General features: G+C 32.6%; 1 protein-coding gene and 2 long non-coding RNA genes across 3 annotated transcripts; 2 read left to right on the top strand and 1 right to left on the bottom strand.

Moving 5' to 3' along the window:
- Positions 1–9,220: 9,220 nt before the first annotated feature.
- LOC127700769 (uncharacterized) lies at positions 9,221–12,427 on the top strand. Its single transcript, XR_007981710.1, has 3 exons — positions 9,221–9,383; positions 9,508–9,595; positions 9,658–12,427. It is a non-coding gene; the product is annotated as an uncharacterized LOC127700769 (long non-coding RNA).
- A 1,760-nt stretch (positions 12,428–14,187) lies between these two features.
- LOC127700768 (uncharacterized) lies at positions 14,188–16,167 on the top strand. The gene is made up of 2 exons (XR_007981709.1): positions 14,188–14,315; positions 15,948–16,167. It is a non-coding gene; the product is annotated as an uncharacterized LOC127700768 (long non-coding RNA).
- Positions 16,168–22,409: 6,242 nt separating this feature from the next.
- LOC127700736 (uncharacterized) lies at positions 22,410–47,108 on the bottom strand. Its single transcript, XM_052204381.1, has 5 exons — positions 47,041–47,108; positions 46,413–46,592; positions 45,194–45,703; positions 27,456–27,524; positions 22,410–26,000 (listed from the first exon to the last, which is right to left on the bottom strand). Exons 1-5 carry the CDS (start codon positions 47,096–47,098, stop codon positions 23,923–23,925), a joined length of 2,895 nt encoding a protein of 964 aa, XP_052060341.1. The 5' UTR covers positions 47,099–47,108; the 3' UTR covers positions 22,410–23,922.
- Between the last annotated feature and the right edge of the window lie 24,981 nt (positions 47,109–72,089).

The following is a 72,089-nucleotide window of genomic DNA, read 5'->3' as shown; positions in this document are numbered from 1 at the left end:
ACTTAATAGCAATCTGTACGAATATTATAGACATATACCCTGCAGCCAATAAATGACCATGTCTACTGTGAAATAACATGTATCCGTCAGGGGTTAATTGCATAGTTTGACAATTAACCACAGACTAGTATTACTCCACAACCAGACTACTACGTAACCGGCCTACAGCTATGGACCGTTTGTATGGACCACTAGACTATATAAGATCTCTCAATGGACTTCAAGACAGAATTCGATTACACCAGATTCGTACAGATAGATTTGAACAGCAGATTCCGATAGGAGATCCGCCAAGGTCTCCCCCTTGTGGGTAGGCTGGAATTAATTCACTAACCATCCAAATTACTCAGTCAGCACCGAACAGTTATACCACTATACTATACGATCACGTGTTCATGTGACGATATGAACATTCGAACAATTCCACTTTAAAGACAGTTTGTGAACAATCGAACATTTGATCTTTAGAAACAGTCTTAACTTTGTAATTACATAATAAAAATTATTTATCCACTTACTGACTTCGTTACAAGTCGTAAATTTGGTGCCGAGACAGCAGGATCGACTTGGAATCACGCTTAAACAATGCAAAGGAATATAAAACGTAAGAACTAAGTTACTTTCATTTTTTCTTTATTGACAATCAAGATATTTCTATGTCAGCGCAAAAAGTAGAAATGGCTTTTCAAGGGATGGCACACATGTTAAGTACAGTTTTTAATTTTAAAGGGAGTGAGGCAGTATATTTAAAAGGCTTAAAATCAGAAGTTTGTTCACGAGCTGTGGTTCGCACGAAATTTTTTATTAGTATTTTTAGATATTGTACGTCAATTTAAGAATTATGAATACACATATTCTTAAAACAATTGAAGATATTTTTTTAGTTATTTTTATATGCAGTTATTTAATAGATAGGATACGTCATATATATTTAGTATGATTCTTGAAAATAAAACTTTTTTTTTTAATTTGAAGAAGCTAGTTTTTCGTTTACAGTAAATATGTAATAAAAAAAAGTAAAATGTCTGATACTATAGCATTTTTTCGTATTTATGGTTTTTGATCATATTATGGTTGTTTTCTTGAAGATACATTAGATTATTCTAGAAAATATATATCTTACGTAAAATTAGTAGAGCACCGGTGTAAATTAAGGTTGAATTAGAACCTTTGGTAGATGAAGTTAAGGGTACATTGAGGATACATTGTTTGCGTGTTATTGCCATTGATGATTATGGGTTTACGCAGTTGGGTAGTGTTTACGCACATTTGTTTAGAGAAAACAAATAGTCTATAATTTTAGATTCCAACCCCTTCTTCGGATGATTAACATAAGTGATGTTAAGTAATTAAATGGTGCAAGTTGTTTTATGGTGTTAGATTACACCTTATTTACATAAAATAAATGTTAATAGATAAAGAGAAGTATCTTCAGAAAATAGCACATTAAAGATAAATGTTGATATGTTTTGCCCTAAGGGATTTACAGTATTTTTGTGGTAGATTGATGTTTGTAAAAAATGAGAGACATATGAACTTCATGACTAATGGCAAAATTTAAGTGAAATAGATAATTGATATTAAAGGAAAACTAGCATTAAAATAAAATAGATTTTTTTTAAAAACAATTATGAGGATAATTATCAGAAATTAAAATAAGAATAAGAAAATAATTAATTTAGTAGTAAAACAAAAAATGAGTCTAAACAATGGGTTTTGTTCATAAATAAGCATAAAAAAAACTTTAAATTGTTTTGGTTTTTAAGAAATAAGTCAAGTTTAAAAAAAAAAAAAAGAATGAATAAAATCTCAACATATATACATTCAGTCATAATGAAATGTATAAAAGGATAGGCAGTAGGTTGCTGATGTTTTAAAGCAAATTAAAATGATATATATAAAAAAAGAAAGGAAAGATTATGATGAGGAAACTATAAACCTGTTTGGGGAAAAATGTAATAGATTGAGGAGAAAGGCATTTTTTTTTTCGCAACAAGGTGTTGTTGTCAAATAGGAAATATAGAGTCAGTAACAAATTGCGCAAGACGTAGTTAAATTTTATCAATGTAATCTTAAATATTTTTAAGAGTGATGAGAATAAACCTGTGGTGTATTTTTAGCGTTAAGATTGAATAATGAGACACTTAGGTTAAAGAAGTAAAAGTATTACAATTGGTAACAAAGTAACACATACAAATTTTAGTATTTATTTGTATAGGTATCATGTAGGTGTAGGGTTATATAAAATGATCGAATTGAACTCATTTGATTGAAAATTTGTAAATATGTTTCTTATGTCTTGTGTAAATAAACGTATCTTTGTTTTTATCATGTAAGATTCTCAAAATTGTTGAAGTTGTATACGACAGTTTTTTTTTTCCCTCTTTTGTTTTTTGTTTTAACCAGATATTTAAGAGAACGTATTGATTTTACCTAGAAATTATTTTATTAAAATTTGCTAGGCTTGAATAACCCAGTGAACTAAAGGCGATTGAACAAACGATTGATAAATAAAAAAGTAGTAAACAATATTTAGTTTTTTCCGAATTGGGATAAGTTTATCAGTGGGTTTGGTGCGATCTTCATTTGAATAGCCATATTTTGTACTGTTAAATTATTAAGAATATATCTTGGTTAGCCAAAAAGAAAGGTGTGAATTCTGGTTCTAATGCCCGAACAACGGGTACAAAATGGTGTCAACGCAATTGGTTGGAACAGATGTTACTGCTTCCAGAGAGATGTCTTCCTCTGCGCCATTGATCAGGGACGAAACGTAACCGGAGACCGATGTTAATAGTCTCTTGAGAAAGATTTACCTAGAGATAGATACGTCAACAACTTAGTAATGGGACTAGATGGTAAACCTTACAACGTCAATGGCCGGATCCATTAGCAGATGATGACCGACACTTGTACGAAGAATTGCGCACTTTCCAGTAGTAGAGGAACAATATGCTATGATCATGACGGGAAAAAGTATGCACAATATATACCCAAATATTGAACTTTATGAACCATATGAACTCTATGTATTATCCAGATGTTGGATTTGCCGAATTTTATGAACTATATATGTAGTGATGATTACAGAAGACTTAACAAAAAACTACAGAATTTATAATAACCTACAGGAAGAAAAACTATCGTATTTTACCGAACTTTCGTTCTATTTTGGATGGAAGGCATTATGTAACACAATTGTGTTCCATACGTTAATCATCAGGAAGTATCTAAATACAGCAAATCCGAAACGATTACATGTAACCTTTAGACACTTAATAACAATCTGTACGAATATTATAGACATATACCCTGCAGCCAATAAATGACCATGTCTACTGTGAAATAACATGTATCCGTCAGGGGTTAATTGCATAGTTTGACAATTAACCACAGACTAGTATTACTCCACAACCAGACTACTACGTAACCGGCCTACAGCTATAGAACGTTTGTATGGACCACTAGACTATATAAGATCTCTCAATGGACTTCAAGACAGAATTCGATTACACCAGATTCGTACAGATAGATTCGAACAGCAGATTCCGACAGGAGATCCGCCAAGGTCTCCCCCTTGTGGGTAGGCTGGAATTAATTCACTAACCATCCAAATTACTCAGTCAGCACCGAACAGTTATACCATTATACTATACGATCACGTGTCCATGTGACGATATGAACATTCGAACAATTCAACTTTAAAGACAGTTTGTGAACAATCGAACATTTGATCTTTAGAAACAGTCTTAACTTTGTAATTACATAATAAAAATTATTTATCCACTTACTGACTTCGTTACAACTTCTATAGCTATAGTAAACATGTGCCTTTCTGATTTCTATAGCTAAAGTAAACATGTGCCTTTCTAACTTCTATAGCTAAAGTAAACATGTGCCTTTCTAACTTCTATAGCTATAGTAAACATGTGCCTTTCTAACTTCTACAGCTAAAGTAAACATGTGCCTTTCTAACTTCTATAGCTAAAGTAAACATGTGCCTTTCTAACTTCTACAGCTATAGTAAACATGTGCCTTTCTAACTTCTACAGCTAAAGTAAACATGTGCCTTTCTAACTTCTATAGCTATAGTAAACATGTGCCTTTCTAACTTCTACAGCTATAGTAAACATGTGCCTTTCTAACTTCTAAAGCTATAGTAAACATGTGCCTTTCTAACTTCTACAGCTATAGTAAACATGTGCCTTCTAACTTCTACAGCTATAGTAAACATGTGCCTTTCTAACTTCTAAAGCTATAGTAAACATGTGCATTTCTAACTTCTAAAGCTATAGTAAACATGTGCCTTTCTAACTTCTACAGCTATAGTAAACATGTGCCTTTCTAACATCTATAGCTATAGTAAACATGTGCCTTTCTAACTTCTAAAGATATAGTAAACATGTGTCTTTCTAACTTCTATAGCTATAGTAAACATGTGCCTTTCTAACTTCTACAGCTATAGTAAACATGTGCCTTTCTAACATCTATAGCTATAGTAAACATGTGCCTTTCTAACTTCTAAAGCTATAGTAAACATGTGCCTTTCTAACTTCTAAAGCTATAGTAAACATGTGCCTTTCTAACTTCTACAGCTATAGTAAACATGTGCCTTTCTAACATCTATAGCTATAGTAAACATGTGCCTTTCTAACTTCTAAAGATATAGTAAACATGTGTCTTTCTAACTTCTATAGCTATAGTAAACATGTGCCTTTCTAACTTCTACAGCTATAGTAAACATGTGCCTTTCTAACATCTATAGCTATAGTAAACATGTGCCTTTCTAACTTCTATAGCTATAGTAAACATGTGCCTTTCTAACTTCTAAAGCTATAGTAAACATGTGCCTTTCTAACTTCTATAGCTATAGTAAACATGTGCCTTTCTAACTTCTACAGCTATAGTAAACATGGACCTTTCTAACATCTATAGCTATAGTAAACATGTGCCTTTCTAACTTCTACAGCTATAGTAAACATGTGCCTTTCTAACATCTATAGCTATAGTAAACATGTGCCTTTCTAACTTCTACAGCTATAGTAAACATGTGCCTTTCTAACATCTATAGCTATAGTAAACATGTGCCTTTCTAACTTCTATAGCTATAGTAAACATGTGCCTTTCTAACTTCTAAAGCTATAGTAAACATGTGCCTTTCAAACTTCTATAGCTATAATAAACATGTGCCGTTCTAACTTCTATAGCTATAGTAAACATGTGCCTTTCTAACATCTATAGCTATAGTAAACATGTGCCTTTCTAACTTCTACAGCTATAGTAAACATGTGCCTTTCTAACTTCTACAGCTATAGTAAACATGTGCCTTTCTAACATCTATAGCTATAGTAAACATGTGCCTTTCTAACTTCTACAGCTATAGTAAACATGTGCCTTTCTAACTTCTAAAGATATAGTAAACATGTGTCTTTCTAACTTCTATAGCTATAGTAAAAATGTGTCTTTCTAACTTCTATAGCTATAGTAAACATGCGTCTTTCTAACTTCTATAGCTATAGTAAACATGTGCCTTTCTAACTTCTAAAGATATAGTAAACAAGATTTAAAGAATACAATTAGTATACACTTTAACCGGTTACACTTTAGATAAATGAACTATATTGCCTAAAAGTTCATTAATTGTTATCTTAAATATACAACTGACGTAAACTGGTATCAAAAATTTACTTTAAAAATTTAAGTTGAATTGTTTTTTTTTTTTTTTTTTTTTTTTAATATTTAGTTCATTCGTGTATAAAGGACTAATAATCATCGAAAAGGCGAAAATAATCGTAAAATCATATCAAATACACTTCTGATGAAATTATTTAACATTCTTGTTATTTCTATATATATCATGCAGCTTATTATTCATTTCGTCCCATATTCCTCAAAAAGAAAATCCAGAGTAAATTTTTTAGGCCAAAAGTTTAATTATGTCTCGAAACATGCACACGAAACCTGTCTCTGGTTTTTTCCCCAATAATTTTGATATGTTATTATCTACTGAAAAAAGGCGTTGTAAATTATTCTTGTCTTTCGTTTTTGCTAGTGTGCTTTGTCAATATGCTTTTTTGTTTTTCTTTGCTGACAAATTTGTTTGTTTTTATAATGATAAGATTATAAGACAATGTTGACTGCTGTACCCCTTTTTTAAAATTTTTACCTATTATGTTCGGTATTTTTGTTATTTTACTTTTTTAAATATTATTATTTTAAGGATGCATTCTTCTGACTTTCAGTCTCGTTGAAATCTCGTTCTGGAATTATTTCCAAAACACGTGATACAAGTGAAAAATATCAATGAATTTAAGAAATGTTATAATCAAACTTAACTCTGTTAAAAAATTGTGTATTTACAATAAGTGGTTTTTGAGTTATAAATTTTTCAAATTTTATTACCAATCAAGTCAGTCTTTTTAGCCAAAATTTTGAGAAAATGGGTAACGGGTACAAGAAATGATTTTACATGTACATCCCATATCACTTTTTTCTTTTCAAATTTCTTAGATATGTATTTTTTCAATCATTTATAACAAAGGAGTTGAAATAATATGCATTTTGATCTTAAAACAGAGAAAAATGACAAATTTACAAAATTGACAGTATGGTAAATTTGACACAAAAAAGCATCAAAATATGATAAAACTTTCTCATATTAACACCTACCTATAGTTGTTTTTAAGTTAAATTTATTCAGATTGGTCCATTTCATCTTTATTGAAAGTATGAAAAAAAATTTAATTGTGGAACTGTGATTTTTTTCACGATAATAGCCCATGAATGGTAAAAATGAATGAAAAATGGGAAAATCATCATAATTGGGTACTTTCAAAGGGCCGTAGCAAAAAAAAAGAAGCACACCACCATATGATTTTTTCTTCACCAATTGTTTTTTTACAGTCATATAAACCCAAAAATCAGGTTAAGAAAAAAGTTTAATTCTAGAAATAGAACCATGTTAATGATTGTTTTAATCTTAGATAACCGTTAAAGAGACTTCTTCATGATAATTTGATTATCGAAAAATTCCAAAACAAGACATAATCGATTCTTACCTGAAACTGAAATGCAAAACCTTGCGATGAAAAGGAGACAAATAGCCTGCATCCTTAGGGTTTCATGAGGTTTCATTGTGTAGTCTATTTCTTATTGTATTTAATATCACAAGTCCGAATCAAATCATGCTTGCGTTGTCTATATTTATATTTAATGTATAAAAGATGACAACTATGTTGTATCTTGACAGCAAATGGTCAGGCTGACAACCTCTTGATCGCCTGACCTTACCCATAATAAAAATCATCATTTGTAACAAAAGTCGGATTATTTTTGATTTACAGCGACAATCATCTGAATATACAGACCATGCACATCATTCTCAGCTTGTATTTTATTGAAATGAATTGATTTAGAATGCAATTTGATTGTTGACGTGTTTTTTTTCTCACAATATTTGATTCGTTCGTGTATAAAGGTATAACAATCATCGAAAAGGCGAAAACGATCGTAACATCATCCAAAATACACTTTTGAACCATGCCGACCATGTTTATCATTCTAAAGTTGTATTTTATTCAAGTGAACTCATTTAGAATACAGTTTTATTGCATTAAAAAATAAGATCAAGTAGCAAGTATATCTTTGATGGCACAATGAAAATAAAGGAATATTTTTTTGTAAAATTGGTGTTTATCTAAATCCGGTAACTTTTGACACTCACTCAAGAACAAATTAACCTCTTGATTTCATTTGATTTATCTGTGTCCCTGTCTTACCTTCTGATTTACGTCTACCCCAAAATCCCCTTTCAACCATAACATAGACTTCATATGTTTTAACCTATTGCTGTTTATAATATTTAATATTTTATTACAGTATAAAGGCCAGTATCGTGATATTATCCGTTGTCATAATTGCTTATTTAGTTTAAAAATATGAAAAATAAATGAGGAAATATGGTTAAACCGCGACTTTCACGAAATAAAACTAAACCGTAAGCGTATTAATCAAAATGATAGGTAAATCTTCCACAATAACTGAACGTGCATTGAAAAAAAAACTCACAACACACAGAAAATGTTGAAAAAACTCGCATCACAGGAAATGTGCAGCACGATTCTTTGATTACAAACCAATAAGCATCAATAATCAATCGTTCAACTTAGAATTGGTATGGTTAGGGAAGTTAACCAATTAGAATTGTATGTCGTTCTAGAATATATATTACACATGATAAAAGTTAATGTGTCATTTGTTGTGTTGTTCCATCACTTAGAGGTGTTTAGCAAGCACAGACATGTTTAACCCCGATACATTCTGTATGTTGCTATCGATTATAACAGTCAGGAACCTATAATTAAGTGGTCGCTGATTCCTGTCTGCAAAAGTTGTTAGCCATTTATTACAGTTTAAGCACCAATCTTGGTTTGTACTCTTTTGAGTTTTTTCCAATTTTGTTATACCGGGGAATTTTATATTTACTAGTATAACATACCTCGTTATTTTAGTAGTATAGATACGCTATTGGTTTTGCCCATTGTTGAAGGCCATACGGTGACCTATAGCTGTTTACATAATCGTCCAATAGTCTCTGGTGGAGCGTCTCAATGACAGTTATGTATGTTCAGTCTCCTTATTTCTATATCATACGTCAAAGATTCCTCAACTTAATCAGTAAGATCCTATCATTCAATAACCCTTGGTTTATGAATAAGCCTTTTAATTTTCGAAATATATTTATATATTTGAGACAAAGATAGTGTCCCATAATGTAATATACCGTTATTGTTTACAATCAATAAATATTATAAAGAACAACAAAAAAAATACTGAGGAGGAAAAAGAAACGTGTAGATAACAACGTGGGCAAAAAGAAAAATGACAAACAAGTGCACAAACACTACAAAGAAAACGAAAGATCCAGATACATTTTTTAACATGTACCCCAACGAAAATTGAGGGTGAGCTCAGGTGCTCCGGATGGGTAGGCGGCTCCTTCTCTTCTATGAGTATTACAATAAAATACCATATCTTATATCTGAAAAATATATATATCTTCAAAACTCAATGGTGTACACAAAAAGATGATTCAACGGAAAGGACGATGACAGATTAGAATTTTGTACATTTATGAAAAATACATAAATTGTTGTGTCATTTCTAAAAATAAAAAAAGGATTGGGAAGATATATTTTAATTTATTTATAGAATTCGTACATCAAGTTTTCCTGTCTAAATACTTGTTTTTATGAAAGAGGTAAGTTGAATGCACACAGACGAAAGGTTTGACGGCCATCTCTCTCACCAATCATAAAACAGGTAAGTTGAATGCACACAGACGAAAGGTTTGACGGACATCTCTCTCACCAATCATGAAACAGGTAATTTGAAAGCACACAGACGAAAGGTTTAACGGCCATCTCTCTCACCAATCATGAAACAGGTAAGTTGAATACACACAGACGAAATGTTTGACGGCCATCTCTCTCACCAATCATGAAACAGGTAAGTTGAATGCACACAGACGAAAGGTTTGACGGACATCTCTCTCACCAATCATGAAACAGGTAAGTTGAATGCACACAGACGAAAGGTTTGACGGACATCTCTCTCACAAATCATGAAACAGGTAAGTTGAATGCACACAGACGAAAGGTTTGACGGACATCTCTCTTGTAATGAAGTTGATTAAATAATTTTATTATGTAATTACAAAGTCAAGAAAGATTCTAAAGTTCAAATGTTCGAATGTTCATAAAGTGTCTCTAAAGTTCAATTGTTTGAAAGTTCAGTAAATCGTCACACGGACACGTGATCGTATAGTGGTATAACTGTTCGGTCCTGACTGAGTAATTCGGATGGTTAGTGAATTAATTCCAGCCTACCCACAAGGGGGAGACCTTGGCGGAATCTCCTGTCGGAATCCATCTGTACGAATCTATCCCCGTTCGAGTCCAAAGCTGGATCTTATATAGTTCAGTGGGCCATTAATCATCTTTAAACTATGGCCCATAGCTGTTGGCAGGTTGCGTAGTAGTCTGGATGTTGAATTATACTAGTCTGAGGTTAATTGTCAAACAATGCAATTAACCTCTGCATTATACATGTTATTTAACAGTGGACATTGTCATTTACTGGCTGCAGGGTATATGTCTATAATATTCGTACACATTGTTATTAAGTGTCTAAAGGGTAAATGTATTTGTTTCAGTTATGCTATATTTGATTACACCTTGATAATTATTGTTATAAAACACATTGTGTTACAAATGCCTTTCATCCAAATAGAACGAAAGTTCGGTAAAATACGATAGTTTTTCTTCCTGTAGGTTATTATAAATTCTGTAGTTCCTTGTTAAGTCTTCTGTAACCATCACCACATATATAGTTCATAAAATTCGGCAAATCCAACATCTGGATACATAGAGTTCACATGATTCATAAAGTTCAAGATTTGGGTATATATTGTGCATACTTTTCCCCGTCACCATTATAGCATATTGTTCATCAACTGCTGGAAAGGGCACACATCTTTGTACACGTGTCAGTCATCATCATTTCCATTACGAAGTAGTTGACGCATCTAGCTGGTTGGTTCATCCTTCTTAAGAGGCTGTTAACATCGGCCTTCGGTTAAGTTTTGTCCTTGATCAATGGCGCAGAGGAAGACATCTCTCTGGAATCAGTAACATCTGTCCCAACCAATCACGTAGACACCATTTTGTACCCATTGTTCGTGGCATTAGAACCAAAACTCACACCTTCTTTTTGGCCAACCAAGATATATTCTGAACAAATTAACAGTACAAAAATATGGCTATTCCAATGAAGATCGCACCTAAACCCCACTGATAAACTTATCTCAATTTGGAAAAACTTAAACTTGTTAACTTCTTTTTTATTTATCAATCGTTTGTTCAATCGCCTTTAGTTCACTGGGTTATTCAAGCCTAGCAAAATTTAATAAAACAATTTCTCGGTAAAATCAATACGTTCTTTTAAATATCGAATTATCTGATTAAAAAAAAAACAAAAGAGGGGAAAAAAAAACTGTCGTATACAACTTCTACAATTTTGAGAATCCTACATGATAAAAACAAAGATACGTTTATTTACATAAGACATGAGAAACATATTTACAAATCTACAATCAAATAAGTTTAATTCGATCATTCTATATAACCCCTACACCTACATGATACCTATAAAAAAAATTTACTAAAAATTATATGTGTTACTTTGTAACCAATTGTAATACTTTTACGTCTTTAACTTTAGTTTCTCATTAATTAATCTTAATGCTAAATGTAGTCCACAAATTTATTCAGGCTCATCACTCTTAAAAATATTTAAGATTACATTGATAAAATTTTAACTACGCCTTGTGCAATTTGTTACTGACTCTATATTTCCTATTTGACAACAACACCTTGTTGCGAAAAAAAATGTCTTTCTCCGTAATCGTTTACATTTCCAAAAAATGTATATAGTTTCCTCATCATAGTCTTTCCTTTCTTTTTTTTATATATATATTTTTAATTTGCTTTAAAACATCAGCAACCTACTGCCTATCCTTTTTATACATTTCATTATGATTGAATGTTTTTATTCATTCTATTTTTTTTTTAAACTTGACTTACTTCTTAAAAACCAAAACAATTTAAAGTTTGTTCTATGCTTATTTATGAACAAAGCCCATTGTTTAGACTCATTTTTTGTTTTACTACTAAATTAATTATTTTCTTATTCTTATTTTAATTTCTGATAATTATCCTCATAATTGTAAAAAGAAATCAATTTTATTTTAATGCTAGTTTTCCTTTAATATCAATTATCTATTTCACTTAGATTTTGTCATTAGTCATGAAGTTCATATGTCTCTCATTTTTTTACAAATATCGATCTACCACAAAAATATTGTAAATCCCTTAGGGCAAAACATATCAACATTTATCTTTAATGTGCTATTTTCTGAAGATACTTCTCTTTATCTATTAACATTTATGTTATGTAAATAAGGCGTAATCTAACACCATAAAACAACTTGCACCATTTAATTACTTAACATCACTTATTTTAATCTTCCGAAGAAGGGGTTGGAATCTAAAATTATAGACTATTTGTTTTCTCTAAACAAATGTGCGTAAACACTACCCAACTGCGTAAACCATAATCGTCAATGGCTATAACATCGCAAACATATGAACCACAATGTACCCTTAACTTCAATTACCAAAGGTTCTAATTCAACCTTCATATATACCGGTGCTCTACTAATTTTACGTAAAACATATGTTTTCTAGAATAATTGAGTGTATCTTCCAAAAAAAAAAAAAAAAAACCCATAATATGACCAAAAACCACCATTGAATACGGGGGAAAATGCTTTAGTATCAGACATTTTATATTTTTTTTTTCCATACATATTTACTTTAAACGAAAAACTAGCTTCAAACTTTAAAAAAAAAAGTTTTACTTTTTTAAGAATCATATATTTGATTTATCCTATCTATTGAATAACAGCAAATAAAAAATTACACCAAAAATAACCTTTAATTCTGATAAAAAAAAAGTGTATTCTTAATTTTTAAATTGACCTATAATACCGTAAAATACCTAATAAAAAGTTTCATGTGAACCACTTCTCGTGAACAAACGGCTGATTTTAAGCCTTTTAAATATACGGCCTTACTCCCTTTAAAATTAAAAATTGTACTTAACATGTGTGCCATCCCTTGAAAAGCCATTTCTAATTTTTGTACTGACATAGAAATATCTTGATTGTCCATAAAGAAAAAATGAAAGTAACTTAGGTCTTACGTTTTATATTCCTTTGCGTTGTTTTAGCCAACCCAAGTCGATCCTGGTCACACGGCATCAACTTGACTTATGTAATGAAGTCAGTGGTTGATTAAATAATTGTATTATGTAATTACAAAGTCAAGAAAGATTCTAAAGTTCAAATGTTCGAATGTTCATAAAGTGTCTCTAAAGTTCAATTGTTTGAAAGTTCAGTAAATCGTCACACGGACACGTGATCGTATAGTGGTATAACTGTTCGGTCCTGACTGAGTAATTCGGATGGTTAGTGAATTAATTCCAGCCTACCCACAAGGGGGAGACCTTGGCGGAATCTCCTGTCGGAATCCATCTGTACGAATCTATCCCCGTTCGAGTCCAAAGCTGGATCTTATATAGTTCAGTGGGCCATTAATCATCTTTAAACTATGGCCCATAGCTGTTGGCAGGTTGCGTAGTAGTCTGAATGTTGAATAATACTAGTCTGAGGTTAATTGTCAAACAATGCAATTAACCTCTGCAGGATACATGTTATTTAACAGTGGACATTGTCATTTACTGGCTGCAGGGTATATGTCTATAATATTCGTACACATTGTTATTAAGTGTCTAAAGGGTAAATGTATTTGTTTCAGTTATGCTATATTTGATTACACCTTGATAATTATTGTTATGAAACACATTGTGTTACACTCTCACCAATCATGAAACAGGTAAGTTGAATGCACACAGACGAAAGGTTTGACGGCCATCTCTCTCACCACTGATGAAATTAATAGGGCATATAAGCCGATGGATGTTGGTTTTTTTTCTCTTGTAACTAAGTTAAATAAAAATGCCAACGGGAATATAAAATCGGAAAATTAGATGGTAATTTTCCGTTTGCCGAAAAGATAAATATGATACTTCTAAAGAAACTAAGGTTTCAATTCATTTAAGCAAAGATGACCTTAGAAGGATTTGGTTATTTTATAAGTTCTTTCTGGTCATATAGCTCTTCAACTGTTTCGGTTCTTGTTATACATCCTTGGCTTTCAAATATTCGGCTTTGAGCGTTCTTGATGATGGTTTATCCAGAAAAGCGCTTCTGACGCATGCAATTTATAAAGTGTTGTTTTCCATTTCTAAACTGTCCTCTTTGAAACAAGGTCGTAGCACCAATATTGATAGATGTATCATGATCGTGCCCATGAACACTTTAAATGTCAAACACCATTCACTGTAATCAAACGTATTTAACTTGAGAGATACTATTAAGTGATTGTAAATGACCTTCCCCTAATTGTCATCATGTTGAATATTTTCACCTCCAACAAGAGATCAGAGCTTTTATAATAGTTTTAGCTACATACTATGACCTTTCCCTAATTGTCATCAACTTGAATATTTTATTACGAACAAAAGATCAGTGCCAACTAAGGTATCAAGCAGACTAACAATGGTATCGAAACTTTGTGTTGCATTTTACGTTATTTTGATATTGGCAGCATTTGTGCAGTCATTACCAATGACAGGTTAGTTATTGACTTATAAGACAAATATTCGTATTGATTTAATGAAAAACGTCTGTTTTACGATTTTGTTTTTTTAAATTGTCTGTGTTACTATTAATATTTTGAAAATCCCCATCTGATAAAACATTTATTTGTTACATTAATTATTAATATATTTAGCCTTTTTAGAATTTCACATGTGCATTAACAAGTTCTAAATCGTGCTGAATCGACAATAGCAATGCGATTTATTTTTTATATTGTAGTAAATTATTCATGGTAGATTTGAAGGTTTACTACTTATTTTGGGCACTTTTTTTCTTTCCTGATAATCATAAGCCATAAAGTCTTTAAGCTACGAACGTACTGGATGAGATATGATAATGACAATTGTTTTATACTTAATATTATACATGGGTACTTTCTAATACATCTTTCCCATATCTTTACATTTCTTTATAACAAGATATAACTCATGAAAAGTCTTCCTTTTAAATCAACGAGATCCCCTTTTTTGATATATCAATTGTTGATTTCAAGATGAACTTGTTTTGTGCTGGAGTCAATATTCCATGTTGACAAAAAAAATGTCAAATTTGAACTGAGAAATGTCAATTTTGAACTGACAAATATCAACTTGGAACTAAGAAATGTCAACTCAGAACTGAAAATTTTCAACTTGGACATGAAATGTCAACTTGGAAAATTAATAATGTCAAAATGAAAATGAGAAATGTTCAAAACAGAATGTCGCTACCGGTCTTTTGTAAATGCCAGTTTCATTTTGTGTCTCTCTTTTTACACATCACTTCTGTGTTGACAGGAATTATAAATGATAAGGTCATAATTATAAATTAAAAGAGGGACGAAAGATACCAGAGGGGCAGTCAAACTCATAGATCGAAAACAAACTGACAACGCCATGGCCAAAAATAAAAAGACAAACAGACAAATAATAGTACAGATTAACTGTTTACACAACTTTGAATTTTTCGAAATACCCGAGGATTTTCTACCCCATGAATAGATTATCTTATCTGTATTTGGCAAAACCTTTCAGACTTTTGGGTCCTCAATACTCTTCAACTTCGTACTTTATTTGGCCTTTTTAACATTTTTTATTCGAGCGTCACTAATGAGTCTTTTGTTAACGAAAGAAAATGTTAATCCTAATATCTGTGATGAGTTTACACAGGCAAATTTCACTCAAGTGAATTTAAGTTCATGCGAATCTTATGTGAAAATCATATGGATTTCACCACAAACGAGCTTATACGTGAAACTCACGTGAACTGATTTCACATGAGTTTTATGTGAATCTAACATGAAACTCACTTGAAAATCGCATGCATTTTTTTCATTTGAAATTCACGTGAATTTTCAAAATAAAGTTATTCAAATAACATCTAAATTTTCAAATTTAATTAAAAACATGAAAAATACCGAAAATGTATTTGTAAAGTTCATATGAAATTCACCTGAAAAATTTCACATTAGATTCATGTGAATCCCAATTCACGTGAAATTCATTTGAAAATTTTCATTTGAGTTTCACGTACTAGCTCGTTTGAGGTGAATTTCACTTGAGCAAAATTCGTGTGAATTAACATGTTCGTGTTTGGGGACTATTGAAATATTATACTGTAATTGCAGGTAAGACCAAACGAGGAGGTTTATCGACGGTTGAACTCAATAAAAAGAGAGCAACAAACTTTTTGCATAGAGAACGCAGAGAATCCTGGAGAGGATGGTTTTCAAATGAATTTGATGAACAAGAGGAGAATGATGATCTTGAAGAATGGAATCCATTTGAATTTAAGAAGAGAACACTATAAAGAAATATGAAATTTGATTAAATATTCCTAAAATATTATTATATGCATTCATTATTTGCCTTTACTTGTGTAAAAGTAAAAGAATAGAAAAAAAAATAATTAGATATTTAAACACAAGCAATCTTCGAATACAAAGTTTGCATTTTTCCCACGGTTGTCACTTAATCCTTATAAAATTATTTAACTGTTATTGAAGTAAATTCAATATTAATGTAAAATAGAAAGACATGTAGATCAGTTTAATGTAAAAATAAGGAGATATGGTATGATTGTAATGAGACAACTATACACCAAAGTTCAAATGAAGTGGATGTAAGCAATTATAGGCAACCGTACGGCCTTCAACAATGAGAAAAACCAATACCGTATAGTCGGCTATAAAAGGCCCCTAAATAAGAAAAAATATGAAACAATTCAATTGAGAAAACTAACGGCCTAATTCATAACAAAACAATTTACGAAAAACAAATATGACCGACATGAACCAATGAACTGGATTACAGGCCCCTGACTAAAGACAGACACATATAGAATGTGGCAGGGTTAAACATGTTTAAAGGCGCCAATCCTTCCCTTAACATTGGACTTTATTTTTCGGAATTTTCCATCAAACATGAATGTATTCAACTATCGTAGTGGTTGATTGCAGTAGAACACATATTGTGACAACAAATCTTGATGTAAAGTTTAACCAATGTCGATGAAGTATGAAATTAAAAGCATAGCGACCTACTTTTGATGGGATCATAGTAGACAACAAAAAATACAGCCCGATATAGATCCATCATATTGTTGTTTAGTCCTTAGTTTTCTGTGTGGTGTTTTGTAGACATTTGTTTGTTTTTTCGCCATTTTTCTCTTTGGCCATGGTATCGTGTGATCTTCTTCGATTAACAATGTAGGGATTTTTATTGCCCCTTTCGTATCATCTGCCTTTTTTATTACAAATTATATTTTTACATCTCACACATCTTCTATGAGCACTACTCTAAAATTAAACTTAAAAGTAAGTTACGTAGGGCGAGGTGTACACAAAAATTTTGACGAAAGGTTGTTATAATCACCTGAATTCATTCATACCTAATAGTATATGTATGTCACTTAATTGGTACCCGAGACTTTAGGGCTAGTCACAGAATCGTGAAATTTATGTCAAAGTGAATTGATTTTAGATTTTGTTTGTAATCACATTTGACTATAGTTAAGTCCGTTCTTGTTTTAATTAGTTTGCGTCAAATCAAATTTAAAAGAACCTACCAACCAGCAAGGAATAAAAACATACACCAAAAACTTACATAATTAACATCACCAGTTTGATGCTTATTATTTACCTTAACATTATCACGAAAAGGAGGAGGTATGATAAGAACCATTATTTGACACTTGTAGTTGAAAAATTAGAAAAAAAATGTTTCAAATATTTAAAAAAATTGTTACTTGTTTTGTAGATAAATGAACAGGCGGATTTAATCCCATAATCACATAAAGGTCACTTGTGGTGTCGCTAAGATTCATCTTGTAGCAAAAAGTCTCTTTGGGAAATCCCTGGCTCATATCTGAATGTTTATTATAAGATTTCAATGACAACTTTTTTGGCAGTTTTTAAAGTTTTGCATACAACGCAAGAAGTTCGAAGCCCTGGTGTAATTATGTAAGACAATATTAGAAAATAGAAAATACTGACGGTTGACATTATAATGTCTTATGAACATCTGAAGTATGTCATTTATCTAATTTATACAATTTATTTACAGAAAAAAATCACCAGTTTAAAATTGCTTGATGCAATTAAGTCGTGTTTAATTTGGCCCTTAATATATTTGATTTTAGCGCCACTGATGAGTCTTATGTAGACGTAACTCGCGTCTGACATAATAAATTATAAGCCTAACTTCCAAATCAAATATGTGTATCTTTGAAGGAATCGAGGTAGCGTGATCGCTTTGTGTGCTGGAGGTCATGTGTTCGATCCCCGGTTGGGTAAACGAAAGACCTGAAAATTGGTATTTGCTGCTTCTCCGCTAATCAGCATTTAGGAATAATAGCAAAGACTGGTCGGTTCGTAGTCAGAATAACATGTCGTCATCATCATCATCATCATCATCATCATCATCATCATCATCATCATCATCATCATCATCATCATCATCATCATCATCATCATCATCATCATCGATTAACAGTAGGCATCGACATATTCATATGCGGGTTCTTGTGTATTAGCTGTTAACTGGGCATTGCAATCATGACTGATGGTGACCTCTAGACTTCCTCTCAGGTTTGGCATTACATGTACCAGGTACTGTAACATGAACGGAGCATATGATAATCAGTTTAATCAACTCGAAACAGAGACAAGACTGTAGTCCCAAGATAGGGGTCCCTTGATATCAACGACATACACTTCTACAACTTGTGAAATTCGACAAACTTTACAAGACAAACGACAGACACCAAGTGAGCACCATAAACCACCATTGGAAGCTGTCAGTTAACGCTTTGGAATTTGTAAAATGCCAAGGATGTCCGATTTGTCATACATTTTTTTCAGTTAAATTATTGGTGTGTGAAGCAATATCAAGTTTGAACTCAGCTGGGACAAACTGTGGACCTACATGTATTTTAGCAAACGTCTGATCATTTTGACTTTGGTAAAATGATTCCATATTATGGGGTAACATATGTTTAAATTGTTCTTTTGATTATTCAAAACTCTAACTAATCTGAATTGCTTTTTCTAGAGTAAATTTTTCACCTTCATTAATGAGTCTCTCTCTTTCAACTTGGACGAAGATGTACCAAAAACAATGTGATCCCTAGCCATCCCGTTGGGGTCTTTGTAATAGCAGTTTGTTTACTAGATTCAAATTCGTACTTTATTTTGCCTTTTAATTTTTTTTATTCGAGCGTCACTAATGAGTTTATTGCACACGAAATGCGCGTTTGTATACAAAATAATAATCCTGGTATCTTTGATGAGTTTGTACATGAAGTTTTAGACGAGTCACACATTGTTCAGTATAATCATTGTTCTAGATACTGTTATTGCATTTGAGTCATGTAAAAATAGGGTTTAGTCTTGGCTGCACGTACTCTTTAAATTTATTGTAATAAGTGTCCAACTTTTTTGCATTTTCATCGGAAGTATCGGCCATTTATTATAAAAGTCCCTTCCTGTATCTCCGTCACAAAGAAGGATTTACTTGCATTTTATATTTTCCTCCTTGCCCGCTAATGGTCCATTGAAAATCAGTTCAAGTGTTGACGAAATTGATTTCCATGCGTCGGAAAGGTTTGAACTATCCCAGTCCATTTACGGAGGTGAAATGCCTGCCAAATCCATTTTGTTGACAGAATTCACTCATTTGCTTTTATATCTGACACCATGTAACGTTTTGTGCATGGTAGGCAGTTGGCTGCATGAACTAGAAGTAAGCATGTGTGCTAACGTGTATTCATTTAAAAAGTTTAGGTCAACAAGAGGACCGGTAAACTAACAATTTTAAGGGAGACAATACAATATTCAATATTACATTTTGAAACTGCATTTCAATCCTTAACTTAAAAAAAGATTTTAAAAAAATGCAACCATTACCTCGACCCATATGTATGATTATAGGGTACATGTTTTGTTCATTGTTGAAGATCTAACAGTTACCTGTATTTTATCATAGGGGAGGATTTTGTTCACTGTTGAAGATCGAACAGTTACTTGTAGTTTATTATAGGTACAGGTTGCGTTCATTGTTGAAGGTCAAACGGTTACCTGTACATGTTTATCATAGGGGATGTTTTTGTTTATTGTTGAAGGTAAAACAAATACCTGTAGTTGCATATAATATGATATGGATTATATTCATTGTTAAAGGTCGAACGGTTATATGTAGTTGTTTATATGTTTGTCACGGGTTCAATTGTTGCTTAAGGTTTCTTTGTTGCATTTCTGTCAGGTAAGCGATTCAGGTTCTCCAGAGCCTCTATTTTGATGAACTTATAACTTTCTATATTTAAATTTGATCCTTTAAATTATCATGTTTTGTGTTCTTATTGTTCAATTTATAGTTTCTTGAAGTTTTAATGCTCTTAAAAGGGAAATATTTCACTTTGCATTCGTATTTCGTATGTGCCAGGGACTGTTGTATGAAATTGGCGTATCAGTTTTAATAACTCTAAACTGAGACTCTCGTCCTAAGATAGGGGATCTCATAGTATAAACAACATAAAATTCTACATCCTTTGCATTCTAGCGTAACTGAATTTTTTTTTCTAGTAACACATGTTGTGCAAATCGTCATCATGCCTCTGCTATTGGTTGATCGCCATCATGCCTCTGCTATTGTTGATCGTCATCATGCCTCTGCTATTGGTTGATCGCCATCATGCCTCTGCTATTGGTTGATCGTCATCATGCCTCTGCTATTGGTTGATCGTCATCATGCCTCTGCTATTGGTTGATCGTCATCATGCCTCTGCTATTGGTTGATCACGCATCACAAAAAAAAAGAGACAGAAGATACCAGAGGGACAATCTAAATACAAATTCGAAGATAAACCAACAAAACTATAAGATCGGCAAGAGGAAGACAGACACACATTCGACCGAAAAGTTTTGAAATCGCCTAAGGTAAAAAACCTAAACAGTTAGAATAAGGGTAGTAATGTAACCTGCTATGGGAGCATCACCAAGCTGTGATTCATAAGACATATCAAGTAGAAAATGTCATAGCTATGGACAAATATAGCGATAACATCAAGAATAATTTCAATGCAGAATCTGCGAAGGATTAAATATGAACATTGATAGTTGAAGCAGTCTACAATGTGCGGGTCGATAAAGCGAAGTAGAAGAAGCTGGACCAGTTGTTAAGCAGTCTAATTCAAAAATTCCACAGCGTTTTAAAAAGCCAATGCTGAAGTAAAAAGTAAAATACCGAACTTCAAGGAAAATTCAAATCGGAAAGTCCCTTATCAAATGGCAAAATCAAAAGCTCAAACACATCAAACGAATGGAAAACAACTGTTATATTCCTGACTTGGTACAGGCATTTCCTCATGTAGAAAATGGTGGATTAAACCTGGTTTTATAGCTAGCTAAACCTCTCACTTGTATAACAGTCGCATAAAATTCCATTATATTGACAACAATGTGTGAACAAAACATACAGACATAATTGGTAAAAATGTCAAAAATAGGGGTACAGCTCGAATCAAAACAGTTGATAAGCCACATTAAAAGCAAAGTTGGAGAGCATTAATAACCGAAAATTCAGAAAAGCAGTAGATATTGTTAGATGAAAGATAAAAAGTATTAACAGTCTTTTAAGTAATTTATTGAACAACATAACTATCTGCATCAATCCTATGAAGTTTACAGAAATTTTGACGTCAAGTTACAAAAAAACAAAAAAAAAAAACAAGACGGACATATAATCTGAAAATGACATAAAATGAAAAACAAACATTAAACCAAAGTAATGTATAATTAAAACTCCAATGGTAAATCAAAAATGATATAAAATTCCTCACACAAGGCTACATTTCCGGCTTCGTATTTGAGTGATATTTAGTTTGGTTCTAATTAGGCAAGATATTTTATGTTTAAGGTTTCAATTTAGCAAACACGATGAACCAATTCAAGATATGTTATCCAGAAACGCAAATCAGATGTAAGCACATGCAATTCGTATATTGACCTCCAGATGTTTTAGGATTTTTTGGCGTATGATCTTTTCAATATCTGCAAATTTACTGTTTAGAAAATGTTGCTCAGGTTTTTCTATCCAACGTATAGATTGCTTTATCCGTATTTTGCAAAAGTTTCCTAAAGTTTTTGTTTAATGATCTTCCATTTTGTTTTTGAGTTGGCCTTACAACCGTTTTGATTTGAGCGCCATTTATATTTCTTATGTAGACGCTAGTCTGACGTACCAAGCTTTGTATCTTCGAAGAGTTGTTAGCTGCTGTCCTTTTTTTAATTACTTTTGACCCTCAATGCAAAAATCCTTTTATTCATATCCAACTTAGATCACTTCCAATGTGTTAATATTATTATATTATTTACATGTAGCATCGCTTTTATATTAATGGCGTAATCTCATTCCTAACTAATTTGTTTCGTCGTACATATATCTGGATATGAATCAGGAATACCAAATATAAAAACGACACGTCGAAACAAAACAAAAGGAAAAAAATCAATAGAGCCAATTAGCAATCATAAGAGGAAGAAGTATAAGTGAAATGAAATGGGTAATAGTATATTCGAAGAAAAAAAAACCTGTTTTGACACTAAATGGTTTATTCTACTTCAGTAAAATGATGTAACGTAACATGATCAAGCAAAATTAAATATGTATTGTTACTTTTAGCTTCTATATTACTAGCATTGCATTTCATACAGGCATTCTATCCTGGAATACCTTATAAGTAAATACCAGTGTGTATGAAATAACATCAAGTACGTCATACAAAGAACAATTTACCTATAAAAATGTCTCTTAATGGTTATTTGTGACTTTGTTTGATGCTTATATAAAACTTCATAAATATACAAAAGATTGTAAGTTCCATTTCATGGAATATTTCTTCGAATTGTATAAACTATGTTTCCAATCATTGTTCTTACAGATTTAATATTGGTATAATTTATTAATGTCAATCCTTTTGAAAATTGTAACCATGTAATTTGTCTGCATATTATCTAAAACTACTTGTAATATTTATATTCCGGAGTCATCATTGTAATGTTTTATATTTTGGAGTCATCATTGTAATATTTTATATTTCGGAGTCATCATTGTAATGTGTTATAGTTTGGAGTCAACATTGAAGTGTTTTATATTTCTGAGTCATCATTGTAATGTTTTATATTTCGGAGTCATCATTGTAATGTTTTATATTTCAGAGTCATCATTGTAATGTTTTATATTTCGGAATGATCATTGTAATGTGTTATAGTTTGGAGTCAACATTGTAGTGTTTTATATTTCGGAGTCATCATTGTAATGTTTTATATTTCGGAGTCATCATTGTAATGTTTTATATTTCAGAGTCATCATTGTAATGTTTTATATTTCGGAGTCATCATTGTAATGTTTAATATTTCGGAGTCATCATTGTAATGTGTTATAGTTTGGAGTCAACATTGTAGTGTTTTATATTTCGGAGTCATCATTGTAATGTTTTATATTTCGGAGTCATCATTGTAATGTTTTATATTTCGGAGTCATCATTGTAATGTTTTATATTTCGGAGTCATCATTGTAATGTTTTTATATATAAAATTTGTAACTAACATTAAATAATATGCAAAATGATCCAAACAAGAGTACAACAATCTTTTCATTTTGTTGTGTCTAGGAGAAATGTCATTGTAATGTGTTATAGTTTGGAGTCAACATTGTAGTGTTTTATATTTCGGAGTCATCATTGTAATGTTTTATATTTCGGAGTCATCATTGTAATGTTTTTATATATAAAATTTGTAACTAACATTAAATAATATGCAAAATGATCCAAACAAGAGTAAAACAATTTTTTCATTTTGTTGTGTCTAGGAGAAATGTCATTGTAATGTGTTATAGTTTGGAGTCAACATTGTAGTGTTTTATATTTCGGAGTCATCATTGTAATGTTTTATATTTCGGAGTCATCGTTGTAATGTTTTATATTTCGGAGTCATCATTGTAATGTTTTATATTTCGGAGTCATCATTGTAATGTTTTTATATATAAAATTTGTAACTAACATTAAATAATATGCAAAATGATCCAAACAAGAGTAAAACAATCTTTTCATTTTGTTGTGTCTAGGAGAAACAATTCTTTCCTACCAGATTTTTTTCGATTTTTTTTCAGAGGTCTAACATATTCTGATTCGTCATCGCTGGTTTCATAATCGTTAAACATATATTTTGTTTTCTTATGTGGTCTATTGAGAAGTACACGACCTGACAATTTAAAATGAAGTCTTCTTTTGCTATCTGAACGATTTGGTTCATTAAGAATCCGATTACCCCTTCTCGTTGTTTTTAGTCTAAGTCTCATATTGCCGTTGTCGTCATTGTCTGAGTTATCATCATATTGTTTGGCAAACGAATGCCTTCTCCGAATCTCATTTCTGGCAACAGCTGCACCAGTGCCTATTGGTGTCAGCTGTGTTTTGGCTTTACTTTCATACTCATCTGAATCATCATAGTATTCCCAACCATCGCTTTCCCAGGAAGAATCACTCTCCCAGCTATAATCGTTACCACGTCTTAACCTATAAGATTTAGAATCTTTTCTTTCGTGATCGGTTTTAACAGTAGGCGAAGATTTATCTGTTAATCTCGGTTTGACAACCCTGACATTCTTTGATGTACGACGAGGTTCACTGCTATCTTCCCAGCTGTCGCTATACCAACTATCATCATCGTCAGGCCTACGATGATATATTAGATTAGATTTAAGTTTTGATTTAACGCTCGTCGGTTTGCTTAATCTTTTCCGATCATATTCTGAATCTTCCCAGTATCCGCTATCGGAGTCGTCCCAGCTGTCACTACTGTCATATGTTACTGCCCAATCATGAAATTTAGATAGACTTTTCTTATCATCATCTTTATAATTATCAACCCCATCTGAATAATCGTACTCTGTACTATCGCTGCTAGAATATTCCGTTCTGCTCCTTCTAACGTGTTTTCTTAAAACAGTGGGTTGTTCAACTTTAGTTTGTTTTTCGTCTGTCAATTTGGTTTTAACTGGTTTAAACAGATTATCTGTGTTACCACTGTCACTGTCCTCAAAAGAATCCCAAAACGAATCATCGCTACTTGATTCATAATTTACCCTCTTTTTAATCCTATTTTTTCTTTTGTCCCCTTCTTCGTTCAAAACCTGTTCTTTGCGTGTGTCATGTTTATCGGCACTTGTATCTTCATTTGTGTATAATTCACTATCCCAATCGCTGCTATCACTTTCAAATTTGTCTGCTTTCTTTAGAATATGATACGGTCTGACGGGTATAATTGATACATCTCCTGCTTTCACTTTCCTTTGCCTATCTTCTGACAGAAAATTTCTTTCCAACGAATCACTATCCCAGCTGTTGAACTCCCAGCTGTCGCTTTCCCACCAGTCTTCATCTTCATCCCTTGCAGATTTTCTTCTATGGTCTTGGCGTTTTTCAAAACCTTCTTTTGATTCCCTAGGTTCAACTTCTTCTCGTTCTCTCCCTTCTTGTTGCCTTGGTTTCCTAGTTTTACCGACTTCTGTTTCGTCTCGAGGTGTGGTTGTTACGTCCAGTTCATCAACTGGAGTAATCCGTGTTTCCTCTTGTTCCTGTTCATTTGTAACAGGACTAAATGTAGTTTCCACATCTGTTGGGATTGCTGGGGTAGTTGGAGGTGTTGTTGGTATTGTTTCTTCATCATTTCCAGTAGAGAAAGTATCAGGTTGCGTACTGGTTTCGTCAGTACCTTGTTGCTGGCCAGTTTGATCATCAAAATTCGTCTGTGGACTGGTTTGAAACGCTTCAGTGCTTGTAGTGGTTTGATCAATACCAATTTGTGATCCAGTTTGTTCATTTCCAACCGGGAAACTGCTTTGATCAGTATCGAATTGTGCCTCGTTTTGCCCAGTTCCACTGTTAACATTGTCAGATTGCATACCATTTTGAACTTGATTTTGGGGAGGCGGTGTTACAGTCATTTGGCCATTTTCAACATCATTTATATTTTGTCCTTGGTTCTGTGCATTTAGACCGATTAAAACAACTCTTCCATCACTTCCTCCTACAGTTTGTTCCATTTGTTGATCTTCAAGGACATCTGTATTACCTATGTTTTCATTTGCTTGACCATTTCCGCTGGAGAATTGTGGACCGTTGTCTGAAATAATAATGATGATAATTAAACTATTTGTAATCTTTGTTTGTTTGCTGTATTGTCCGTTTTATTTCTGTATCTTATCGATTGATTAAAAAAAAATAAGAAAATAAGGTTCCAGCTTCCACAGGCAACGTTTGCCTTATAATCATTTTGCTCACTCCTAAATTTTTGTTTGTTCAAAGAGCTTCTAACTAATCGTAGCTATCAAATATTTGAGTTTGAGCTTTCCTAAGAAGGCAATTAGAGAAAAGTGCTTTGGACGCACTATATTTATAAAGTGATTTTTTCATTCACTACAAATCATATTAATCTTTGAAAATAACTATTAAAAATCAAGTTGACTAAGTAAGTTGTTTATTTTACAGTGTATCGTTTTCTTTGTATTATACGATCTCTGACAATAAATTTTTCTGAATTCTTGCATAAATAAATAAAAAGTTGTCCATCATTGAAAATTTTTATCGGATTTATAACAAACTTTTCTAAAATTGTCCGTTTATAAATTTTGAAATTATAAAGAAACTAAGGTTTCAACTCCCTCAGGCAAAGTTGACCTTAGATGAATTTGGCTATTTGTTTTAGGTATTTTTGTCATATAGCTCTTCAATTGTTTCGGTACTTATACATCCCTCGGATTTCAAATGTATGGCATTGAGCGTTCCTGATGAAGGTAAATCCAGAAAAGCGCTTCGGACGCATGAAATTATTAAACGTGTTGTTTTCAATTTTTTTATCCAAACGTATATAAACAAATAATAATGGAGATAATGAATTCATCCTGACATCATCTGGTGAGGAGTTTTAATCACAACTCAAATTACCTTATATTATATAAAAGGTCCTCATTGTCAAGCGTCTGTCATTTGTATTACAGTGCCTTTAACTGTTAATGGCATTTGAATGAATGATGTGATTATACAGTGTACCTCCCTCTGTTTGTTTTGGTTGTTGAAATAAACATTTACTCAGGATGTCTAGTGAGCAACTTCCTGAAAATTCTTTCAAAAATTCGTATCACAATACGAAAATGATAGGATACAAATTCAACAACCACAAATCAAAACATTGATTTGTCTCTTCTAATTCTACGAAATTTGAACATCGGTATACTAATGTCGTTTTTGTTTATCCTAAGTTTTACAGGTATATATAGATAATTTAGCTAATCTGCAATCAATTCCATTTCATAACTAATATATCATGTACTGTGTTACAACTCTAGATTCTACTGACGAGGACAGGTAACACTAGGCCACCGAAAGCTGAATTTTTAGTTCAGTTTAGATAGCCTAGTGGTCTAGAGCGCTGGACACAGTGCAGGCGGTGTTGTCTCGATATCCCAATAGCAGGAGTTCGAATCCCGGCGAGGGAAGAACTAAAATTTGCTTCCGCAAATTTGCAGATTTAACATTGCTGTGCTGATATTTAGAGTAATTATGAATATATGCATATTACCTTTCCTACTGATAAGGACATCCCCTTGTTCTACCCTGGACTTAAGTTTGCCGTGAGTCATATCAATAACTGAAAAAAAGGCATTGGATTTATTCATATGTGGTATGATATGAAGAAACTTTAACTTCAAGCATTGATAATAGGGAAACACTACATATGCATATAGTTGATAATCTCTTTATGCATTGATAACTATATATTTTATTCAACAGTGTAATGGTGTATAGTGTATGGTACAATAATGTATGGTGCATGGTGAAATTGTGTATTGTATAAGTGGGAAGACCGTATATCAACTATGACTATTTCATTGAACAAAACCTAACTTGTAGTATCGTGGCCACTATTAGCAAATAGATATAAGAAGATGTGGTATGAGTGCCAATGAGACAACTGTCCATCCAAGTCAAAATTTATAAAAGCAAACCATTATAGGTCAAAGTACGGTCTTCAACACGGAGCCTTGGCTCACACCGAACAGCAAGCTATAAAGGGCCCCACAAATTACTAGTGTAAAACCATTAAAACGGGAAAACCAACGGTCTAATCTATATAAAAAACGAGAAAGTACTTTAATGTTGAGAGAAACACACATATATATAGACGATGACATTTTTCGAAAGCGGTTTAACTGTATATATTCTTTGATGGTTCTTGAAAATATGTAAGAAAATAATGCATTGGACACCTTTCTTTTTATAAATTCTGACAGAACAACTATCTTCACCACAACATACACACATGCACCACAATGTACTGTATATAAAGTCCAAACATACAGACCACAAGGTAATGTAAGTAGAATCACCACATTCATTCAAATGTACACCAATTTGCTTGCTGTAAACTTCCACCATACACGAAACAAAACAAAATTAAGTTACTTTATCATGCATGTTTATGTAGAATTCAAACATTCACATGATAAGTTAATGTTAGAAAAACACACACGCCATATACATCCACATAGCTCTGTAGATAAACTCTACAATGTAACAAATGCATCTCAAGTTTTGCAGGTAAAAGTACGACAAGTGTTATACAAATAACTGAATATTGTACAAAGCAAATATCTATGTTGGAGCAAATCATCCAGGCAATCTCATAAAAATTAAGGGAACCAGTCAAGACGAAAAAAAAAATATTCATTAGTGAATCATAAAAATAGTAGGGCATTACATGTTTGTCCATGGTTTATAAATTGGAAGAATACACTTTCAACAGTGATAGAAACATATCAAACCGATGGCTTTTAAAGGGGCATTAGCTACGAGATATGAATTTGTTCAATCATTACCGAAAGTGAAATAGTGAAATAATGATTCGCTTTTAGCAACCAATTTGGTTCAATTTTGTCAAAACAAGCTAAGAAATATCGTTGATGAAGTTTTCACTTGTAAAAAATTGAAAACAACACGTTTAATAATTTCATGCGTCCGAAGCGCTTTTCTGGATTTACCTTCATCAGGAACGCTCAAAGCCAAACATTTGAAATCCGAGGGATGTATAAGTACCGAAACAATTGAAGAGCTATATGACAAAAATACCTAAAACAAATAGCCAAATTCATCTAAGGTCAACTTTGCCTGAGGGAGTTGAAACCTTAGTTTCTTTATAATTTCAAAATTTAACAACGGACAATTTTAGAAAGGTTTGTTATAAATCATGTCAGTACCGAAGTACTGACTACTGGGTGATGATGTGTATAATTCGACCTCATTGAATCCGTATTCATGTGACCTTTGATTTAACCTCTTAGCTGGACATGAGTTACGCATGCATAGAGCTATTAAAAAGAAAAGAATGTCAACATTGAAAGTGAAACAAGGATTAACCATTTGGTTGACTGATTTGATCCACAAAAAAATCATTTTCGTACAGGTAACAACGATGATAAGCATTCTTTTTAACCTATAATATGAAATCAAACAGACTAAGAAAAATCCAATTGCACGTGGTCACAATCTGTTTAAAATTATATTTATGTTTATATCGAGTTATATGACCGTCGGCAGTCTTCGGAGGTCATCTCGATGGTTAATTAGATGATGTCTAGACAAAAATACACACGAAATGTTGATACATATTATCAAGTCTATATATTGTTAGTTGTTTATTTTAGCCATTTTGTAATTTGGATATACGTTTTAGTATGTTATAAATCAAATATGAGAATTTGAGTCAAATCGGTGAACATGAATTTGACAGCTAATGCCCCTTTAAACTCAAATAGTTTGTCCACACAAATTAAAATTGGAAAATCAGAATTATTCTCGTGATCACGATAATTGAATGAGATAAAAGTTCACTTGTATCAAAATATCGTAGGTACAAATATTGTGTTAAATGACAAGTATGATAAATTCGGAAAATGTAATATTTTGAGTGATCTATTGCTGTATTTAAATTACAATGTTTTCATTATAACTAACAAGTAGAATATGTTTCTTTAAAATATAAATATGGTATGCATAAAACACATCCTTGGTATGATAAAAAATACATATCTGATTACGTAAAGCCTTTCGTGTTAACATAAATGATGATCTTTTAGTTTTTTCTGTTAAATAATTGTTTGTTGTGTAACCATAAGTTGTCTTTTGAAGACTGTGTAATAGAATTCACATTTAAATGAATCTACACGCCATCAAATATATGAACTTTGTTACCTAAATAGTACGAGGAATACCTTCGCTTCAATAAAAAAAGATTATATGGTACATAACTAACGACAAAATCGGTGGAGATTTTTTAATTTTCATTGGAGTAAATTTTTGTAAAACAAGGGTTTGATTTCATTCTTCAAATACTAAATCTCCACGAGTGTAGAAGTTTATTTGATAAATTTATCAGACTAACTGAGATCTGCAATCAACACCAATTTTATTAAATGACAATTAGAAAAACAATAAGGTTTCTGGCTTTCGGAATACACATTAACTTCCATTGCTTTCTTATTGAACCCCATACCTCCCTTTTAAGGATAAATTCAACAGAAGAGATCGTTCTATGACATTTTGACACATTGTCTTTTGTGATACGTTTCTCAAATTGTGGTAAGAATAATATATATTCTGGAATTGTTTTTTGAAATATTTGGATTTTGATATGTTTTAGGAAATATCTCAAAATAAAATAATCCAATACCTTCCAATAAACAACCAAACATTTAAACGGAAAGACATGCTAACAATCTCAAACTTTGTTCCATGCTGTGAAGTTATGCAGTTATGGAATTTGATAAGACTGTCGTACAAGTGAGAGGTTTAGCGCTATAAAACCAGGTTCAATCCACCATTTTCTACATTTGAAAATGCCTGTACCAAGTCAGGAATATGACAGTTGTTGTCCATTCGTTTGATGTGTTTTGTCATTTGATTTTGCCATGTGATTAGGGACTTTCCGATTGAATTTTCTTCGGAGTTCAGTATTTTTGTGATTTTACTTTTTATTTGTGATAAACAGTCGTAAACAATCAGCCCCTTATATTGATCAGTTGATCCGAAAAACAAAAGGCACATATAAAGGCTAAAGTAAAATATTGTTCAGAAAGGTCTTAGATAGTAGCAAACGACTATATCACTTATCTAAAACAATTATATATGATGGACAAATACCAAGGTTTCCACATAAAAACGAAGTAAAAATTAAAACGTGTACATCATTTCCTAATTTCTATTGTGTACCAAGATCGAATTTAAATTTTAGACATATTTGATTTATTTGGATATGAATTTTACACACATATTGGATTTCCGAATAAGACCAACCTTAATAAGTTTTCACATCATATACACGGTATAAATCATAGGTGAACAATTAAGTATTTTTTATAATAAAATCATAGTTGATAAAAGTATGCATCTTATAAAGACATAAAACAAGTGTTCAGTATATTATGAATGTATACTACTGTGGATTCATTATTATTCGTTGGATACCAATTTCGTGGATTTCGTTAGTACAAGTGAACCAAGAAATTAAATGTTCAACGAATGACAAATTTTCTATAGTCTTGTATTCAGACTTCGGCAAAACTACGAAATTAAATATCCACGAATATGAAACGTTTCCTTTATCTTCGAAAATTGGTACCCACGAAAATAAATGAATCCACAGTATCATTAATTGGTTACTGATGTACGGTGGTATACGTAATGAACAACAACATTTTTAGAAATACGGAATTATTTAACAATTTAAATGCTAATTGGCATTTCCTGTGTGTTTGAATAGGCTATTGTTAAAGGATATATCTGCATGATCTGAAAAATGCTTGGTTTATAGGTAACCATGTAAACAGGATGTTTGAAATGGGTTCTTATTGCTTGATAATTATACCATATGATAGTCTATACAATACTGAATGCAAAACATATGGTGTTTTGTGCTTTAATAAACCGAAAGGAAATTTCCAAATCCTGGTGGCCGGAAATTTATGTTAACCACAATCATTTCCTATATTTTGTGTTGCAGAATATTCATTTTCATTCTGTCTTGGGCAAGAATATTTATATTCAGCCTTTACTAGGCCAGGACGTTCATTTTCAAAATTCTCCCCTTCCCCCGAAAATTAAACTGTCGTCCCCTTATGAATTTTGTGATACAATTATATCATGTGATATGCATTTGATCAATCATTTATTGCTGTCAGGTCTTTTTGTCATTTTCTTTAAATGACTTTCTAAAAGTGCGTTATTATGCTTGTTGATTGTTCTTTTTAAATGTATGTGTCCATTAGATTACTACTGTAAATGTTTGCTAAGTGTTTTTATAAGGTAAAAAAGGTAAATTGAGTGTAAAAGAGGTGACTGCGAATTCTAATTATTTACTTTTGTACTTTCAACATTTATGGAATAATATTCACGGTTCCAAATTTATTGCACCAGATACGCATTTCGGCAATCAATGTTTCGTATGGAATCTTATGTTCCAATTGTCATAACTACAACCCAGTCCCCTTGTCCCCGAATGTGACCTACCAAATTAGACTTATCACCGAATTTGGACTTTCATTAGTTACACGACGAGTGCCACATCCAAAGCAGGATCTGCTTACCCTTGCGTACTGTTGTATGTTTGTCTTTTTGTTTTTTAGCCATGGCGTTTTCAGTTTATTTTCGACTTATCAGTTTAAATGTCCTTTTGGTATCTTTCGCTCTTTTTCGTTCACACGTATCTCTGCACAACATAATAAAGTACCGGAACATTTTTCACCTTTTTCTTTACTTTAAAATTCAGAGTTCATCAAATAACAAGTTCTAAAAATGAAATGTCTCGGTGACTCTGACTTTTCCCTTAATCACGGCCATAATTCAAGCAGTCTAATAAGAACAACATAGGATCCAACATATGATTTCCGAATTATATAGAAATAAGAAGATGTTGTATGATTGCCAATTAGACAACTCTCCACAAGAGACCAAATGACACAGAAATTAACAATTATAGGTCACCGTACGGCCTTCAACAATGAGAAAAGCCCATACCGCATAGTCAGATATAAAAGGCCCCGAAATGAAAAATGTAAAACAATTCAAACGAGAAAAATCAAGGCCTAATTTATGTGCAAAAGAATGAACGAAAAACAAATATGTTACACAGCAACAAACGACAACCACTGAATTACAGGCTCCTGACTTGAGACAGGCACATACAGAATGTAGCGGGGTTAAACTAGTTTGTTGGCGACAAACCCTCCACCTAACCTGGGACAGTGGTGTAACAGCACAACATAAGAACAACGAAAAACAAATTTGAGAAACAGCAAAAATTTACAACCACTTATGACCACTTAATAAATTCCAGGATCCTTTGATAGGGAAATATCTCGAGTAAAGGGGTTGTATCTTTATTCTTGGCTTGATTTTTTTTAACCATCTACTTAATTTTCTTACAATAACGGTTTTCGAATAAATTGCAAATAAAAAAATAAATGGCGGTCTACCAGGGTCGAATCCAAATAGTTTATGTTTTCCCGATACTTGACACGGAAGATCATTTTGTTTTTGCTTGATATAGGTTTCCAGAAGTGATCGAAAAAAATTATAATAAACACTAAAGATAATAATAATAAGATATACAATAATGATTTTAATTCATTGTATTCTAATAAGTGATTGTATCGTTAAAATATGATTTATGTTTTCTATAGTTTTGATGATTGTAAAAATTATAATTAAAAAAGTACCTCATCAAAATAGTTTAATTAATGACATATTAAGATATAAAACATAATCAATACTCACTTGAAGCAGAAACGCAAAAGCACGAGAATAAGTGGAGAAAAAAAGCCTGCGTTCCCATGTTTGAGGAAGTTTCATTATGTTACCGTGATTATGTTTTATATAATTTTCCGCATTGAAGGATATAAATTTTGTCTATATTTACATCTAAACGATTTGAATAACACGTTGTATCATGACGACAAATAGACAAGAAAAATCATCTTTGTCTACGATGAAGACATTAATAAGATTAGATTTTAAAGAGTCAGTAAGTAATACATGAAATAATGTAAGAAACAAATAAAAAGTAATTAGAAAGATATAAAACAAATAAATCGGTAAGTGTCGCTTGGTAGCATACTTCTGAACCAGTAGTCAAAATAAGAATTTTTATAATATTGGATAAGTACTATTTTCAAAAAGTAGTGATTCAATATTTATATCAACATCATTATAACTATTGAATGAATGAATGAATGTATCACAATGAGTACATGTAAATAACAACACTTGAAAAATCAATCACTCACAACAGTTGACGTTATATCAGTTTCTTTTGTCAGAAAAACGTGTTCTACTCCCCCACCTTTTTTTCTGTTTCTGTCGTATTGCTCAAGTCGACGATACATCATGCAAAGACAAGGGAATAATTTTGATGGTTTGAATCCCTTTCGACTGGTTTAGTGTAAACATATGTTGTGATGTTGCACCGCGGTCCACGGTTATGGGTAGAAATTGGGAGCCCGTTATTATGTTTAACCCCGCAATATTCTATGTGTGCCTGTCCCTGGTCGAGACTCTGTAATTGAGTGGTTGTCGTTTGTTTGCGATATATCATATTTGTTTTTCGTTTTTCGGTTATTGCTTTGCATATAAATAATGCCATTAGATTTTTCGTTTCAATGTTTTACATTTGTCATGTTGGATCCTTTTATAGATGACTATGCGGTATAGGATCGTGCAGTGACCTTTAATTGCCAACTTCTACGTCATTTGGTCTCTGGCGGAATCTTTTATCATTGGCAATCATACCACATCTTTTTATTTTTAGATAACAATTAAAGAAAATAAACTAGGTGTTCCTTCATACGCAAACGAAGCACATCGGTAAAGCGAACATGACTAATGAGGACTTCGTGTAGTCTGTTTGAAGTCCCCCTTCGTGTTTATTTTGTTTAGAAAATTGAGATGTTTTGCCTCGAAAAAGTTGTTTTCAAGCATTCCTCAAGGTCATGCTTTTTGTTTAGAATAATCATGAAGTCTTTACACTAAACCTGTCGTCGTTGTCCTGCTTGACAGTTTTAGACTGAAGGAGCATGTTTTAGGTAATCGTTGAAATTCCGATTTTAAAAGGCTTCTTTAAAGTCAAGTACTCTTAGATGCATGCGTTATCATTATTTTTTTTCTTTTTGTTCATTATTTTCGTGCTTTGTGCCGATCTGATTAGTCAAGTCCTTTCCAACTGATTTTACGGCAAACTCTTAAATTTTAGTGTTAACTATCAGGCTACATGGAGAGTTCAGCGCTCAAAAACCATGTTTAATCCGCCACATTCTTTATGTGCATGCCCCTATCCTGGAACATGTATTCCAGTTGTTTTCGTTGGTTGCCGTCCGTCATGCTTGTTTTTATTTATTTGTGTATAATTTAGACAGTTGATTTTTCTCTTTTGACTTGTTTCACATTTTGAAATGCCATGATCTTATAGCTCCCTTTATGGTACATGTTTTGTTCATTGTTAGAGATTACATAGCCACCTGTATTTTTTTTCAAAAACTAATTCATTGTTTGTTTTTTACTGAAACTGGTATCAAACGATTATACTCATGTTTGTTGTAGCATGTTATGTTCTCTTCATAACTTTAGTCATGTTTCGAGTAGAAGAGAGTTCATTATACTAATACAACTTTAAAGTGGCTTTATCCTCTACCTGTCGTTAGATTGTAACACAAGTCAATGATAGTTTTTAATCTTGACTATATGAGTTAATGTAAGAAACAATCGAAAGGAAATCATAACTCCATAACGTCGGACGCAGTAATACTTCTCACGAAATAGATAATTTGAATATATATATCTCCGATGCATGGTTACAAATTTAGATGCTACATTCGCAGTAAAATTTAAAAACAAAAATCCTTAAACTCAGTCAAACATTTATTATATGTTTTAAGATAAAATAAACTTCTATAATTGTGCTCACGGGTTTAACAGCAACTACTCTAAGCCACTATCAACTTGTACTGTGTGGATAAAAGTCACTGGTATGTACCAGATTACTTCCGCATTAATGAACAATCTAGTTTCAAAGAGATATTTTCATCCTCTCACTCAAATGACTATAATTTTACAATTAGTAGATATGAAAGGAGACCAAATAAACATGGGTCATTTTTGTAACTTGCATCCTTTTACACGAAAACAATTATCATATTTTTAGTGCCAGGTACCAAGCTATAGATATAAATTACTTTTAACCAAACCGTAACATTCTATTGTTTTTTATTTCATTTTGTTATGTTAACTTGTCAACAAGTTTATGACGAATTATCAAGAGACCATACATTTTCATCACACAAGAGGATATGCCTACTTTGATGAATTCAAATCAGTTATGATTTTAAGATATGCAGTCTGTGTAGTACCATATGTTCTTTGAATTAAAACATTCAGGTCTTTTTGTAATTCTTAAACTGCCATATAATATCAATGCAGTTCACCATAAATACTATACATAAGGGGAAAAAAACACAAAAACGACGTCAAAATATAATTTATACTTAAGAAGTGATATTGAATACAAGTTGTACATATAAAGTATCAGTGGAACACTAATCATATTTTTTAATTATCATTACAATATACATTGTCCTTAAGGATATTCGCTACTCTTGTTTATGTCATTTTGTCAGATATTTGGAATCCTCTAGTTTTATCCATGTAGTGCCATTAAAAATTTTGCCCACAAACCCCTATTTTTCGTTTTATTACAATTTTATTACAAATAGTTTAAAAAGCTATTTTTTTAAATTTTATCAAATCCTTGTTATTTTTCCATAGTTTCTGAAGGAAAAAAAGGTGCGAATGGTAAATGTATGAAAATGTACAGACAATCTTTTCCCACTAAATTTTCAATTGCTTATAACTCAAAAACGAGTACACTTTTCTGCTTTTTAAGTTCCGTTATTTATATACTACCAATTTACAACAATCTTTTAAAAAACTTGTTATTTTGAAACAGAGTAGCGAACATCCTTAAACAGGGGATAATGATGTTTGGATTGACTCTCTTTTCACCAGTTGATTTTTTCAATACTGTAATAGGTTAATAACGTTATGAAAACAAACTTTATACGTTTCGTGGGCATGTAAATAAGATCGTACATTTTTTATTCTTTTACACCAAGTTGAAAAATGCAGTTTATTGATTAAATAGAAAATTTATCTTCTGCTATTGAAAAGCATGCATTTATTTGCAGACAGACACGGTCCTACTCTTTTTTACAGCACATGAACGCACTCATCGAGACTAAAGGTCAAATAAATAATTTAACAAGATCTTTTTGGGGTGCAATTTTGTCCCTTGTCGAAAAAAAAACTATTCTTCTAATACTTTATAAGAGGTCTTTCCTCAAACACATATAAACCGAAGACAACTGGATTGTCACTTTAGTCAATGATTTGTAACTACTCATTTTTCTAAGCAAAAAGTAAAATAACAAAAACACCGAACTCCAAGGAATATTCAAAACGGAGTGTATCTTAACAAATGTCAAAATCAAAAAGCACAAAACTACTGTCATATTCCTTGGTACATGCATTTCCTTATTTAGAAAATGTTGAATTAAACCTGTGGTTTTTTTTGGCTATCTAAAACCCTCACTTGTTATAACAGTCGCATAAAATTTCATTATATTGACAACAATGTGTGATCAAAACAAACAGACATAATAGGTAAAACATGTCAAAACTTGGGGTACAGAGCAGTCAACACTGTGTTATAATCTAAATCACTATAAAAACAAACATCTAAATCAACATAGAAAAACATAATAGCATGTAGACACTCTATAGACAAAGCACGTAAGCAAAAATGAAAGACAAGAATACAAAAAATTACCATAGCACAATACGGAAATGGCGGGATGTATAAGTACCAAGCAACGTCAAAAGGATATTACCAAAAATGGACTACACAGTAAACGTTAAAAAACCCACTATAACACGTAATTGAGATGATAAACAACGTCAGTACCTAGAATCTGTACTTCAAGACTATCATGTATTATATGTGAAGTTGATACGAAATATCTATCAACAAGGTCTTGTTATCTTCTGATGAACATTTTTAGAAAAAGGACGAGACGTTCTTTGACATAACCTTGTTCATCAACGTTCTGCTCAGACAATGGTGACGTTTTATAAAGTCTGAGTAACAGCTCGATGGATTAGAGAAAACTAGCTAGCTGTATGCTTACTGAAAAAAAGTCTAACTACCCATTAACTATCTTTTTGTTTTGTGTCTTTGGCTTGCTGACGAATTACCCCATGTTTGCTTTCATTTTTCAGATTTTCCACATAAAAAATAATAAAACTAAAATAATAAAAATGAACACAAAAGTGAAACAGTGGACAATTCAATCCTAGAATACTGTAATCAAAATGACTACTGATCTATTCCAGTATAACTCACTTCAGGTTTATTTAACAACAGGGTTTTTTCATCATTTACATTATCCTATAGTTCTGTGTTTACTCTCGAAACTAAATTCTAATTCTTAAGCAAACAACATAGTATATATCTCCCAGTTGATACGATATTCCAGGGCTTGTATTTCCAATCATGATTTCATTGATAGAGGGTTGCTGCTCACAAGGAGGCTATTAAACCAAGAGATCCAAGTGGTGAAGTTAAAATCAACCCTTCGTAAGTTTTACGGACGCCATCACGAGTTGATTGACCGTTTTGAATATCCGTTTCACACTTGATAGCGGATATGTTCCTAAAGTCTACAATAACTACAATCCCGTCCCCTTTTCCCGAAAGTGACATACCAAATAAGACTCATTACCGGGTTTGTACTAACATGAGCAACACGACGGGTGCCACATGTGGAGCAGTATCTGCTTACCCTTCCGGAGCACCTGAGGTCATCCCCAGTTTTTGGTGGGGGTCGTGTTGCTCACTCAGTCTTTAGTTTTCTATATTGTGTTTTGTGTACTATTGTTTGTCTGTTTGTCTTTTTCTTTTTTAGCCATGGCTTAATCAGTTTATTTTCGACTTATGAGTTTAAATGTCCCTCTGGTATCTTTCATCTCTCTTTTGTTACGGTCTAAAACAAGTTATGGTCTGATGTCCATTCTACATTTCTTTCAAACCTTAATTTTGTATGGGGCATTAGTTACGCTTCAAATTCCAATTATTTCCGGACATGAAGATAACACTTTTGTGAAAATTGTTTCCATATAAAAAAAATGAAACGTACACGTTATAAATGTAATGTTTCTGAAACACTTTTCTGGATTTACCTTCGTCAGGAATGCTCAAAGCCAAATATTTGAAAGCCAAGGATGTATAAACCCAAACAGTTGAAGAGCTGTATAATCAAAGGGTTATGAAGAAAATGATACCCACTGTAGAGATGGCGTGCTGTCATGAGAAAAATCGAAAATCAGATGTGTTTTATTTCACATTGAGCAAATCAATCTTTACAGGGAGTACATTTAATGACTACAACAGTTATTAAATTGATGATAACATTTACTGAAGTACAAATGAAAAACTCTCGACAAAGATGTTCCCTTTAATATTAAAATAAGGTCATAAAGAATATTCAGAAACGAATGAAAAAACAACTGTCATATTCCTGACTTGGTACAGGCATTTTCCAAAGAAAATGGTGGATTTTACCTGGTCTTCTAGCGAGCTAAAACTCCCTGTTGTATGACAGTTGTTTATAATTCCGTTATATTTACACCTAAATAGAACACCTGCCCAGTTGCTGAACACTGTCAGCTAACTCAAACATTAACTTTTTCAAAACTTAACATCTGACCACATCTCCTTATTGTTATATAGTTTTCCATAGAATAGAATTTTTTTTTTTTTTAATACGCAGAAGACGACTTTGTTCTCAAGGAAATCTTAATGTTTGATTATGGATCAAAGGAATAACGTTATTTTTTTAAATGAGAAGTGTAACACAAAAAATCAACAATTATAGTATTACAAAAATACTCTATTATTCAAACACAGGTAATCCTTAATGTAAAAATAAAATGTTCAGTAATAAGATCAATGTCGCAAATGCTTACACTGACAGACGGGCTGTCGGGCAATAGCTATGTGGTACGTGCCAAACATTCCGTTGGGCCAAGTTAAGGGTTGCCCCTCTGCTCTTCAATTGGTAACTTTTTAACTTTTAAATGAAAATGGTTAGAATATATAAAATTTGACTTGTGATCCATTTTGATCAGTATTATAGGAAGATGTATGTGATCAAATATTAATAGTTATAAGAAAAAGATTTAGATAAGATTCATGATGAAAAGGCCAAAGGGGCACAAATAAGTTCTAGAGAAAAAAATGGGTTGAGTTTGGGGAAAAGAACAATTTCTATTTCCTTTGACTAGAAAAGAAGAGGAGAGTGCAAAATTATATTGGTACAATTATAAGAGATAATGAGGAATTAATATTTGATCGAGAAAAATCTACTTTATAAAATAGAAATATTTCTATGAACACTTGTATAATGTAAACCGAAATATATATCAATGACAAAAAGCTAAAAAGAAATAAGGTGGACGAGAGGATAAACTGATATGTGATTGGAAAATTACAGTTGAGGAATGCACACAAGGCATTTTGTCAAAATAAAATTAAATAAATCTCCAGAGCGTGATGGCTTGACGGTGGAATTTGATATGCAATTTTAGGATAAACTTAAATTATACCGGCTACGATAGACACTTTTCATCATATTTATAACGTACCAGTATATTAACTTTGCTATTTAGAACGGGAATCCTGTACTTCTAGAAAACCATCGTCCAGTGTCACTTCTAAATAAAGATTTTAAACTTTTGTCATATGTTCTTAAAAAATAAAGACACTTTCAAACTTTATCAATGAAGATCAGACCTGTAATGTTAAAATAGATTTATTTGGTTTAATCTGAAATAAATTTGAGATGTTATAGACTACGCAGGACAAATACAATTTAATGTGTAATAGGTTTTGTAGATTGTACAATAGTATTCAAATGATTTGAATGCGATTTTATGTTTTGAGCTTTGAAACATTTTGGTTTGAACGAATCATAAAAACTGGGTTTAAATTATGTACACAGATAAACAAACATGTGTTACGAAAAATGTGTTGGTAACAGAAACTTTTAATTATTCACGTTGAATAACACAAGGGTTTTTTTTATTGCTGTTGAAATTACGGCTCAAAGATTAAAAAATAATGAAGATGTAAAAAGAATGACTGCAAAACTAGATTGAAGAAATTATAGCTTTAAGATTTCACAATTAGCTAAAGACAAAACATGTTTTTGAAAGGATAAATATTGTGCGGTAATTGCAATGAACGAAATAGAAATTTTTTTACACTTTTTCAGGTCTATTATTGAATAGAAATAAAGCAGTTGGCTAATGGATAGGGATATTTAAATCGTGTTAACATAACATCGTCGGAACTACTTAGGGAGATAAACATATAATAGTTCTAGGGGTGTTTTTCTGACATGATAAGGAGAAATGCAAAAATGAAATTTAGATAGTAAAATAGAACACATGACTGAATGATTTATAAAATAGAAAAAAAAATCTGTTTATCTTAGGAAAACTTCACATTAAAAAAAAAGATTTCAATCTTGCCTTTATTTAAATTCCTGGGAAGCGTCTGTCTAATTTCAGAAAATTATCTAAACAGAAATAGAAACCAGAAGCTTATAATATATTTGGGATTGGAAACCAGACAAAGTTAAATGAAACTTGATGGCATGTCCGTACGAAAAGTGTTGGAGACATTAAAAGTTATTCTGTGGCTTTAAAATCATCGTCGGTAAAAAGATAAATAAATGGTAAACTTGCAAAGCTTTTAACAATTAAGTATTTAAATGTCTCGGACGAATTTCTGTCAATACTTAAAATGCATTTGAGCGATATTAAATCTTAAAGTATTTTAGGTGTTCCTGATTTTTATGAAGACGTAATAAATAAAGGCAACGGTAGTATACCGCTATTCGAAATTCATAAATCGATTGAGAAAAAAAACAAATCCGGGTTACAAACTAAAACTGAGGGAAACACATCAAATATAAGAGGAGAACAACGACACAACAGAAACTCAACACTAAAATGCAACACACAAAGAAACGAACTATAATATAACAATGGCCATTTTTCTGACTTGGTACAGGACATTTTAAGAAAAAATGGTGGGTTGAACCTGGTTTTGTGGCTGCCAAACCTCGCACTTTTATAGTCCTGGAATTTGATTGCGGGGATTAACAAAGCAACCAGATACATTTGTTTTTATAAAACAAATAATTTGAAGACGTATATTGATAAAATATCCAATTATCTTCGAAGACTGGATTGAGAGTGATCACATTAACATAAATGATATTTTCGATGACACAATGTCATCATCAGAAATCTTCATTCTAAACAAATTGAAGTGTAAAATATACTGGATCACAGAATTTTGTAATTTAAAAACATTTATCCCAAAGGCATTGATCCAAGCTGTTCAAAAAAGAAAATTCTGTTATAAGTAAAGTTAATGTTCTAAGAAATAAGATTATATGGAACAATCATTATACTGACCCATTCATTTTTTTTTTAAAACAAATGTTATATAACTCTTCAACTAGTTAAAAAGTTGAACCATCAATAGGGATACACATATGGCTTAGAATACTAGAAATACAAGAAACTCTAGATATCATTTAATTGTACAAATTTGTTTTTGAATATCTGACTGAAAGTAAACAAACGTATTTAGATTGAAATTATAACAATACATTATTCCAAAGACAAGCTTATTTTACATTTGAAAATAACTTATAATGAAAAGTGTAATTTTTGTAATCAAGAAGAAAATTATCCACACTATATTCTTTTTTGTTTCTTATTTGGCTAGATCATGGCATACCATTTATGATCTCTTTAATGGAAGTAAAATAGATTTTGTAATTTAATGACCAGCAATACGCACAGTAAAACTCAGTTTAAAAGAAGCCCGAGTCCGATGTTAGAAAAGGAAACAGAAGAAACTAAGCAATATGACAATGATCATCATAAATTAACAAAGGATTACTAGCAGGTACTGACATGCCAGCTCCAAACCTCAATTAAATTGATCGCAAGATTATGTCTTCATCATATGAAAATCAAGCACAATCCCTCCCGTTAGGTGTTTAATATCATGCCATCAAAAATTATACGAGAAGAACATAACCCGTATCATGCCAACAACTGGATTAAGAATAAATGTGTTTATTTCCGATGCAAAGACCCTATGAGTGAATCAATATTAATTCCCAAAAATGCAATTTTGAATGACTTGACAATAGTATCGTAGCTATATTACTATTCCTTCTTAAAAAACCTATTTAAAGGTTTGATTAGCTTTTGAGGTGATGACGACATTTTTTTGGCTTTGTTTAGAATTTTACCATAAACGATTGGATGTGAAATTCTTGAACGGGTAAGATGTCTGCACGTTGAATTATATTTACTAATGATGTCTTTGTACCGATGATAAAATTGACCTTCACCAAGAACGCTTAAAATCGAATATCTAAAAGCCAAGGATGTATAGGAACCGAAACAGTTGAAGAGCTAAATGACAAAAAAGACATAAAAATAGCAAAATCCGTCTAAGGTCGACTTTCCCTGATGGAATTGAAACCATAGTTTCTTTATTTCAAATTTATTAACGAATAATTTTAAAAATGTTTGATATAAATCAGTTCTGTTTTTTAAATTTTTATATCTATACACTATGTTTTCTAACTGTTTTTGTACATTTTAATTTTTTGTATGGTTATACATTTTATATGTTTCAATAACAAATATAAAAATAAGAAGATATGGTATGCTTGCCAATTGCCAATTGACAACTCTCCAAGAGTGACCAAATGATATAGAAAGTACCAAACAATAGGTCACCGTACGACCTTCAACAATGAGCAAAACCCATACCGCATAGTCAGCTATAAAAGGCCCCGAAATGACATATATAAAACAACTCAAACTAGAAAATTAACGGCCTGATTTATGTACAAAATAATGAATGAAAAACAAATATATTCAGCAACAAACGACAACCACTAAATTACAAGCTGCTGGCTACTGACTTGGGACATGCACATACAGAATGTGGCGGGGTTCAACTAGTTTGAAGGCGCCACCCCCCTTTTTAACCTGGGACAGTAGTGTAACATGCACCCCGGGCAATGCGATAGGTGGGGATTTCGATTGCATCAATTATTTAAGTGCTGCCCTGTAGAGGTCTTTTCTATATTATTGTATACATACATCATTGAAATTAATCAAACATCTAATTTTGATTAATATTTGAACGATAGCTGTCTCTTTTGTGGTTACTTTACATCTTGAAAACATATTTAAATTCTAATATCAAAATCGTAAATGAACGATTTTAAGACACCTGCCAAATAAATTGACGTTTATTTTGACATAACAAGTAATGATGACAAGTTATTCAATACTTCATACCTTGTCTGTCTTAAAAGAAGTACAATCTTTCATAAAAAGTAAACACAGGTAGTTTTTACGGTAAATGGATAAGCAGAGCATATTGCTTCCGCATTGTAAAAAGTGTCTATCATAACGCTAGTCACGACAACTTGTAAAATATTCACCAATATTTCATTTTTGTATATGTTAATGCGTTTCGGTTTTAATAGTTGTAAATTATGCACCAGGATATCGTGGTAACCACAATAGTACACGATTTACCACAATAATTTACCAACAACAAGATGTACTTTGGACTATTGTTAAACAATTATACCCCGTCAATGATGTTGACTAAATGACATTTTCAATATTTAAGTTTTTACCAAAATAAAATTATACCACAGAAGGAATTAAAAACGTGTCACAACTGTTGATTTTGCATAGGTTATACCAGTATGAATAATATGTATATGTACCAGTAGCAGTTATGCCAAATCAAATTGTTATGTTACACTTAGTTTAGACCATTGCTTACAAATTTTGCAGTACGAATAGATATTTTCAAGACAGACAAGTTTAATGTAAATTATTTTTATTTATTTTTAAAAAGCAGGGATTGCTATACTGTTTAGATCTGTTGTTAATTTTATGTTTTCACATCACTTGTTGAAGTGAATATTGTGTGTGTCGCAATTTTAATTAACGTTGTCTTATTTTGTCCCTGGGTTTTTTGTGATTTACGATTTCAGTGCTATAGGACATACAACATGAAGTTTTCAAATACAATACTCTTACCTAGTGGTTTATTCATAGTTTGAAGTCCATCATCCGTTCCACCATTTGAAATTGACTGGTCGTTGCCAGTGCTGCCATCAAACGTAGACTGACTGACAATATCATTGATATTTGTCGCCTGGTGGCCGTTAACAATACCATTTTTAGGAGCAGACTGAACTACGTTACTTTCACCATCTGTCGCTGTTTGGTCGTTGACAACTTCAATATTTGAACCTGACTGGTCAACAGTACTTCTAATATGTGTCGTTTGTTGGTCACTAACATTAACATCATTTACTACAGGCTGATCAATGTCACTTCTGCCATTTGTTTTACTTTTCCTCTTGATGAAGTCGTCATTTGAAACGATTCGAACATCAATGTTTTTGTCATTTGTAATGGACTGTTCGTTCCCATTCCTACCATTTACCGTTCGTTGGTTATAGGAACTGACCCCTCCATCTCCTGAGAGTGACACTTTCTTGACATCTGTTTTTCCTGCTGCAGAGAGAGAAGGTCTTATCCCATCTAGAAAAATCAAAATAATTAATTTAAATAAAATGAATCAATGAAATCAATGGGCATAGGAAAACCAAACATCCCTTACCAAAACAAAATAAAGCTATCGAAGAACATATTCATGAAAAGGTTTTATCCCTTTCATTGTATCATTTATATTTTAGACAGCAACTCTTTTCTAAATGATCAACTTCATTCATCACAAGTTTATAGTGCGTTTTTGATTTGTTTTGGTATGCTTTTCCTAATTTGGACAGTTGCATGAATATATTTTAACTTGTCTTCTGTTCTATTTTTCTTTTCTTCCATTTTGAATCTTCATATAAACTTTTTATCTTAATGAAAAAAAAAATCTTTTCAATGGTCTAATGTTATCCCTATGAATTGAAAAGGTGTCTTCAATAATCTATTCTCCATAACATGGTGTTGGATCAGTTTTATATTATGAACATTTTTGATAAATCCCATGGAAAAGTATAATCCAATCAGAATATGATCAATAATAATGACCATGTTTTAAATTTCTAAATCTGCTAATCGGAAATCATATATGCAAAGATAAATACAAAAAAAAACAATGGTAAATAGGAAAATAATGATGGGAATTATACACAAAACAGTAAAAAAAATTAGATAACATATTTGCAGTGATGCTCTGGAAGCGAAAACAGTTTACATGAATATGCAGCACGCTTCATTGTTGTTGTATATAGAGTACCTGGTGTTATTCTTCTCCTGACTTTGTATCTATCTCCATCATGGTGAATTCTAATATTGGCCCTATTGCTGACAATGTACACATCGCTCTGTACTCCTCTCCTAGCACTAGGATCAACTATGAAACCTCTAGCATTGGGATCAACTACGAAACCTCTAGCATTGGGATCAAGTACGAAACCTATACAAATTAGAAGAATGTATTTCTCCAGTACTGTGGATTCTTCTTTTTTTCATCGGTGCCACTTTTTGTGGATTATAGAAAAATTGTATTTCCGTTCATATTTGATAACGTTGATAAGGCTGAATTCAAACTTATTGAAAATTTGTGTACTTCTTTTAATGTTTAGAATCATTGTTCATTTTTGCCAACGCAATTTTACGATCATTGGTACCCAACAGATGATAATGAATCCAGTTTTTAAAAAAAGCAATATGCATACTATTATGGATTGACAAATGTCATTAAAATATTTTTATTATAAAAAAAACACAAATCAAAATCATAAAAAATACCAAGAAATGATAAATAAATAAATAATTTTTAGTATGTTTAAGTTTTACTCGGTATGTCTGCAAATAAAATGACCATTCAGAAAATACAAAGAAGAAAAAACATATATACATACGAGTCCATGTCGGATTAAACAAAAAGCACAGGAGAAGGAAATCACGCCAACCTGTCATCGTCGCCTTCTCTGTTCTAACGTTTAACTGTTATTTTACAATACGATACTTACCAAGGGGCCACATACATCAATTGTTTTCATTGAAATGATTATATTAATGTGGTCTGACAAATATTTGTTTGTTTTTGTTCATTACATGAATCCATTATTAGGAAATTAGAGTTTTTGTTTAATAAGCTATCTATATATTCTTTTTACAAGACTTTAAGTGACAGGTTACATTATTTACATCATTATCAGTTTAAACAAAAATAGATTCACTGTGTCATTAATATAGCCTTTGATGAATCAAAGTGTTTTTCATTTGTGTGTAAGACAGGAGCCGGCAGCATTTACGATTACATAATACCTTACGTGCCGGATGCAGAACAGTCAAATGTTGCAACGTGTACTCTTATGTCTATTCAAAGTCTGATTTATCTTCAGTAACATAACCTCAACACCATCATAATGCATGTGTATATCTTATTTATGATGTAACGCTCGTGTTTGATATACATACTTCTATCACAGTGTGTTTTTTTTCAATAAATGCTGAAAATGTAATAATAATGTTATTAACATCTTTTTTGGCCTCTATAATGTATTAATTTTCCTTTGGATACCCCATTTCAAAATAAATATGGAGGACGTATAATAAATCCCATACATTCACGGTTATTCATCAATTCGTATTGCTGTAAGCAATGAACTATTATAAACAGTTCACACCAAATGTTCTTTTAGGACGCCATCAAATAAAAAGTAGGGGATCTCTTGACGCCAAATAACGCGCCTTGTCACTAGGTATCTGCCAATTAATACTGCTGAAAAATCAATTATTTATGTAAAACTAATTAATCTACAACATGTCAGCAGCGCCAGCATAAGGAGTTTAGATCTCCCAGTTGATATTCCAGGCAATTTCTATCATGATTTCCTTGATAGAGGGTTGCTGTTCACAAGTCATCTATTAAACCATGAGTTCACAGTGGTAAAGTTGAAAACATTCGTTCGAAAAATTGTTACAGACGCCATCATGGGTTTGTTGACTGTTATGAAATATCTGTTTTACAGACAACGACGGATATGTCGTAACCACAATCCCGTCCACTTTTCCCCAAAATGTGACCTTTCGAAATAGACGTATCACAGGGTTTGTACTTAGATGAGCAACACGACGAGTACCACATGTGAAGAAGGACATTTATTTCCTTTAAGATTACTTGAGATCTCCCCCGATGTTTTGGTAGGGTTTGTGTTGCTCAGTCTTTAGTTATCTATGTTGTGTTTTGTATACTATTGTGTTTGTTTTGTTGGTTTTTCGTATTAATACCATGGCATTGTCAGTTCGTTTTTACTTATGAGTTTGAATATTCCCATGGTATCTTTTTCCTCTATTTCAAACAATTTTGAGCAACAAAAGCACGAATTTCTATTTAGAACCCAAAAAATGATTTGTTCTCTCTAATAAAAGAGAAGAGATTAAGGTCACTGTTTTGGTCCCATGAATTAGGGACTTTTTGCATTTAGTAGAAAACATAACACACAGCCAAATAACCTCATTTCGAGATCTTGTCACTAATATCTAATTATGAGAAATAGCTAACCCAAAAAGATGTTTTGCTACAAAATGTACTTTATAATAATGGTAATGTGTGTAAAATATCTTGGTGTGTAAAGCTTCTGCTCATTTATATTTTGACTAGAAACTATGCGTGAAATGGCAATTTTAGGTCAGATATGTAATCTTTGACATTTTTATGACGTCACAAGTAACTGTTCTGCACAAAAGTTTCAGATTAAAATAAATGATTCATTTATCAATTGAATTAACATAATCATGAAAAGTTTAAATACGTTTATCATTTTGTCAATTTCATGGCCCAAATAATGGCTCTTAGCATGCTTCCTCCTTTTACTGGTATCCATAAATTCGTATGCTGTGAACATTACAATATTATAAAAAAGATACGCATTAAGTTTTTTTTCTATACCAACCCTTCTTAAATATCATCAAAGTATCGCCATGAACAAACTAAATACTTGATACGTATAAGACTTACATACTGCAAAAAAAAAGTACATCAAATTTGTGGATTGTTAGAATTAGGTGCACGTAAGGTTGCCAATTTTCGTTTGGGAGATTTATTCATTAAAGTGCACATACCACATCTGTTTGTTTATAATAGTATGTCAAACATAAAATATAGTTGTAAAATGAACACAATGCATATACACCTTAAAACTGTTATGTATCTAAGTCGAGAATGAATCCTATGGTAAAGATGTTACAGAATAATGTGTCGTTGTAAATCATTTTCCTTTGTACATAATTCAGTTTCCAAACTTTTCTCTAGAGTGTACGTGATCAAAACCACTTAAATTGATATCATATTTACTAATAGTATTACAATTTGGTATTACATCTTTTTTTCTAAAGTAGACCAGGTAAAATCAACCGTCACAAATTAATAGTTTAAGCCTTCTCAACTGATTTTTATAGGTTGTTTTAATGTTTTACTGTTACACCACTGTCTCCTGTTAAGTTGAGTGTGGCGCCCTCAGGCACATTTTACCCCGCCACATTCGGCATGTGCCTGTTCCAAGGGAGAACACTGTTATTCGGCGGTTGTTGTTTGTAACTGTATGTCATATTTGTTTTTCGTTTATTCTTTTGTGCGTAAATCAGGCCGTTGGTTTTCACATGTTGTTATGTCGGGGCCTTTAATGGCTTTAAAGATTTAAAAGCATATTTTCATTAAATCAAAATTTGTCAGGGCTACATTTTGTTTAAGACAATTTTGATGTTCTATTTCAAGTTTAAATGTTTTATGGAGTTTGCATTTAAGGAAATTTTAACCTAAGATTAATCTGGTATTTTAAGGTCCTTTTGGTCATATAGCTCTTCGCATGTTTATGTCCTATACATCCTTGGCTTCACAGTGTTTGGGTTTGACCATTCCTGATGAAGGTAAATCTAGAAAAGCGCTCGGACGCACGAATCTGTTACTTTCATTCACTGAATTTATGTATACCTTAAAAAAGATACCAGGCTTATCATTGTGTAAGCCAGACTCGCGTTTAGTCTACATAGATAAAGTCAACAGTAGTATACCTCTGTTCAATAGTCATTAATCGATTAAGCGAAAACAAATCCGTGTTACAAACTAAAACCGAGGGAAACACATCTACTATAAAAGGAAAACAACGCAACAAAAGAAACACTGAACTGCAACAAAATCAAACGCCAACATACATAGAAACGGACTATTTGATAACAATTGCCATATTCCTGACTTGGTACAGGACATTTTAAGAAAAGATACGACTCATCAGTGAAGCTCGAATCCTAAAAGTTAAAAGGCCAAAATGTAGTACGAAATTGAAGAGCATTAAGGGCCAAATAAAGGCAACAGTAGTATACCGCTGTTCGCAACTCATAAATCAATAGAGATAAAAACAAATCCGGGTTACAAACTAAAACTGAGAGAAACGCATCAAATATAAGAGGAGAACAACGACACACAACAAAAACACAACATTAAAATGTAACACACACAGAAACGAACTATAATATAACAATGGCCATTTTCCTGACTTGGTACAGGACATTTTAAGAAAAAAAGGGTGGGTTGAACCTGGTTTTGTGGCATGCCAAACCTCCCGCTTTTATGGCAACGTCAAACACAACACCAAAACGACGACATCACATGACAGGACCACAATACAAATAAATGGGAGAACATATAGGACAAAGAAACACACGAATCATAGCTAACAAAAGGTACTAGGCTTAAAATCCAATACGCCAGACGTGCGTCTCGTCCACACAAGACCAACAAGTGACGCTCAGATGAAAAAAGTTTGAAAGCCAAAACAAGTACAAAGCTGAAGAGCACCGATGATCAAAACTTCCAAAAAGTTGCGCCTAACACGGCCAGGGTTTTCTAAATTGTATCCATGTATATTTAGTAATATGCTGAGAAAAAAGTCATTATATATTGTTAGAATCTCAATTTACACAAATTAAGTTATGAAATTTTTTAACTTTATTCAGACATATTAACAGTAGGTGGTCAACTCATACAAATCCTTAATAGAAATTATTCGTGTTCTTCGTACAAACAGATCAGTTTTACAAAACTCAAGCAATCTACTAAAAAAATCGACATCTTCATTATGCAAATTCAAACTATATGACGCATAATTCATTTTAAATACAATAATACTGTTTTTTTCTCAATAGAAAGAAGAAAGCAAGTGACGATCTCCTGTTTTGTAAGAGGTGATTCCATCCTTCATGCAAAATGGGATCCAGCAGTGAAGGTCACCTGCTTTCATTTCCAATACGTTTTCAAAAACAGCATTCAATTCTATATTGAAGACAGTTTCAAAATGGCTACAATATGACGTATATGCATTCATGGGACACTGACCCGTCCTCCTTACAAATAAATCGCTTTTACAGTGTAGAAACTGTAGATTGTGTCCAAGGCTTTATGTTTATGGTCCTTACTGGTAGTATTTAACCGTTATACTAGATATATGTGGTCACAAAATATTTTTCCACGGCAATATATGTATTACTTTATAAAGAAGAATACCCTATGTTTACAATTATAACGTCGAAAAATAACTTGAAAATTCTTGAATTTGATTAATAGCTTATAAGGGAATCGCATAACCTACAAAAGGAAATAGACTGAGTGCGTCGACATGGTGAGTGTCTACTGTAATACATGTGTCACCCACTTTGCGAGTCCCCACTTAGTCAAAATGTAACAATTGGGAATAGGACACAATCAGTCAATTACAGATTAAACGTTTATTCTGTTATCTAAAGATCTAAGACTGCTTGTGAGTTTGGACACAGATATACCGTACCACTTTCTGTAGACAGCACATTCCTGCTGATAGAGTCAAGTTCACAGCTAAGATATATGAGATGCAAACACTCACCTAAATGTGGGTTATTGAGTGACATGCCATGAAGTTTGTTTTCGACTTATAAGTTATTATATCCCTTTGTATATGTTGCCTCTATTTTTGTTCCAAAAGGTGGTATAAAGTGTATAGAATATTTGTTCCAAACGATAGTTGTTATATCATTGTTTAAAACAAAGTTTCCTTTTGTTAGTAGGAACAAATTTACGTTAACAACAGGAAATCATCTTTACAACTGAAAGTGAAATTAAAGACCTTTAATTACTGTCTGTGAGGAGGTTTTGTATGAATTCTTACAAAAACAAGTCAGTCGGTAAAGGTCCACTATAAGCACCCATTGGAATACCGATTTGGTTTAAATATTAACCCACCACACAAATATGTTGATGATAAAAGAAACTCAACAAAGATACCAGGCTTAAAATTTGGTACACCAGACACAAGTGTCGTCTACATAAGACTCACTAGTGGCACTCGATTTAAATACAGCCGTAAAAAAGATATCACATGTCTCTATTAAATTTGTCTTGTTTTTGGACTTGTACTGTACATGGTATATATAAAAGAGAATGTAGACAATTAAGGATTTAAATCAGCAATTGGGTATCGAAACAAAAAATTACCTGCTTTTGTAGTAGACAACGAATGATTCTGACCGTAAAAATGACAGATTGACAAAACAGGAATACTAAGAGTTATTCCTAATGCGTAAGATTTGGTTGCAAAAGAGAGATTTCAAGGAGTAATAACTAGGCTGGGTATTCCTTACAGTCGATCAAAACTATACCTACTATCATGTGCTAAATACCATTCCTTGTACAAAGCTAGTCCAAGGTCGATCCATATATCTTTTAAATACCTAATATCAGCTGTACATCGTACGCCCTCAGAGGACGTTTAACTCATTAATACACATACGGACAAACTTATCAGTCTAAATGCTAACCAATAATTTTGCTAAAACATTAGTTTGACCAAGTCTATTTTCATGAAGAAAAAATTCTTGAGAGTTATGAAAATAATATTTTTTACTCAAATTAAATTTGAATTCGCATTATAATACATGAACAAATAAAATAATGAGATAAAGGAATGTCGGAATAAATTACGTTCGGACTAGTGATATAGTATTGGTCTCTTGGAAGTTGTACTGTGTCTGTCCTTTTTTTTAATTTGAGGTATATTGTTGCTTTACGCCGCTTGCCATCACATAAGCATGGACAAATACCACGTATTGAAAACAACAGTGATGTGAAAAAGTAAAAGACTGAACAGAAAAAATTGAAGAGCAATGTACGCATCAGTGATGGTGTAAAAGAGGGACGAAAGATACCAGAGGGACAGTCAAACTCACAGATCGAAAACAAACTGACAACGCCATGGCCAAAAATAAAAAGACAAACAGACAAACAATAGTACAGATGACACAACATAGAAAACTAAAGACTAAGCAACACGAACCCCACCAAAAAACTGGGGGTGATCTCAGGTGCTCCGGAAGGGTAAGCAGATCCTGCTCCATATGTGGCACCCGTCGTTTTGTAACCTGTAAACCACATGAAACTGATCAATAAACTTAGAGACATGGACTATTTTAAAATAATTAACATATAACTATTGACATTTGATTAATTTGTATTTGAATTGCCTCCCTTGAACCAATAATTTAAAACTGTTTTTGTCATCAAATATTCTAATACCATTTATACCTTATAAAACATAATAAAATGTTGATGTAAAATTATGATTAATACCTTAGAATTAGATAATACATATTAAATGATTTTACAAATAAATTTGAATGTAATTCAAACTGAGTTATTTTAATCTTCCTTAATTACTAATCTCAATGACTTCCATCACTGAACATCTTTCCATTGGTATAAACATAAAAAAATGTTGATAGAGGGTTGCTGCTTACAAGGAAGCTGTTAAACCAAAGGTCCCAAATGTTGAAGTTGAAATCATCAATTCAAAAATTGCACGGATACCATCACAATTTGGTTGACCGTTATGGAATATCTGTTTCATAGATGTCCACTGATATATTCTAAATGTCGTAACTTCCTCGATTGTGACATTATTGAATTAGACTTATAACCGAATTGTGCTGCTAAGTCTTTACTACTTTAGTGATCTATGTTGTGTTTCGTAGACTGTCATTTTTCGTCTTTTGCTGTTTGTCTTCGCCTTATGAGTTTTCTTTTACATGCTGTATTCTTTTTATTTGAACAATAATAAAGATACAATTTGCAACTAAAACATGATTACAAAAATCATTCACTTGGCGCCCAAGTGTGTCTATGTCATTTGGTTCCTGGTGCATATGTGCCTTGTTGACAAGCATCTCCAAATTTCATGCAACATGTCGATATTTCAGGGGAAAATTAATTTAGATTTTAATTTATTCGTCTTTGGTAACATCATCTGTCAATCTTGATGAGTGTGCTCCTGATCAGCACTAATTGTGAAAATGTCCGATGTCATCGATTTATGGATACGTTGGTTTACCGTTGATTACTCACTAATATCAGAGATATGAATGGCAAAGATATTAATTCGTTAAAAACTGAATAATTGCAACAACTGTTCATACTGCATGATCACTATTGATCTTTGAATATTTTGGTAAATCTTTTACACATTTATTGTTTTCTGTCTGCTTTTTTATACATTCTTTTAAAATTGACTCATATTCGAAACTGACTTAATAATGTTTACATAATAAATGTAAAGTTACAGGATTCAAATTTATTTCAACAGCTATTGTATACGTGTTAAACATATATCGAACAATGGCTTTATTATAAATTTTGCTTGTTAAATGACTATGCATTTGGTGCACACTGAAAATGATGGATGTATTACTGTCAAATAAAAAAAAAAATACTATAATATTATTCCTGTTAACGTTGATTTTGAAAAAAGTCTATGTTATTTTTGGTGATAGTAATATTTTTCGAAATCCATGTAAAAACTTTTGTTATTACGTCCATATGAATAATGAAAAAGCTAGGAACAAAGTAGTTAAAATAATTGAAAAAAAGAAAAAAAGAGGCAGAAGATGCTAAAGGGAGAATCAAAATTCAGAAGTCGAAAGGAAACCAACAAAGTTATGAAAAACGAAAAAAAGACAAACAACAGTCTACAAAAAACTGCAAAAAAACCAAAGACTGAGCTACTGGAACCTCACCACCAACCGGGAATAATCTCAGATGTTTCAAAAAGGTATGCAAATCGTGCTCCGAATATGACATTTGCCGTGTTGTTCACTGTTAGTCACAATCGGTGATGTCACATTCGCGGAAAAGAGAACGGGCGTGTGGCTTCTACCATTGGAACATATCCATGCTCATCCGTGATACAGATGTTCCAAAACTGTCAACAAACGCTATATACTTAGGAAGAGAAATCCGTGTAAACAGGTTTTTGTTTTATATATATATACACTATATTTTTATTCTCATTAACCAGCATACAATGGTTCAGAGAAATATACGTCAAGTAAATTAACATATATGGTAAAAAATATAAAAATTAATGTTAGGCAGATATATTTAAGGAATGACTGTAATATTTTTTCTGTCTATGAAGAAATAACATCAAAAATGTGGTGCACACTGAATAACCCGCGTAGCGGGTTACTTTAAAGTGTGCACCACATTTTTTATTTTTTTTCGAATAGACAGAAAAATATTACAGTCAATTCTTATAATTTAATTCTTAATTCCATTTGAAACCGGAGTTAATCATGAAAAAACGTTGATGACGTCAAGGTCACCTGACAAAATTATGTCTATGAGCTGATAAACAAAACAACGTCAGCCAATCGGAAGACGCGTTACATCCAAAATTAAATTATAAAGTGATTAACCAAAAGGTACATAATAATTATTTATTATTTTTCATAAATATGCATAACTTTTTAAATTCAGACGGATTGTTGATCAACATATGTTCTTGAGACTTCAAAAATATTTGGTCTTTTTTACATAACTGTTTTATACAAATGTTTTTGCTGATATCGTCCATGGCCGAACATTTTCAAAATAAAGTGGAATTCGTCACCAATATCACCGGAATGACAAAACAAACAAATTTTTTGTCATCTTAAATTTTGAAGTAATATTCAAAATCAAGAGTTTATATACAAATGGGCAGATGATCCAAAGGGGACACTCAGAACTCACAAGCCGAAAATAAACTGAAAAACCATGAACATAACGTAGACGCCAAAAAGTCAAACAAGCTTACAAAACACTACACAAAAAACGAAAGAATGAGGAAAACGAACCTTACTAAAACTTGGGGTGATCTAAGGTGCTCCGGAAAGGTTGGCAGATCCTGTTTCACAAGTCACACTCGTCGTGTTACTTTTATAAAGTACATTGATAAGTACTATCAAATGATAAGGCATCATGCAAAAGCTGATTTGGTACTTGACTCTGATCTTATCGTAAGACATCATTAAATTCGTAAACCCTTGGTCATGTACATTTCCTTACCCTTAAACTTGAACAGTTATGACATTTTGAAATTGAACCACATTTTTTAGAACAAAAGATAGACAAGACAATTGTCGAAAGAAAAAAACAAAGACTTTTATAAAAGAAATGAATTAAAAAAATAAATCACAACACTGAAATCTAAAGCTGCAGTAACAATAACCCCTTTTATAAATTCTATAGGTTATCATAGGTGTACCGAGGTGTGCGTAGATCCTGCTCTACTACAGTGGCATCCGTCATGTTGTTCATGGTAAGTACAAAACCCGTGATAATTATAATTCGATGATGTCACAATCGAGGAAACGAAGATGGTATTGACGACATTTGGAACATATCCGTGGTCATCTGTGACACAGATATTCCAAAACGGTCAACTAACTCTTGATGGCATTCGTAAAAATTTCTAAGGGATGACCTCAAATTTAACACTTGGCCTCCTTTAGTCAATAGCTACTTTGTAAGAAGCAACCCTCTATCAAGGTAATCATGAAATTTAACCTCTGGACTATCCTGTCAACTACGAGATATAGCCAATATGTAGGCGCTGCTGAAATGCTGTTCACAGAAATGGAAAGTTTAAAGTGGGAAGCTAAAATCAAACGTTTTTACCTAAAAATTATTCTCATCCGACATATATTGTCAATTTTAATATGTAAATAGATATAAGATGTGGTATGAGTGCCAATGAGACAGCTCTCCATCCAAGTCACAATTTGTAAAATTAAACCATTATAGGTTAAAGTACGGCCTTCAACACGGAGCCTTGGCTCACAACGGACAGCAAGCTATAAAGGGCCCCAAAAATTACTAGTGTAAAACCATTCAAATAGGAAAACCAACGGTCTAATCTATATAAAAAACGAGAAACGAGAACACTTATGAAAAACATCAACAAACGACAACCACTAAACCTCAGGTTCCTGACTTATGACAGGTGCAAACAAATGCAACGGGTTTAGACGTTTTAATAGACGCCAACCTTCACCCTAACCTGAAACAATAGTGTAACGTCACAACATAGAAAGACACACTATAAAATATAAATTGCAATGGCTTAACTCAATCAAAAGACATATTAACAAAAACAAGTGAACATACACTGAACGAATAAATTTGATCTCTATGACACAATGAAAATACAAAATTAATAATACAAGGGGGCTAGATGTAAAACAATATCAGAAAGACAACCATAACCTTGGACAAAATACCGCCCAATAAAATAACGTACACAGGTAAATAAAAATAATTTTGTTGTAAGGTATACATGGAGTACGGAAATATTTATTACAAAATAAATAATTTTGTTTTTCATAGTACGAGAACAGAAGTGAAAATTTATCGTCATACTAAACACTTATCAAAGGTGGTAAATATTAAAAACAGTGAGACGAGATATAACACTAAATAAGTAAACAGTAAATAACAAAAACACATTACAAGTTGTATCAACAGGTCAAATAACACTGTTACTGAGAGCTAGTTAAAAGCCAAAAACAATTAATAATAAAAAAAATCATGCATCAGAGACTATAATCAACTAAAACACATCCCAGAGATTTAGTGTTTTATCGTCATAGACAATCAAAGAAGACATAACTTGTGCAATGCCAAAATAAAAGTATCGACAGGCAGTAGGATAGTTAGTAGTTTACCTTTTAATAAATATGTATAATGTTATATATAGATAGAGTAATATCTATATAGAAAATGAACGTGGATGTGTATTTATAGATCCTAAAAACCCGTTTGAAAAGAATACAAATTTAGTTATGTTTTAATTTGCTCATGACAAAATCGATATTTGTGCCAATGTAAATTATATTCAAAGATCTAATTACAACATTAGTAAGATAACCTTTACTTATAAGTTTGTTTAAAGGTTCGATGAGTTTACACGGATCACACACTGATTTCCGCGCTTATAGTACAATATTACCGTTTTTAATAAGTTTTCTACAGGTACAGCCAGATTTACTAATCAAATCTTTGTATCTATGAAAGAATTTTAGTAAAAATTTTAATTTAAGTTATTTATGGTAACGAAATCCCTGACTTAATAATTTACCATTGATGCATTGATAACGTTCGTTAAAATCTATTACATCACGAACGAGTTGAGATATATAAACACCGTATGATGGAGCTAAAGGAACATCACCGTCTAAAAAAGGAAAATTAACAATAGGGAAAGAAAAATCGTCTCTTTTGTCTTAAATTTTAGTATGGAGTTTCCCTTTAGAAATTGGAATGTCTTAATCTAGAAAAGGACAACTACTGCTGTTTGTAAGTCCAGATATGAAACCTCATAACCCATAGCAAGCTAACAAAAAAGCTCCAACATGGCAAAATGTAACACAATTTAAACGAGAAAACCAACGGCATGATTTATATACAAAACAACAAACAAAATATATTTTGATTTACCACAACAAATGACAACCATTCAATAACAGTTGGTTTTGTAGATCTGCTTGTATTTGTAATAGTATCATCTGCGTTTTAAAACATAATAAATAGTTTTACATACATATTTAGCTCATTTGTCTATTTCATTTGATATTACTATCATACCTTATATATTTCTATTTTGAAAAAAAAAATGCTCCAAGTCTTTTAAGTAGTATATAGATAAAAGTAGATGAGATAACTTTTCTCCCTGTCGTATACCTACATAGAGGTAATCTAAATATTCACTTCTACTGAGGATTCGTGGTTTCATATTTTCATATTTACTATAGCTTTATACATACATGTATATGTCAGAGAAGTCCTGATCAAAGACCAATTCTGCAAATTGTATCAAACGGTTTGTCAACATCAAAACACATAGAGAGTTTTGATTTGCTTTTTCGTTTTAGTAGTAATTCAAACACGATGCGCAGAGTCAATATGCTTTCTACAATGATATATAAAGGCAACAGTAGTATACCGCTGTTCAATAGACATATTTCGATTAAGCAAAAACAAATCCGGGTAACAAACTAAAACCGAGGGAAACACATCAACTATAAGAGGAACAACGGAACAACAGAAACACTGAAGTACAACAAAAGCAAACGCCAACATACATAGAAACGGACTGTCTGATAACAACTGCCATATTCCTGACTAGGTACAGGAAATTTAAGAAAAATGTTTGGTTGAACCTGGTTTTATGGCTAGCCAAACCTTCCGCTTATATTGCAATTTTAAAAAAATATACCCCTTTCAAAAATTAAACTGATTTCAATTTAACAAAAAATACACGATGTCTTAAATTCATAATTGACGTAAAACCTAAAACAGTTATCGATCTTCAATTCTGAGGATCTAGCTGATTATCTTTGTTCCAATAAAAAAGGATACATTTCAAACAACATTTCTAAATATAAAAGCTGACTGTTGATCTTGATACATTCATTGATGATAAAGTCATCTCCAAAAGATTTACCATTTTTCAGAATTCAATAAAATTGAGAATGGAAATGGGGAATATGTCAAAGAGACAACAGCCCGACCAAAGAGCAGACAACATTTTTCAGACTTCCATTTGCAGTTGCTTAAAAATAAGTCTCCATTGAATGTATCAAATTTTCTTTTAGAAGCCATATTAGAAATATTCCATTACAATAACCAGAAAACCCGACAAACATAGAGTGACTGAAAAAGGGCTATATGTTTTTCTTGCAGTTGATCCTGATGAAGATTAAAATGACCGCTTCAGTTTCAAAAGTATTTACCAGCATGTAATCAGTTGTTATATATAATGTACTAACGAGCGGGTAATCAGATGTTTTACAGGAGTGTAATAAGTTGTTTAATATAATGTACTTACAAGCGTGTAATCAGTTGTTTTATATATTGTACCAAGCAGCATGTAATCCGTTGTTTTATATAATGTACTTAGCAGCATGTAATCAGTTGTTTAATATAATGTACGAACAAGCATGTAATCCGTTGTTTTATATAATGTACTTAGCAGCATGTAATCCGTTGTTTTATATAATGTACTGACAAGCATGTAACCCGTTGTTTTATATAATGTTCTTACCAGCGTGTAATCAGTTGTTTTCTGTTTTATAAATTGTACTTACCAGCGTGTAATCAGTTGTTTTATATAATAGCTTAGCAGCATGTAATCAGTTGTTTTATATAATGTACTTAGCAGCATGTAATCAGTTGTTTTATATATTGTATTTCGCAGCATGTAATCAGTTGTTTATTATAATGTAGTTACAAGCGTGTAAGCAGTTGTTTTATATATTGTTCTTACCAGCGTGTAATCAGTTGTTTTCTGTTTTATAAAATGTACTTACCAGCGTGTAATCAGTTGTTTTATATAATAGCTTAGCAGCATGTAATCAGTTGTTTTATATAATGTACTTAGCAGCATGTAATCAGTTGTTTGATATAATGTACTTAGCAGCATGTAATCATTTGTTTTATATAATGTACTTAGCAGCATTTAATCCGTTGTTTTATATAATAAACTTAGCAGCATGTAATTAGTTGTTTTATGTAATGTTTTTTTCAGCATGTAATCAGTTGTTTTACATAATGTGCTTACCGATGTGTAATCAATTGTAAAGAAATAATGTTATGGTTACTTCTGCACATATATCCTTAGAACCATGGTGCGGTCAGCCATATCATCAAATGACAATGATATTGTTTAAGTAAATGTTAATGGCCATCATTTGTGAGTTGTAATTTTAGTTTCAAGATAAAGAACAACTTATATATGTAAAGGTCACCATAAGACCTTCAACAATAAGCTAAACCAATAACTATACCGAGCTGTAAAAGACTGATTTTCCTTAAATACATTTTTAATCAATAATCTTTCAATCAGTTTAATTAAGGTCTGGAGCTGGCATATCAGTAACTGCTAGTAATCCTTTGTTTAATTTATGTATCATTGTCATTTTGCTTAGTTTCTTCTGTTACCTATTCTGATATCGGACTCGGACTTCTTTTAAACTGAGTTTTACTGTGAGTATTGCTGTGTGTTTGTTTTTTCTACATTGGCTACAGATAAATGGGGAGGATTGAGATCTCACTAAACATGTTTAACCCCGCCGCATTTTTGCGCCTGTCCCAAGTCAGGAGCCTCTGGCCATTGTTAGTCTTGTATGATTTTTAATTTTAGTTCATTTATATGTTTGGAGTTTAGTATGACGTCCATTTCCACCGAACTAGTACACATTTTTGTTTAGGGGCCAGCTGAAGCCCATCTCCGGGTGCGGGATTTTCTCGCTGTGTTGGAGACCCTTTGGTGGCCTTCGGCTGTTTTCTGCTCTTTGGTCGGGTTGTTGTCTCTTTGACACATTCCCCATTTCCATTCTCAATGTTATTTGTTTGCCATGCTTATGGTATTGTTTTTTTTCTTTTGCAACCAACTTATGTCGATTTTGTTTTAAAATAATGTAGTAAACTTATCAAGAACGATCTATCTTGTAATTGTAAAATTAAGATGATTTCTTCAATTAATTTACGAATGAACGTTGTGTGTCTCTTTTTTCTTTCTTATATACTCTAGATTTTACTTTCAATCCTTCTTTAATGCAAATAGTTTAGTACCGCCTATCAGTCATACAGAATGTCATCTCTGCCTCTACAGTTCGGTTATCGTTTTTTTTGCAGAACTCTCGAACTGTCGAAACGTGCGTCTGGCGCAAATATAAATTTCAATCCTGGTATCTATGATGAGTTCATTTACAACCACTGGGTCGATGCCACTGCTGGTGGAGTTTTTATTCCCCGAGGATATCACCAGCCCAGTAGTCAGCACTTCTGTGTTGACTTGAATTATCATCGATATGGTCATAATTATAAATTAACTGTTTACAAAATTTAGAATTTTTGAAATACTAAGGTTTTTCTACCTCAGGAATAGATTACCTTAGCTGAATTTGGCAAAACTTTTAGGAATTTTTGGTTCTCAATGCTCTTCAACTTCGTACTTTATTTGGCCTTTTTAACATTTTTTTATTCGAGCGTCACTGATGAGTCTTTTGTAGACGAAACGCGCGTCCGACGCAAATATAAAATTTCAATCCTGGTATCTATGATGAGTTTATTTTGGTATTCGCTCAGATATGTCAGGCAGATTATAAAAAAAGACAACTGTAAAATAATATAACAAGTTTAAAGTTAAATGAAACAACAAAGAAATCTGGTAGCTAAAATTTAGAAAAAATCTATAAATACTTATTTCTATGATAGATGTATAGGTGGTCCAAAATCAAACGATTTGTGGATTTCAATAAAATCTTTGTTAACCAGTAGAGGAAGCCACTTTACCAAAAATGTTATATTATGTGAAAAAGTGTGAAAAAGGTGAACTTATGAATGAGCAAAACAAAGTAGCATAATTTGTTTTAATGATTTCTTTATAAATGTGGCAAAAGACATCTGCAGCAGTAGATAACAACCGTTCTAGTATCATACAAATTAACAAAATAGTGGTTGACAGGATCATTCAATGTTTTATAATGGTATTGCTGTCCACATCTGTTGTGATTCTGGCTTTGCAACTTTTTGTGTACACCTATACGATTTATTTCCATTTTCAATACAAGTTTGAGGTCTTAAAAAACTAGACGTATTTTCTCCTGTGTTGACTCCGAATAAATTGCGTCTATGATGTCACTTCGAACATGTAAAGACTATACAATTTCATACCTTGAAGTGAGTCTTAGTTTGGTATAAAAAATGAGTATGAACTCACTTACTTACCCAATGGAGGGTATGCTGGATCACACCACGAATTTTTGAGGGACTTGGAAGGAAGTTGGGTAGCACCGTTACCGTTCCGAGTGCCAAGACAGCCATTGCCTAGTAACAGACAACAAGCTTTTCATCGTGCTAATCTGTTAGACGCCAGTCTGAGTAGGAACCCAGTAAAGCGGGAACACTTCCTCACATTTATGAGTAAGATCCTAGACAATTTTCATGCAGAGCTCGCTCCACACGAAGAGTGCTGGAATATACCATTGTTTGGTGTTTATTACAGGTCCCGACTTAACCAATGATCTCTTGGGAGTACTGTTGCGTTTCAGGAAAGAAATGGTCGCAGTAACTGCAGACGTTCAACACATGTTTCACTGTTTTGTAGTCAGGGAAGACCATCGAAATTATCTGAGATTTTTATGGCATAAGGATAACGACCTACAAGAGAACCGTGTCGAATACCGCATGAGAGTTCATGTTTTCGGAAATAGTCCGTCACCTGCCGTTGCTACGCTTGGACTGAGAAAAGCAGCTCAGGCATCAGAACAAGAATTCGGCAGTCACGTGGCTAGCTTTGTTACAAGAGACTTCTATGTCGACGACGGTCTAACGTCATGTCCTACAAAGGAGGAAGCTGTTAAGCTCTTGAAGGACACACAGCAAGCTTTAGCAAAATATGGAAACTTAAGGCTTCACAAGTTCGCCTCTAATTGTGCGGAAGTTATGTCTGCGTTTCATGCCAGTGATTTGGCTTCAAATTTAAAGGATCTAGACTTAGAATCTGACAGCAAACCCCTACAATGTAGTCTTGGACTCAACTGGGACGTAAACACTGACAACTTCTTATTTCAATTATCATCAGGAAACAAACCGATCACTCGGAGAGGAATTTTATCAACGATTAACAGTCTATACGATCCTCTTGGATTTTTGGCTCCGGTGATTATACAAGGGAAACTCCTATTAAGGAAAATAGTATCAGAAACCGTCGATTGGGACCAACCTCTCTCTGATGATACAGCAGCTGAGTGGAAATCTTGGAGAGATACTCTAATTGCTGTCGAAACATTGCGCATTCCACGTACTTACGAGCCGTATCTCAGCAAAACCGCCACAAAGGAGTTACATGTCTTCAGTTGCATCAGAAAAAGCCATAGCAGCTGTTGCATATCTACGCACGACCGACAGTAGTGGTGAACCAAACACAGGGTTCATTCTTGGGAAAGCTAAAGTTGCACCAACAAGTGGTCATACTATTCCACGACTTGAACTATCTGCTGCTGTATTAGCAGATGAGATCACACAAACCATCGTGGATAATTTAGATTTACATATAGACACCGTGAAATTCTACACAGACAGTAAAGTGGTCTTAGGTTACATCAGTAACGAGACAAGAAGGTTCTTTATCTACGTCGCCAATAGAGTAGAGAAAATACGTTAATTTAGCTCTCCAAGTCAATGGAATTATGTACCAACCAACCGTAATCCCGGAGATTCGGGAACTAGGTCCGTACCAGCCCACGAAATTCATGGCAGTGAATGGTTATTGGGACCAAGACAACTTTTTTCCTCAGAACAGAAGAATTCTGAGGACATATATCAGCTAATAGATCCAGAGGAAGATGGAGAAATCCGTGCAACTGTTATGTTGCAAAAACATTTGCCACACCTGAGCATAAAGGTATCGGAACTGATAGATCCAACCGATTCTCCAACTGGACATCACTTGTGCGAGCGATAGCCTTTTTGGAACGTTTCTCTCGTTTACACATGTCAAAACAGGCAGCATCAGTGACTTCTCTGGAAGGTTTTTCGAATGCCGAAAATTTCATCTTAATATCTGCTCAACATGAAGTTTACGGAGAAGAAATAGATTGCATTAAACGTCAGGAACAAATTCATAAGCGGAGCCCGATAGCTAACCTCAAACCGTTTTTGGACGAACGAGGACTATTACGAGTAGGAGGCCGTATTGCCAAATCTGACTTAAACCTCCGTGAAAAGAAACCATTGATCGTCCCTGGACGCCATCATATATCGACATTATTAGTCCGACACTACCATGGCAAGACAACACATCAAGGTCGCCATTTCACAGATGAAGCGATTCGATCCGCAGGATTCTGGATCGTCGGAGCAAAACGCTTGATCTCTTCTATTATTCACAAATGTGTGACATGCCGTAAACTCAGAGGAAAAACCGACTATCAAATCATGTCTGATTCGCCAGAGGACCGTCTTGAACCGTCACCTCCGTTTACTAACGTTGGCATAGACACCTTTGGACCCTGGACGATTGTTTCACGTAAAACACGTGGTGGATACGCCAACTCAAAACATTGGGCAATTTTATTCACATGCTTAGTGACAAGAGCTATTCACATCGAACTAATCGAGGAAATGAGTTCTTCAGCCTTCATAAACGCCGTCAGGAGATTCGCCGCTATAAGAGGCCAAGTTAAGATTTTCCGATCTGTCCGTGGAACAAACTTTATTGGCGCAATCGACGATTTAAAGATTGACTCAATCAACGTTGAAGATGAACCCTTCAAGAAATTTCTGTACAATTCTGGTACAACTTGGATCTTCAATCCGCCGCATTCGTCCCACATGGGTGGAGCCTGGGAGAGAATGATTGGTATCACCAAGAGAATTCTTGATTCTATGCTTCTAAATGCAGCCGGAAGAAGCCTGACGCATGACGTGCTGAACACACTTATGGCAGAAGTTTCAGCAATAGTGAACTCTAGACCTCTGGTACCGGTATCAACAGATCCAGAGAATCCGTTAATATTTACTCCGGCTATGTTTTTGACACAGAAAACCGACTACATTTTCACTTCAGATCATCTTAGAGAATTCGACAAACGAGATCTATGGCTTGCCGAATGGAGACGAGTACAGGCTCTGGCCAGTGTTTTCTGGTCCCGTTGGAGAATGAGTACCTGCCGTTACTACAACAACGACGAAAATGGACCGAAGATCGCCGTGATCTCATCAAAGGAGACGTCATTCTTCTAAAGGACAAAAACCTTTGCCGTACCCAATGGCCCGTTGGAATTATAGTGAACTCATTCAAAAGTTCCGACGATCATGTCGGAAAAGCAGAAGTGCGAGTAATCGTTAGTGGAAAAGCCACAACCTACACACGACCTATCGTGGACATGATTCTTCTTGTAGAGAACAACCCTGTGTAATTAGATGTATATATTTTGGATTTATATAGTGACATTCATATGTGTTATATTTTCTGAAATAGTGATATCAGATAGATTTCAGACGGGGAGTATGCTGTATCACATTTGCAATTATATTTACTATAACGTCGATTGGATTGAATTTTCAGACATTCATATTTTCCGGAAATAATCTGGACTTAACCGTATGTTCACTACCGTTTACTTTCTCATCCTCGCCTGTCTATTACAAATGGATGCCACGACAAATCTGCTCCTGTGGATATTGTGACAAATCACCGTCAAGTACGTTTCAAATCGATTATAAACTGTTAAATTTATATACCGTTACTTCCGTTAACTTGAATTACACATTTATTCAACAAATACGAACTGTAATTGTTTATTTCTTTGAATTGAACTGCAAATTCTACTTTCGTGTTTGACTTGATGTTAACATTGCATTGAACGTTCATATATTTCTTTCGTGCATATTGTAAAATATTGTATTTTTATTTCTTTCAGTTTACCAAACACTACACACTCTGTAAAAACTCCTGTTTCCCTTCTGGTGGAATTATAATCTACAATCTTCACACACAAGTTGTTATTTTTTATAATTTGCCGAGATTGCGATACAATCACATGGTTATACTAGCTGAGTCAGGCTCAGCATAGAGGGATACTCTACAAACTTTCTTGAAGAAGCCTCGTATTCAGTATTCAGGCACTTTTGTATCAACGTATCTTAACCATGTCTGACACATTGGCACAATAAGAGCGAATAATTTCGTCTACAGGAATATCATATACGAAGGTGTGAAACCGATTTTCCCCTTGTCAAAATGACAAGATACCGTCAAATTCGTTGCTCCTGTGGTGACCCTACATATCAGTGACTTTTAATCATCACGCCATTGTAAATGTGTTTCCTTTACGATTACAAAATATTAGTTTATATGTGTATATTAAATCATTGATTGAATTATTGCCTATCTGATTAGTTCATATAGTAAATCAGCTAATGTTTATGACATATAACTCCTAGGACTAAGATTACCACAATTTTAAAAACAGAGGTATACTCTTAAACTCTTAAAATATTCAAGCACTTCATTAGAAAGAGTGACTGAAATGATCACGTCACAGTATATGAGGTCTGTTATTTGACTCTTTAGATATACAAAATGGTTTATATAATAGGCAAGTTTTGTTATCCCACGGATAGATAAATAATGATTAAATTCCTTGATCATAGTGCCTAAAAAATTAAAGCAGCAGTAGTTTAAACGATCTTAAAATCTCATTAATGGATTAAGACGATACAAATCAAGGAAAACACTGAGGAATCTCATAAACCCCCAAAAGGAGAGAAAGCGGACTCGTCGACAGGTAAAGCTTCTAATGCTACGCGTCTTCAACCGCCATGCAAATCAACGCTCAGTCAAAATGTCACATTCGGTAAAATTACAGATGAAAGGACGCAGTAACGAAATTTGTAGGTAGCACTAAACAATTTTAACTATAAAGATGATTGATACTTTTTTTGCTATGACTTAAGGGGTAATTTTTTTTGCTATGACTCAAGGGGTAAATAGGATCAGAGTCTAAAGAACAACGTGTCTGCAGCTGATAGTCAGAACAAAAAAGGCTTTTCACCAACATAAAATGTATTTCTTGGTTCAATTTCTTAATGAATAGAAAATGTTTGAACAACAATACCGAACTTCCGAAGTAAAGTAAAAAAGGAGAAGTCACTAAAACATGACAAAACCAAACGCTCGACTATATCAAACAACAGAACGACTTGCAAAAAAAAAATAGCATATTTCTGACTTGGTACAGGCTTTCCGAAGAAAATTGATGGTTTAACCTGGTTTTATAGCTAGCTTAACCTCCCATTTGTATGACAGTTGCTTATAGTTCCATTACATTGACACAATTGTGTGAGAATCCAAAACAGGCATAATTGTCTAATATCTTATCTTATTCAAATGTCTTTTCCTGACCATGAACATTATAAATACATAGCATGGTAGACAAAAGTAAAATAACAAAAATACCGAACTCCAAGGAAAATTCAAAGCGGAAAGTCCTCTATGAAATAGCAAAATCAAAAGTTCAAACACATCAAACGAATTGAAAACAACTGTCATATTCCTTAATCGGTACAGGCATTTCCTTAAGTAGAAAAATGATGGATTAAACCTGGTTTTGTATCTTAATAGTGGTTTTTCTGTGTTAGGTTTGGTATGTCGTATTTGTGTGTGAGATCCTTTGTATCTCATTTAATGTTGTCTAATATCCACATTTATGTTAACTATGACTATCAATTTGTCGGTTGTACATTGACAGACATCCTAAATATATTTTCAGATCTATATTAAGCACATAAATTGTGCATAAACCTATATACTAAATGTATAAGAACTACATTTTGTTTTTAGTGAGAGATATTTTGGTTATTCGTGTTATCTTTTCATAATATATTAGCAAACCTTCATAATACTTTCCCTCAATTTCTGTAGATTTGCCCATACGTATTTTGAACTCCAATTATTTACTGAAAGAATACAACTAACGTGATTACAATATGATTTTTGGAATTGCACTTAAAAGTCTTCAAAATTTTAGCACGTTAGATCGAGTACGTCAGACGCTCATTTTGTCTATATAATAATTCACGATGACGCATAACTTAATACAAAAAAAGCATAAAACATGCAACACGTCCTATTTTCAGGTTACGTTTTGACTCCTACCTAAGTAATACATATACAAAAGAATACAGATTAATGACGTCACAGCATTTCCATCTCTTAAGTTGGCTAATTGCAGCATAACAAAAATTTGAATTTTGTTCTTGTCGTAGTAAGTAGACATTATTATGTAAAAACAATTGTGCAATAATTGTCTCGCTATGATTTATAGTGTGGTACACATAACTATGTGTCATCATGTGTATTTATGAATAAGTAATGATAATTCTAAACTAAAATACATACTTTCAAAACTGTATGCTCGTGGTGTATATACTTACCACCTTTAATTAACATAGTGTCTCGATTTCATATATACATACTTTCTTCACCTGTAATTAAGACTTGCAGCCCAACAAACCTCTTTTGTGAATTAATTTATGTAAAGTACTTAATAAATGAATTATAAATTGACACTGCACTTTACAAACAAAATTATATCCTATCTATTTACACCACACCAAGAACCACAAACGTGATTTATTTACTTTACTTAATTACTCTTACAAACAAAAAGTCATCACAGGTTTGCAAAAATCCTAAACGAAACTCCCTTTCCAATAATTGATTTGTATCCTATTAATATTGCAACTGACCTCGAAAAAGACGCATACTTAATGACATTAATGTAACTGAATAACACACGGCTGGAAAATATTCAAACTGATAAAATAATCTCTTTCTTTTAATTTTGGTCTGGTCGTAAAAATATTTTTTGGTCACATTTGTCATTTAGCACGTTTACGGGGTACCCCTCAAACCATGGATTTCGGTAGTCTTTTTGAAATTAAAAAAAAAATATTTTGTTCAATTTCAGACTTTCTTCGTGTATATTTTCGATGGACCAATTGAAAAGAAGTTCGAGTCCGATGTTAGAATAGTTAACAAAAGAAAATAAGCAAAATAACAATGATGACACAATTCAACAAAGGACTACTAGCAGTTAATGACATGCCAGTTCCAGACCTTAATTAAACTGATCGAAAGATGTCTTTATCATATAAAAATCAACCACAAACCTTCCCGTTAGGGGTTCAGTATCATGTCATCACACATCATACGAGAAGAACATAACCCGTATCATGCCAACAACTGGGTCTAGAATAAATGTGTTTTATTGCCGATGCAAACCCCTTATGAGTGCCTCAATATTAATTTTTAAAAAATGCCAAATTTTACAGACAGTATGGTAACTATCTTCCTTGTGAATAAGTCTGTTTAAAGGTTTGGTAAGCTTTTTAGGTGAATGACGACATTTTTGTGCTTTGTATAGAATATTACCATAAAATATGAGACATGCAATACCTGTACGTATAAGATGTCTGCATATTTATATATACGAATGATGTAGATATTAGGTCGTTTTGTTCAACAAATTAATTTGATAGTTTCGATGTGATCTTGAACCTGATCTGTGATTTAATGGACATTTTGAGTTGTTCAAGTATGTTTTGATTCCATATCGTTGTTCTTTCGTTTTATTTTCTGTTTATAAGTTATATTTGTGTTGCTTGAAGTTTGACTTTTTATAATAGTTTAACCGAATTCTTGTGATAAGATTTCCGGATAATAGCCATTTTTTTTTGTAATCATTTTTAAAGTTTATTTCTGTACGAAGCCCAGACGACAAAAGGAATGAGGTTATGCTGGGATAATGTATTGTGGGTCAATAGAGCAAGTAATATGTATGCAATGCATGATAAAACTATATTTGAAGCTATGAATATCTGTAGAGTGGTTTACTAATCAGCAAGCGTTACGAAAAGTTTTTTGAAATCAACACCTGTGTATTCAGGACAACAAACGTTCAATAAAATCTGCCGAAAAATACTGGTGAATTGATGTAAGTTATAGCAAATAGGTATTTCATGTATTATGAGGTTGTTCAATTCCAGACTGGAAAACAACCTGAACGTCAAGGCAAATAAACAAGGTCTTCTTAAGGTCGTGGATGATTTTACACTTTTTCATCATGCCCAGTCACCTGTGCTGACTTCGAATGCGAATAAACTTTATCTAGTGGACTTTTTTGTTGACCCAATTGGTGTGAAGAAGTTCTCCTCTGCAGGGGTTACAGACTCAATATTTATTCAGCATAAAGGAAGAGGCAGACACCCGAATGATTCTATATGCAATGTTTGCTGAAAACGAGTAAGGAAGGCAAAATAATAAGTGTCGTTTGGTTATAAAGTCTCCAGATACAGATTCTTTGTGTGAATTTTCCTCGTCAATGAAAAACGAAAGCCAGTCACACCTAACCTTCTCCTCGATTGATAATGATCTTTTCTTTAATTTATAAACCGGTCTGTCGACTTTGCAAGTACGCGATTTTTATTTATCTATAACATCATCCTAATATTTCAAAACATATTCCTTTTAGATGCCAATTGGGAAAACACGGTCTTAGTGCAAAAAATTTGGTTGCTTGAAAGGCAGAAAAATAACTAAAATATATTGAGAAACTGGTGTATTATAGATTAGAATAAAATTGTTATATGTTGTGCCGGAAAATTATAAGCAATGTAAAAGCTAATCGCTGTGTTACATCTACATTTATCATGTCATAAAATAGTCGCTTGTCGTTTTAACATCCATTACAATTTATGCTTTTGATAAAAATCATTTCATTTCTAAATATTAAATATCTCAGAAAATTCCATCTGTTTGTTTCATGTTTGAATCTATGATATATTTAAGATTTGACCTTTGACCTTTGACCTCAATTTTACAAACATTTGATCATACTGGGTTTTTACGATCAACCTTTTCTTATTGTACACATTTTCCCCTTTTCAACGATATGGAATAAAGGTGCGTGTTCTTTCGGTACATTAAAGTACAAATAAAAAAAAACTCTGGTTGCAGTACTATATCAGCATGTACCAGCAATAACAAAAGAGAAG

This window comes from Mytilus californianus, unplaced genomic scaffold (genome assembly GCF_021869535.1).
Source record: "Mytilus californianus isolate M0D057914Y unplaced genomic scaffold, xbMytCali1.0.p SCAF_5, whole genome shotgun sequence".
In the NCBI taxonomy this organism is placed as follows: domain Eukaryota; kingdom Metazoa; phylum Mollusca; class Bivalvia; order Mytilida; family Mytilidae; genus Mytilus; species Mytilus californianus.
Note: the sequence above shows the minus strand (reverse complement) of the source record. Positions and strands in the feature narration are given on the sequence as shown.

Excerpts from the sequence above, each read along its gene's own strand:
- LOC127700736 (XM_052204381.1), bottom strand. The coding sequence starts at position 47,098 with ATGACAGGTTGGCGTGATTTCCTTCTCCTGTGCTTTTTGTTTAATCCG. Across the intron at positions 46,593-47,040 it reads GTTTAATCCGACATGGACTC|GTTTCGTACTTGATCCCAAT; the intron begins GTATGTATATAT and ends TAATTTGTATAG. Across the intron at positions 26,001-27,455 it reads TGTCCTTATCAGTAGGAAAG|ACAACGGTCCACAATTCTCC; the intron begins GTAATATGCATA and ends TTATTATTTCAG.